The sequence below is a fragment of the Osmerus eperlanus genome, chromosome 9 (assembly GCF_963692335.1).
Source record: "Osmerus eperlanus chromosome 9, fOsmEpe2.1, whole genome shotgun sequence".
NCBI lineage: Eukaryota > Metazoa > Chordata > Actinopteri > Osmeriformes > Osmeridae > Osmerus > Osmerus eperlanus.
In genome coordinates, this window is record NC_085026.1 from 247,247 (window position 1) to 319,335 (window position 72,089).

The window sequence follows — 72,089 nt, forward strand, 5'->3', positions numbered from 1 at the left end:
CTTCAGTGCTTGTCTTTGGGGCAGTGTGATCTGTCTGTTCCTTCTCTATATTTGACCAGTGTTAGCAATCTTCTTTGCATTTTACACTGCCTGTAGTAAATATACCTGCATTTAGGTGCAATGTTTGCACTGAGAGTCCCAACTAAATCTGTCTTTAGATTGTTGCGATCGGTACCCTAACAATGGCAATGGCTTGTCCTTATAACAGAGTAAGTGCTACTTGTTGGGGTAGTCTTCTGTGACTTTTACATGTGTTATTCATACACATTGTGTTTGTCATGTGCTTCTAAATTCCACTATTATATTACTTTAAATTGAAGCCTTGATTGATTTCAATGTTCATCAGTGCTTGTCTTTGTGGCAGTGTGATCTGTCTGTTCCTTCTCTATATTTGACCAGTGTTAGCAATCTTCTTTGCATTTTACACTGCCTGTAGTAAATGTACCTGCATTTAGGTGCAATGTTTGCACGGAGAGTCCCAACTAAATCTGTCTTTGGATTGTTGCGATCGGTACCCTAACAATGGCATTGACTTGTCCTTATAAAAGAGTAAGTGCTACTTGTTGGGGTAGTCTTCTGTGACTTTAACATCTGTTATTCATACACATTGTGTTTGTCATGTGCTTCTAAATTCCACTATTGCATTGCTTTAAATTGAAGCCTTGATTGATTTCAATGTTCTTCAGTGCTTGTCTTTGAGGCAGTGTGATCTGTCTGTTCCTTCTCTATATTTGACCTGTGTTAGCAATATTCTTTGCATTTGACACTGCCTGTAGTAAATATACCTGCATTTAGGTGCAATGTTTGCACTGAGAGTCCCAACTAAATCTGTCTTTGGATTGTTGCGATCGGTACCCTAACAATGGCATTGGCTTGTCCTTATAACAGAGTAAGTTCTACTTGTTGGGGTAGCCTTCTGTGACTTTTACATCTGTTATTCATTCACATTGTGTTTGTCATGTGCTTCAAAATGCCACTATTACGGTGCTTTAAATTGAAGCCTTGATTGATTTCAATGTTCTTCAGTGCTTGTCTTTGGGGCAGTGTGATCTGTCTGTTCCTTCTCTATATTTGACCAGTGTTAGCAATCTTCTTTGCATTTTACACTGCCTGTAGTAAATATACCTGTATTTGGTGCAATGTTTGCACTGAGAGTCACAACTAAATCTGCCTTTGGATTGTTGGGATCGGTACCCTAACAATGGCATTGGCTTGTCCTTATAACAGAGTAAGTGCTGCTTGTTGGGGTAGTCTTCTGTGACTTTTACATCTGTTATTCATACACATTGTGTTTGTCATGTGCTTCTAAATTCCACTATTGCATTGCTTTAAATTGAAGCCTTGATTGATTTAAATGTTCTTCAGTGCTTGTCTTTGGGGCAGTGTGATCTGTCTGTTCCTTCTCTATATTTGACCAGTGTTAGCAATCTTCTTTGCATTTTACACTGCCTGTAGTAAATGTACCTGCATTTAGGTGCAATGTTTGCACGGAGAGTCCCAACTAAATCTGTCTTTGGATTGTTGCGATCGGTACCCTAACAATGGCATTGACTTGTCCTTATAAAAGAGTAAGTGCTACTTGTTGGGGTAGTCTTCTGTGACTTTTACATCTGTTATTCATACACATTGTGTTTGTCATGTGCTTCTAAATTCCACTATTGCATTGCTTTAAATTGAAGCCTTGATTGATTTCAATGTTCTTCAGTGCTTGTCTTTGGGGCAGTGTGATCTGTCTGTTCCTTCTCTATATTTGACCAGTGTTAGCAATCTTCTTTGCATTTGACACTGCCTGTAGTAAATATACCTGTATTTGGTGCAATGTTTGCACTGAGAGTCCCAACTAAATCTATCTTTGGATCGTTGCGATCGGTACCCTAACAATGGCATTGACTTGTCCTTATAAAAGAGTAAGTGCTACTTGTTGGGGTAGTCTTCTGTGACTTTTACATCTGTTATTCATACACATTGTGTTTGTCATGTGCTTCTAAATGCCACTATTACGGTGCTTTAAATTGAAGCCTTGATTGATTTTGATGTTCTTCAGTGTTTGTCTTTGAGGCAGTGTGATCTGTCTGTTCCTTCTCTATATTTGACCTGTGTTAGCAATATTCTTTGCATTTGACACTGCCTGTAGTAAATATACCTGTATTTGGTGCAATGTTTGCACTGAGAGTCCCAACTAAATCTGTCTTTGGATTGTTGCGATCGGTACCCTAACAATGGCATTGGCTTGTCCTTATAACAGAGTAAGTGCTACTTGTTGGGGTAGTCTTCTGTGACTTTTACATCTGTTATTCATACACATTGTGTTTGTCATGTGCTTCTAAATGCCACTATTACGGTGCTTTAAATTGAAGCCTTGATTGATTTCAATGTTCTTCAGTGCTTGTCTTTGGGGCAGTGTGATCTGTCTGTTCCTTCTCTATATTTGACCAGTGTTAGCAATCTTCTTTGCATTTTACACTGCCTGTAGTAAATATACCTGCATTTAGGTGCAATGTTTGCACTGAGAGTCCCAACTAAATCTGTCTTTAGATTGTTGCGATCGGTACCCTAACAATGGCAATGGCTTGTCCTTATAACAGAGTAAGTGCTACTTGTTGGGGTAGTCTTCTGTGACTTTTACATCTGTTATTCATACACATTGTGTTTGTCATGTGCTTCTAAATGCCACTATTACGGTGCTTTAAATTGAAGCCTTGATTGATTTCAATGTTCTTCAGTGCTTGTCTTTGGGGCAGTGTGATCTGTCTGTTCCTTCTCTATATTTGACCAGTGTTAGCAATCTTCTTTGCATTTTACACCGCCTGTAGTAAATATACCTGCATTTAGGTGCAATGTTTGCACTGAGAGTCCCAACTAAATCTGTCTTTGGATTGTTGCGATCGGTACCCTAACAATGGCATTGGCTTGTCCTTATAACAGAGTAAGTGCTACTTGTTGGGGTAGTCTTCTCTGACTTTTACATCTGTTATTCATACACATTGTGTTTGTCATGTGCTTCTAAATTCCACTATTGCATTGCTTTAAATTGAAGCCTTGATTGATTTTGATGTTCTTCAGTGTTTGTCTTTGAGGCAGTGTGATCTGTCTGTTCCTTCTCTATATTTGACCAGTGTTAGCCATCTTCTTTGCATTTTACACTGCCTGTAGTAAATATACCTGCATTTAGGTGCAATGTTTGCACTGAGAGTCCCAACTAAATCTGTCTTTGGATTGTTGCGATCGGTACCCTAACAATGGCATTGGCTTGTCCTTATAACAGAGTAAGTGCTACTTGTTGGGGTAGTCTTCTCTGACTTTTACATCTGTTATTCATACACATTGTGTTTGTCATGTGCTTCTAAATTCCACTATTATATTACTTTAAATTGAAGCCTTGATTGATTTCAATGTTCTTCAGTGCTTGTCTTTGGGGCAGTGTGATCTGTCTGTTCCTTCTCTATATTTGACCAGTGTTAGCAATCTTCTTTGCATTTTAGACTGCCTGTAGTAAATATACCTGTATTTGGTGCAATGTTTGCACTGAGAGTCCCAACTAAATCTGCCTTTGGATTGTTGCGATCGGTACCCTAACAATGGCATTGGGTTGTCCTTATAACAGAGTAAGTGCTACTTGTTGGGGTAGTCTTCTGTGACTTTTACATCTGTTATTCATACACATTGTGTTTGTCATGTGCTTCTAAATTCCACTATTGCATTGCTTTAAATTGAAGCCTTGATTGATTTTGATGTTCTTCAGTGTTTGTCTTTGAGGCAGTGTGATCTGTCTGTTCCTTCTCTATATTTGACCAGTGTTAGCCATCTTCTTTGCATTTTACACTGCCTGTAGTAAATATACCTGCATTTAGGTGCAATGTTTGCACTGAGAGTCCCAACTAAATCTGTCTTTGGATTGTTGCGATCGGTACCCTAACAATGGCATTGGCTTGTCCTTATAACAGAGTAAGTGCTACTTGTTGGGGTAGTCTTCTCTGACTTTTACATCTGTTATTCATACACATTGTGTTTGTCATGTGCTTCTAAATTCCACTATTATATTACTTTAAATTGAAGCCTTGATTGATTTCAATGTTCTTCAGTGCTTGTCTTTGGGGCAGTGTGATCTGTCTGTTCCTTCTCTATATTTGACCAGTGTTAGCAATCTTCTTTGCATTTTAGACTGCCTGTAGTAAATATACCTGTATTTGGTGCAATGTTTGCACTGAGAGTCCCAACTAAATCTGCCTTTGGATTGTTGCGATCGGTACCCTAACAATGGCATTGGCTTGTCCTTATAACAGAGTAAGTGCTGCTTGTTGGGGTAGTCTTCTGTGACTTTTACATCTGTTATTCATACACATTGTGTTTGTCATGTGCTTCTAAATTCCACTATTGCATTGCTTTAAATTTAAGCCTTGATTGATTTAAATGTTCTTCAGTGCTTGTCTTTGGGGCAGTGTGATCTGTCTGTTCCTTCTCTATATTTGACCAGTGTTAGCAATCTTCTTTGCATTTGACACTGCCTGTAGTAAATATACCTGTATTTGGTGCAATGTTTGCACTGAGAGTCCCAACAAAATCTATCTTTGGATCGTTGCGATCGGTACCCTAACAATGGCATTGACTTGTCCTTATAAAAGAGTAAGTGCTACTTGTTGGGGTAGTCTTCTGTGACTTTTACATCTGTTATTCATACACATTGTGTTTGTCATGTGCTTCTAAATTCCACTATTATATTACTTTAAATTGAAGCCTTGATTGATTTCAATGTTCTTTAGTGCTTGTCTTTGGGGCAGTGTGATCTGTCTGTTCCTTCTCTATATTTGACCAGTGTTAGCAATCTTCTTTGCATTTTACACTGCCTGTAGTAAATGTACCTGCATTTAGGTGCAATGTTTGCACGGAGAGTCCCAACTAAATCTGTCTTTGGATTGTTGCGATCGGTACCCTAACAATGGCATTGACTTGTCCTTATAAAAGAGTAAGTGCTACTTGTTGGGGTAGTCTTCTGTGACTTTTACATCTGTTATTCATACACATTGTGTTTGTCATGTGCTTCTAAATTCCACTATTGCATTGCTTTAAATTGAAGCCTTGATTGATTTTGATGTTCTTCAGTGTTTGTCTTTGAGGCAGTGTGATCTGTCTGTTCCTTCTCTATATTTGACCAGTGTTAGCCATCTTCTTTGCATTTTACACTGCCTGTAGTAAATATACCTGCATTTAGGTGCAATGTTTGCACTGAGAGTCCCAACTAAATCTGTCTTTGGATTGTTGCGATCGGTACCCTAACAATGGCATTGGCTTGTCCTTATAACAGAGTAAGTGCTACTTGTTGGGGTAGTCTTCTCTGACTTTTACATCTGTTATTCATACACATTGTGTTTGTCATGTGCTTCTAAATTCCACTATTATATTACTTTAAATTGAAGCCTTGATTGATTTCAATGTTCTTCAGTGCTTGTCTTTGGGGCAGTGTGATCTGTCTGTTCCTTCTCTATATTTGACCAGTGTTAGCAATCTTCTTTGCATTTTAGACTGCCTGTAGTAAATATACCTGTATTTGGTGCAATGTTTGCACTGAGAGTCCCAACTAAATCTGCCTTTGGATTGTTGCGATCGGTACCCTAACAATGGCATTGGCTTGTCCTTATAACAGAGTAAGTGCTACTTGTTGGGGTAGTCTTCTGTGACTTTTACATCTGTTATTCATACACATTGTGTTTGTCATGTGCTTCTAAATTCCACTATTGCATTGCTTTAAATTGAAGCCTTGATTGATTTTGATGTTCTTCAGTGTTTGTCTTTGAGGCAGTGTGATCTGTCTGTTCCTTCTCTATATTTGACCAGTGTTAGCCATCTTCTTTGCATTTTACACTGCCTGTAGTAAATATACCTGCATTTAGGTGCAATGTTTGCACTGAGAGTCCCAACTAAATCTGTCTTTGGATTGTTGCGATCGGTACCCTAACAATGGCATTGGCTTGTCCTTATAACAGAGTAAGTGCTACTTGTTGGGGTAGTCTTCTCTGACTTTTACATCTGTTATTCATACACATTGTGTTTGTCATGTGCTTCTAAATTCCACTATTATATTACTTTAAATTGAAGCCTTGATTGATTTCAATGTTCTTCAGTGCTTGTCTTTGGGGCAGTGTGATCTGTCTGTTCCTTCTCTATATTTGACCAGTGTTAGCAATCTTCTTTGCATTTTAGACTGCCTGTAGTAAATATACCTGTATTTGGTGCAATGTTTGCACTGAGAGTCCCAACTAAATCTGCCTTTGGATTGTTGCGATCGGTACCCTAACAATGGCATTGGCTTGTCCTTATAACAGAGTAAGTGCTGCTTGTTGGGGTAGTCTTCTGTGACTTTTACATCTGTTATTCATACACATTGTGTTTGTCATGTGCTTCTAAATTCCACTATTGCATTGCTTTAAATTTAAGCCTTGATTGATTTAAATGTTCTTCAGTGCTTGTCTTTGGGGCAGTGTGATCTGTCTGTTCCTTCTCTATATTTGACCAGTGTTAGCAATCTTCTTTGCATTTGACACTGCCTGTAGTAAATATACCTGTATTTGGTGCAATGTTTGCACTGAGAGTCCCAACTAAATCTATCTTTGGATCGTTGCGATCGGTACCCTAACAATGGCATTGACTTGTCCTTATAAAAGAGTAAGTGCTACTTGTTGGGGTAGTCTTCTGTGACTTTTACATCTGTTATTCATACACATTGTGTTTGTCATGTGCTTCTAAATTCCACTATTATATTACTTTAAATTGAAGCCTTGATTGATTTCAATGTTCTTCAGTGCTTGTCTTTGGGGCAGTGTGATCTGTCTGTTCCTTCTCTATATTTGACCAGTGTTAGCAATCTTCTTTGCATTTGACACTGCCTGTAGTAAATATACCTGTATTTGGTGCAATGTTTGCACTGAGAGTCCCAACTAAATCTGTCTTTGGATTGTTGCGATCGGTACCCTAACAATGGCATTGGCTTGTCCTTATAACAGAGTAAGTGCTACTTGTTGGGGTAGTCTTCTGTGACTTTTACATCTGTTATTCATACACATTGTGTTTGTCATGTGCTTCTAAATGCCACTATTACGGTGCTTTAAATTGAAGCCTTGATTGATTTCAATGTTCTTCAGTGCTTGTCTTTGGGGCAGTGTGATCTGTCTGTTCCTTCTCTATATTTGACCAGTGTTAGCAATCTTCTTTGCATTTTACACTGCCTGTAGTAAATATACCTGCATTTAGGTGCAATGTTTGCACTGAGAGTCCCAACCAAATCTGTCTTTGGATTGTTGCGATCGGTACCCTAACAATGGTATTGGCTTGTCCTTATAACAGAGTAAGTGCTATTTGTTGGGGTAGTCTTCTGTGACTTTTACATCTGTTATTCATACACATTGTGTTTGTCATGTGCTTCTAATATCCACTATTGCATTGCTTTAAATTGAAGCCTTGATTGATTTCAAAGTTCTTCAGTGCTTGTCTTTGGGGCAGTGTGATCTGTCTGTTCCTTCTCTATTTTTGACCAGTGTTAGCAATCTTCTTTGATTGATAGTCTTCTGTGACTTTTACATCTGTTATTTATACACATTGTGTTTGTCATGGCCCACTAAATCCCACAATTACATTACCTTAAAGTGAAGCGTTGATTGATTTCAATGTTCATAAGTGCTTCTCTTTGGGGTAGTGTGATCTGTGTCTGTTCTTTCTCTATAATTTCCTCTGGTCAATTCCCTCCGTATCAAGTTCATTGAGAATTATCCTTCAACTTGAGTGACTCTCTTTCCTCTAATCACAGAAAGTGCTATTAAGTTGGGGTATTATTCTTCAACGGATGGCAACTAATTTGATATGACTGTGGGAATTACCAGAATGGCTCCCCTTACAAGATACATTTCTGATGTTCTTTTTCTGAAGTTAATTGAACTTTGTTAGAGTATCAAGTTATTGGGAACCACACATTGCCTGCATGCTCTATTAAGTTTGCATGTATTTACAGTAGGTTACAATAGTTGTCTAGAAACTCTATATAGAATGAGTGCTGTATGAACTTTGCTTGTCTGTAACTGCTGTTTTTGCATCGGAAAAGACAAGTCTAGTAGACCATTCAAATAATTGGGCCTTTAAGGCAGAGAATCAAAACTCATCACAATCCTATTGTTTTGAATGTGTGAAATAGTTTCTCTTGATTAAAATGACGAACCTTAGGTAAAGGAAGAGCACTCGTCAAGCTTAAGTACCTGAGTCGTTCACAGCACAGCATTTACTGACGTGGGATTGGTTGTGGTTGCTGAACATGAACCAATCTTAAGTTGTTCCTGGGAATTGAGGGCAGATCCTTGTTATAAGAAATACTCAGGAACATGTCTCTAGAGGAAGATGGACTTCATGGAATCAACATTAAGTGATCATTTGGTGGGCAGGTCATATACAGGTCTTTACAATTTGTAGGGATCGGTACCTTAACAATGGCATTGGCTTGTCCTTATAACAGAGTAAGTGCTACTTGTTGGGGTAGTCTTCTGTGACTTTTACATCTGTTATTCATACACATTGTGTTTGTCATGTGCTTCTAAATTCCACTATTATATTACTTTAAATTGAAGCCTTGATTGATTTCAATGTTCTTCAGTGCTTGTCTTTGGGGCAGTGTGATCTGTCTGTTCCTTCTCTATATTTGACCAGTGTTAGCAATCTTCTTTGCATTTGACACTGCCTGTAGTAAATGTACCTGCATTTAGGTGCAATGTTTGCACGGAGAGTACCAACCAAATCTGTCTTTGGATTGTTGCGATCGGTACCCTAACAATGGCATTGGCTTGTCCTTATAACAGAGTAAGTGCTACTTGTTGGGGTAGTCTTCTGTGACTTTTACATCTGTTATTCATACACATTGTGTTTGTCATGTGCTTCAAAATTCCGCTATTATATTACTTTAAATTGAAGCCTTGATTGATTTCAATGTTCTTTAGTGCTTGTCTTTGGGGCAGTGTGATCTGTCTGTTCCTTCTCTATATTTGACCAGTGTTAGCAATCTTCTTTGCATTTTACACTGCCTGTAGTAAATGTACCTGCATTTAGGTGCAATGTTTGCACGGAGAGTCCCAACTAAATCTGTCTTTGGATTGTTGCGATCGGTACCCTAACAATGGCATTGACTTGTCCTTATAAAAGAGTAAGTGCTACTTGTTGGGGTAGTCTTCTGTGACTTTTACATCTGTTATTCATACACATTGTGTTTGTCATGTGCTTCTAAATTCCACTATTGCATTGCTTTAAATTGAAGCCTTGATTGATTTTGATGTTCTTCAGTGTTTGTCTTTGAGGCAGTGTGATCTGTCTGTTCCTTCTCTATATTTGACCAGTGTTAGCCATCTTCTTTGCATTTTACACTGCCTGTAGTAAATATACCTGCATTTAGGTGCAATGTTTGCACTGAGAGTCCCAACTAAATCTGTCTTTGGATTGTTGCGATCGGTACCCTAACAATGGCATTGGCTTGTCCTTATAACAGAGTAAGTGCTACTTGTTGGGGTAGTCTTCTCTGACTTTTACATCTGTTATTCATACACATTGTGTTTGTCATGTGCTTCTAAATTCCACTATTATATTACTTTAAATTGAAGCCTTGATTGATTTCAATGTTCTTCAGTGCTTGTCTTTGGGGCAGTGTGATCTGTCTGTTCCTTCTCTATATTTGACCAGTGTTAGCAATCTTCTTTGCATTTTAGACTGCCTGTAGTAAATATACCTGTATTTGGTGCAATGTTTGCACTGAGAGTCCCAACTAAATCTGCCTTTGGATTGTTGCGATCGGTACCCTAACAATGGCATTGGCTTGTCCTTATAACAGAGTAAGTGCTGCTTGTTGGGGTAGTCTTCTGTGACTTTTACATCTGTTATTCATACACATTGTGTTTGTCATGTGCTTCTAAATTCCACTATTGCATTGCTTTAAATTTAAGCCTTGATTGATTTAAATGTTCTTCAGTGCTTGTCTTTGGGGCAGTGTGATCTGTCTGTTCCTTCTCTATATTTGACCAGTGTTAGCAATCTTCTTTGCATTTGACACTGCCTGTAGTAAATATACCTGTATTTGGTGCAATGTTTGCACTGAGAGTCCCAACTAAATCTATCTTTGGATCGTTGCGATCGGTACCCTAACAATGGCATTGACTTGTCCTTATAAAAGAGTAAGTGCTACTTGTTGGGGTAGTCTTCTGTGACTTTTACATCTGTTATTCATACACATTGTGTTTGTCATGTGCTTCTAAATTCCACTATTATATTACTTTAAATTGAAGCCTTGATTGATTTCAATGTTCTTCAGTGCTTGTCTTTGGGGCAGTGTGATCTGTCTGTTCCTTCTCTATATTTGACCAGTGTTAGCAATCTTCTTTGCATTTGACACTGCCTGTAGTAAATATACCTGTATTTGGTGCAATGTTTGCACTGAGAGTCCCAACTAAATCTGTCTTTGGATTGTTGCGATCGGTACCCTAACAATGGCATTGGCTTGTCCTTATAACAGAGTAAGTGCTACTTGTTGGGGTAGTCTTCTGTGACTTTTACATCTGTTATTCATACACATTGTGTTTGTCATGTGCTTCTAAATGCCACTATTACGGTGCTTTAAATTGAAGCCTTGATTGATTTCAATGTTCTTCAGTGCTTGTCTTTGGGGCAGTGTGATCTGTCTGTTCCTTCTCTATATTTGACCAGTGTTAGCAATCTTCTTTGCATTTTACACTGCCTGTAGTAAATATACCTGCATTTAGGTGCAATGTTTGCACTGAGAGTCCCAACTAAATCTGTCTTTGGATTGTTGCGATCGGTACCCTAACAATGGCATTGGCTTGTCCTTATAACAGAGTAAGTGCTACTTGTTGGGGTAGTCTTCTGTGACTTTTACATCTGTTATTCATACACATTGTGTTTGTCATGTGCTTCTAAATTCCACTATTATATTACTTTAAATTGAAGCCTTGATTGATTTCAATGTTCTTCAGTGCTTGTCTTTGGGGCAGTGTGATCTGTCTGTTCTTTCTCTATATTTGACCAGTGTTAGCAATCTTCTTTGCATTTGACACTGCCTGTAGTAAATGTACCTGCATTTAGGTGCAATGTTTGCACGGAGAGTCCCAACCAAATCTGTCTTTGGATTGTTGTGATCGGTACCCTAACAATGGCATTGGCTTGTCCTTATAACAGAGTAAGTGCTACTTGTTGGGGTAGTCTTCTGTGACTTTTACATGTGTTATTCATACACATTGTGTTTGTCATGTGCTTCAAAATTCCACTATTATATTACTTTAAATTGAAGCCTTGATTGATTTCAATGTTCTTCAGTGCTTGTCTTTGGGGCAGTGTGATCTGTCTGTTCCTTCTCTATATTTGACCAGTGTTAGCAATCTTCTTTGCATTTTAAACTGCCTGTAGTAAATATACCTGTATTTGGTGCGATGTTTTCACTGAGAGTCCCAACTAAATCTATCTTTGGATCGTTGCGATCGGTACCCTAACAATGGCATTGACTTGTCCTTATAAAAGAGTAAGTGCTACTTGTTGGGGTAGTCTTCTGTGACTTTTACATCTGTTATTTATACACATTGTGTTTGTCATGGCCCACTAAATCCCACAATTACATTACCTTAAAGTGAAGCGTTGATTTATTTCAATGTTCATAAGTGCTTCTCTTTGGGGTATTGTGATCTGTGTCTGTTCTTTCTCTATAATTTCCTCTGGTCAATTTCCTCCGTATCAAGTTCATTGAGAATTATCCTTCAACTTGAGTGACTCTCTTTCCTCTAATCACAGAAAGTGCTATTAAGTTGGGGTATTATTCTTCAACGGATGGCAACTAATTTGATATGACTGTGGGAATTACCAGAATGGCTCCCCTTACAAGATACATTTCTGATGTTCTTTTTCTGAAGTTAATTGAACTTTGTTAGAGTATCAAGTTATTGGGAACCACACATTGCCTGCATGCTCTATTAAGTTTGCATGTATTTACAGTAGGTTACAATAGTTGTCTAGAAACTCTATATAGAATGAGTGCTGTATGAACTTTGCTTGTCTGTAACTGCTGTTTTTGCATCGGAAAAGACAAGTCTAGTAGACCATTCAAATAATTGGGCCTTTAAGGCAGAGAATCAAAACTCATCACAATCCTATTGTTTTGAATGTGTGAAATAGTTTCTCTTGATTAAAATGACGAACCTTAGGTAAAGGCAGAGCACTCGTCAAGCTTAAGTACCTGAGTCGTTCACAGCACAGCATTTACTGACGTGGGATTGGTTGTGGTTGCTGAACATGAACCAATCTTAAGTTGTTCCTGGGAATTGAGGGCAGATCCTTGTTATAAGAAATACTCAGGAACATGTCTCTAGAGGAAGATGGACTTCATGGAATCAACATTAAGTGATCATTTGGTGGGCAGGTCATATACAGGTCTTTACAATTTGTAGGGATCGGTACCTTAACAATGGCATTGGCTTGTCCTTATAACAGAGTAAGTGCTACTTGTTGGGGTAGTCTTCTGTGACTTTTACATCTGTTATTCATACACATTGTGTTTGTCATGTGCTTCTAAATTCCACTATTATATTACTTTAAATTGAAGCCTTGATTGATTTCAATGTTCTTCAGTGCTTGTCTTTGGGGCAGTGTGATCTGTCTGTTCCTTCTCTATATTTGACCAGTGTTAGCAATCTTCTTTGCATTTGACACTGCCTGTAGTAAATGTACCTGCATTTAGGTGCAATGTTTGCACGGAGAGTACCAACCAAATCTGTCTTTGGATTGTTGCGATCGGTACCCTAACAATGGCATTGGCTTGTCCTTATAACAGAGTAAGTGCTACTTGTTGGGGTAGTCTTCTGTGACTTTTACATCTGTTATTCATACACATTGTGTTTGTCATGTGCTTCTAAATTCCACTATTGCATTGCTTTAAATTGAAGCCTTGATTGATTTTGATGTTCTTCAGTGTTTGTCTTTGAGGCAGTGTGATCTGTCTGTTCCTTCTCTATATTTGACCAGTGTTAGCAATCTTCTTTGCATTTTACACTGCCTGTAGTAAATATACCTGCATTTAGGTGCAATGTTTGCACTGAGAGTCCCAACTAAATCTGTCTTTGGATTGTTGCGATCGGTACCCTAACAATGGCATTGGCTTGTCCTTATAACAGAGTAAGTGCTACTTGTTGGGGTAGTCTTCTCTGACTTTTACATCTGTTATTCATACACATTGTGTTTGTCATGTGCTTCTAAATTCCACTATTATATTACTTTAAATTGAAGCCTTGATTGATTTCAATGTTCTTCAGTGCTTGTCTTTGGGGCAGTGTGATCTGTCTGTTCCTTCTCTATATTTGACCAGTGTTAGCAATCTTCTTTGCATTTTAGACTGCCTGTAGTAAATATACCTGTATTTGGTGCAATGTTTGCACTGAGAGTCCCAACTAAATCTATCTTTGGATCGTTGCGATCGGTACCCTAACAATGGCATTGACTTGTCCTTATAAAAGAGTAAGTGCTACTTGTTGGGGTAGTCTTCTGTGACTTTAACATCTGTTATTCATACACATTGTGTTTGTCATGTGCTTCTAAATGCCACTATTACGGTGCTTTAAATTGAAGCCTTGATTGATTTTGATGTTCTTCAGTGTTTGTCTTTGAGGCAGTGTGATCTGTCTGTTCCTTCTCTATATTTGACCTGTGTTAGCAATATTCTTTGCATTTGACACTGCCTGTAGTAAATATACCTGTATTTGGTGCAATGTTTGCACTGAGAGTCCCAACTAAATCTGTCTTTGGATTGTTGCGATCGGTACCCTAACAATGGCATTGGCTTGTCCTTATAACAGAGTAAGTGCTACTTGTTGGGGTAGTCTTCTGTGACTTTTACATCTGTTATTCATACACATTGTGTTTGTCATGTGCTTCTAAATGCCACTATTACGGTGCTTTAAATTGAAGCCTTGATTGATTTCAATGTTCTTCAGTGCTTGTCTTTGGGGCAGTGTGATCTGTCTGTTCCTTCTCTATATTTGACCAGTGTTAGCAATCTTCTTTGCATTTTACACTGCCTGTAGTAAATATACCTGCATTTAGGTGCAATGTTTGCACTGAGAGTCCCAACTAAATCTGTCTTTGGATTGTTGCGATCGGTACCCTAACAATGGCATTGGCTTGTCCTTATAACAGAGTAAGTGCTACTTGTTGGGGTAGTCTTCTCTGACTTTTACATCTGTTATTCATACACATTGTGTTTGTCATGTGCTTCTAAATTCCACTATTATTTTACTTTAAATTGAAGCCTTGATTGATTTCAATGTTCTTCAGTGCTTGTCTTTGGGGCAGTGTGATCTGTCTGTTCCTTCTCTATATTTGACCAGTGTTAGCAATCTTCTTTGCATTTTAGACTGCCTGTAGTAAATATACCTGTATTTGGTGCAATGTTTGCACTGAGAGTACCAACTAAATCTGCCTTTGGATTGTTGCGATCGGTACCCTAACAATGGCATTGGCTTGTCCTTATAACAGAGTAAGTGCTGCTTGTTGGGGTAGTCTTCTGTGACTTTTACATCTGTTATTCATACACATTGTGTTTGTCCATGTGCTTCTAAATTCCACTATTGCATTGCTTTAAATTTAAGCCTTGATTGATTTAAATGTTCTTCAGTGCTTGTCTTTGGGGCAGTGTGATCTGTCTGTTCCTTCTCTATATTTGACCAGTGTTAGCAATCTTCTTTGCATTTGACACTGCCTGTAGTAAATATACCTGTATTTGGTGCAATGTTTGCACTGAGAGTCCCAACTAAATCTATCTTTGGATCGTTGCGATCGGTACCCTAACAATGGCATTGACTTGTCCTTATAAAAGAGTAAGTGCTACTTGTTGGGGTAGTCTTCTGTGACTTTTACATCTGTTATTCATACACATTGTGTTTGTCATGTGCTTCTAAATGCCACTATTACGGTGCTTTAAATTGAAGCCTTGATTGATTTTGATGTTCTTCAGTGTTTGTCTTTGAGGCAGTGTGATCTGTCTGTTCCTTCTCTATATTTGACCTGTGTTAGCAATATTCTTTGCATTTGACACTGCCTGTAGTAAATATACCTGTATTTGGTGCAATGTTTGCACTGAGAGTCCCAACTAAATCTGTCTTTGGATTGTTGCGATCGGTACCCTAACAATGGCATTGGCTTGTCCTTATAACAGAGTAAGTGCTACTTGTTGGGGTAGTCTTCTGTGACTTTTACATCTGTTATTCATACACATTGTGTTTGTCATGTGCTTCTAAATGCCACTATTACGGTGCTTTAAATTGAAGCCTTGATTGATTTCAATGTTCTTCAGTGCTTGTCTTTGGGGCAGTGTGATCTGTCTGTTCCTTCTCTATATTTGACCAGTGTTAGCAATCTTCTTTGCATTTTACACTGCCTGTAGTAAATATACCTGCATTTAGGTGCAATGTTTGCACTGAGAGTCCCAACTAAATCTGTCTTTAGATTGTTGCGATCGGTACCCTAACAATGGCAATGGCTTGTCCTTATAACAGAGTAAGTGCTACTTGTTGGGGTAGTCTTCTGTGACTTTTACATGTGTTATTCATACACATTGTGTTTGTCATGTGCTTCTAAATTCCACTATTATATTACTTTAAATTGAAGCCTTGATTGATTTCAATGTTCATCAGTGCTTGTCTTTGTGGCAGTGTGATCTGTCTGTTCCTTCTCTATATTTGACCAGTGTTAGCAATCTTCTTTGCATTTTACACTGCCTGTAGTAAATGTACCTGCATTTAGGTGCAATGTTTGCACGGAGAGTCCCAACTAAATCTGTCTTTGGATTGTTGCGATCGGTACCCTAACAATGGCATTGACTTGTCCTTATAAAAGAGTAAGTGCTACTTGTTGGGGTAGTCTTCTGTGACTTTAACATCTGTTATTCATACACATTGTGTTTGTCATGTGCTTCTAAATTCCACTATTGCATTGCTTTAAATTGAAGCCTTGATTGATTTCAATGTTCTTCAGTGCTTGTCTTTGGGGCAGTGTGATCTGTCTGTTCCTTCTCTATATTTGACCAGTGTTAGCAATCTTCTTTGCATTTTACACTGCCTGTAGTAAATATACCTGTATTTGGTGCAATGTTTGCACTGAGAGTCACAACTAAATCTGCCTTTGGATTGTTGCGATCGGTACCCTAACAATGGCATTGGCTTGTCCTTATAACAGAGTAAGTGCTGCTTGTTGGGGTAGTCTTCTGTGACTTTTACATCTGTTATTCATACACATTGTGTTTGTCATGTGCTTCTAAATTCCACTATTGCATTGCTTTAAATTGAAGCCTTGATTGATTTCAGTGTTCTTCAGTGCTTGTCTTTGGGGCAGTGTGATCTGTCTGTTCCTTCTCTATATTTGACCAGTGTTAGCAATCTTCTTTGCATTTTACACTGCCTGTAGTAAATATACCTGCATTTAGGTGCAATGTTTGCACGGAGAGTACCAACCAAATCTGTCTTTGGATTGTTGCGATCGGTACCCTAACAATGGCATTGGCTTGTCCTTATAACAGAGTAAGTGCTACTTGTTGGGGTAGTCTTCTGTGACTTTTACATCTGTTATTCATACACATTGTGTTTGTCATGTGCTTCAAAATTCCGCTATTATATTACTTTAAATTGAAGCCTTGATTGATTTCAATGTTCTTTAGTGCTTGTCTTTGGGGCAGTGTGATCTGTCTGTTCCTTCTCTATATTTGACCTGTGTTGGCAATCTTCTTTGCATTTTACACTGCCTGTAGTAAATATACCTGTATTTGGTGCAATGTTTGCACTGAGAGTCCCAACCAAATCTGCCTTTGGATTGTTGCGATCGGTACCCTAACAATGGCATTGACTTGTCCTTATAAAAGAGTAAGTGCTACTTGTTGGGGTAGTCTTCTGTGACTTTTACATCTGTTATTCATACACATTGTGTTTGTCATGTGCTTCTAAATTCCACTATTGCATTGCTTTAAATTGAAGCCTTGATTGATTTTGATGTTCTTCAGTGTTTGTCTTTGAGGCAGTGTGATCTGTCTGTTCCTTCTCTATATTTGACCAGTGTTAGCAATCTTCTTTGCATTTTACACTGCCTGTAGTAAATATACCTGCATTTAGGTGCAATGTTTGCACTGAGAGTCCCAACTAAATCTGTCTTTGGATTGTTGCGATCGGTACCCTAACAATGGCATTGGCTTGTCCTTATAACAGAGTAAGTGCTACTTGTTGGGGTAGTCTTCTCTGACTTTTACATCTGTTATTCATACACATTGTGTTTGTCATGTGCTTCTAAATTCCACTATTATATTACTTTAAATTGAAGCCTTGATTGATTTCAATGTTCTTCAGTGCTTGTCTTTGGGGCAGTGTGATCTGTCTGTTCCTTCTCTATATTTGACCAGTGTTAGCAATCTTCTTTGCATTTTAGACTGCCTGTAGTAAATATACCTGTATTTGGTGCAATGTTTGCACTGAGAGTCCCAACTAAATCTATCTTTGGATCGTTGCGATCGGTACCCTAACAATGGCATTGACTTGTCCTTATAAAAGAGTAAGTGCTACTTGTTGGGGTAGTCTTCTGTGACTTTAACATCTGTTATTCATACACATTGTGTTTGTCATGTGCTTCTAAATGCCACTATTACGGTGCTTTAAATTGAAGCCTTGATTGATTTTGATGTTCTTCAGTGTTTGTCTTTGAGGCAGTGTGATCTGTCTGTTCCTTCTCTATATTTGACCTGTGTTAGCAATATTCTTTGCATTTGACACTGCCTGTAGTAAATATACCTGTATTTGGTGCAATGTTTGCACTGAGAGTCCCAACTAAATCTGTCTTTGGATTGTTGCGATCGGTACCCTAACAATGGCATTGGCTTGTCCTTATAACAGAGTAAGTGCTACTTGTTGGGGTAGTCTTCTGTGACTTTTACATCTGTTATTCATACACATTGTGTTTGTCATGTGCTTCTAAATGCCACTATTACGGTGCTTTAAATTGAAGCCTTGATTGATTTCAATGTTCTTCAGTGCTTGTCTTTGGGGCAGTGTGATCTGTCTGTTCCTTCTCTATATTTGACCAGTGTTAGCAATCTTCTTTGCATTTTACACTGCCTGTAGTAAATATACCTGCATTTAGGTGCAATGTTTGCACTGAGAGTCCCAACTAAATCTGTCTTTGGATTGTTGCGATCGGTACCCTAACAATGGCATTGGCTTGTCCTTATAACAGAGTAAGTGCTACTTGTTGGGGTAGTCTTCTCTGACTTTTACATCTGTTATTCATACACATTGTGTTTGTCATGTGCTTCTAAATTCCACTATTATTTTACTTTAAATTGAAGCCTTGATTGATTTCAATGTTCTTCAGTGCTTGTCTTTGGGGCAGTGTGATCTGTCTGTTCCTTCTCTATATTTGACCAGTGTTAGCAATCTTCTTTGCATTTTAGACTGCCTGTAGTAAATATACCTGTATTTGGTGCAATGTTTGCACTGAGAGTACCAACTAAATCTGCCTTTGGATTGTTGCGATCGGTACCCTAACAATGGCATTGGCTTGTCCTTATAACAGAGTAAGTGCTGCTTGTTGGGGTAGTCTTCTGTGACTTTTACATCTGTTATTCATACACATTGTGTTTGTCATGTGCTTCTAAATTCCACTATTGCATTGCTTTAAATTTAAGCCTTGATTGATTTAAATGTTCTTCAGTGCTTGTCTTTGGGGCAGTGTGATCTGTCTGTTCCTTCTCTATATTTGACCAGTGTTAGCAATCTTCTTTGCATTTGACACTGCCTGTAGTAAATATACCTGTATTTGGTGCAATGTTTGCACTGAGAGTCCCAACTAAATCTATCTTTGGATCGTTGCGATCGGTACCCTAACAATGGCATTGACTTGTCCTTATAAAAGAGTAAGTGCTACTTGTTGGGGTAGTCTTCTGTGACTTTTACATCTGTTATTCATACACATTGTGTTTGTCATGTGCTTCTAAATGCCACTATTACGGTGCTTTAAATTGAAGCCTTGATTGATTTTGATGTTCTTCAGTGTTTGTCTTTGAGGCAGTGTGATCTGTCTGTTCCTTCTCTATATTTGACCTGTGTTAGCAATATTCTTTGCATTTGACACTGCCTGTAGTAAATATACCTGTATTTGGTGCAATGTTTGCACTGAGAGTCCCAACTAAATCTGTCTTTGGATTGTTGCGATCGGTACCCTAACAATGGCATTGGCTTGTCCTTATAACAGAGTAAGTGCTACTTGTTGGGGTAGTCTTCTGTGACTTTTACATCTGTTATTCATACACATTGTGTTTGTCATGTGCTTCTAAATGCCACTATTACGGTGCTTTAAATTGAAGCCTTGATTGATTTCAATGTTCTTCAGTGCTTGTCTTTGGGGCAGTGTGATCTGTCTGTTCCTTCTCTATATTTGACCAGTGTTAGCAATCTTCTTTGCATTTTACACTGCCTGTAGTAAATATACCTGCATTTAGGTGCAATGTTTGCACTGAGAGTCCCAACTAAATCTGTCTTTAGATTGTTGCGATCGGTACCCTAACAATGGCAATGGCTTGTCCTTATAACAGAGTAAGTGCTACTTGTTGGGGTAGTCTTCTGTGACTTTTACATGTGTTATTCATACACATTGTGTTTGTCATGTGCTTCTAAATTCCACTATTATATTACTTTAAATTGAAGCCTTGATTGATTTCAATGTTCATCAGTGCTTGTCTTTGTGGCAGTGTGATCTGTCTGTTCCTTCTCTATATTTGACCAGTGTTAGCAATCTTCTTTGCATTTTACACTGCCTGTAGTAAATGTACCTGCATTTAGGTGCAATGTTTGCACGGAGAGTCCCAACTAAATCTGTCTTTGGATTGTTGCGATCGGTACCCTAACAATGGCATTGACTTGTCCTTATAAAAGAGTAAGTGCTACTTGTTGGGGTAGTCTTCTGTGACTTTAACATCTGTTATTCATACACATTGTGTTTGTCATGTGCTTCTAAATTCCACTATTGCATTGCTTTAAATTGAAGCCTTGATTGATTTCAATGTTCTTCAGTGCTTGTCTTTGGGGCAGTGTGATCTGTCTGTTCCTTCTCTATATTTGACCAGTGTTAGCAATCTTCTTTGCATTTTACACTGCCTGTAGTAAATATACCTGTATTTGGTGCAATGTTTGCACTGAGAGTCACAACTAAATCTGCCTTTGGATTGTTGCGATCGGTACCCTAACAATGGCATTGGCTTGTCCTTATAACAGAGTAAGTGCTGCTTGTTGGGGTAGTCTTCTGTGACTTTTACATCTGTTATTCATACACATTGTGTTTGTCATGTGCTTCTAAATTCCACTATTGCATTGCTTTAAATTGAAGCCTTGATTGATTTCAGTGTTCTTCAGTGCTTGTCTTTGGGGCAGTGTGATCTGTCTGTTCCTTCTCTATATTTGACCAGTGTTAGCAATCTTCTTTGCATTTTACACTGCCTGTAGTAAATATACCTGCATTTAGGTGCAATGTTTGCACTGAGAGTCCCAACTAAATCTGTCTTTGGATTGTTGCGATCGGTACCCTAACAATGGCATTGGCTTGTCCTTATAACAGAGTAAGTGCTACTTGTTGGGGTAGTCTTCTGTGACTTTTACATGTGTTATTCATACACATTGTGTTTGTCATGTGCTTCTAAATTCCACTATTATATTACTTTAAATTGAAGCCTTGATTGATTTCAATGTTCTTCAGTGCTTGTCTTTGGGGCAGTGTGATCTGTCTGTTCCTTCTCTATATTTGACCAGTGTTAGCAATCTTCTTTGCATTTTAAACTGCCTGTAGTAAATATACCTGTATTTGGTGCAATGTTTGCACTGAGAGTCCCAACTAAATCTGCCTTTGGATTGTTGCGATCGGTACCCTAACAATGGCATTGGCTTGTCCTTATAACAGAGTAAGTGCTACTTGTTGGGGTAGTCTTCTGTGACTTTTACATCTGTTATTCATACACATTGTGTTTGTCATGTGCTTCTAAATGCCACTATTACGGTGCTTTAAATTGAAGCCTTGATTGATTTCAATGTTCTTCAGTGCTTGTCTTTGGGGCAGTGTGATCTGTCTGTTCCTTCTCTATATTTGACCAGTGTTAGCAATCTTCTTTGCATTTTACACTGCCTGTAGTAAATGTACCTGCATTTAGGTGCAATGTTTGCACGGAGAGTCCCAACTAAATCTGTCTTTGGATTGTTGCGATCGGTACCCTAACAATGGTATTGGCTTGTCCTTATAACAGAGTAAGTGCTATTTGTTGGGGTAGTCTTCTGTGACTTTTACATCTGTTATTCATACACATTGTGTTTGTCATGTGCTTCTAATATCCACTATTGCATTGCTTTAAATTGAAGCCTTGATTGATTTCAAAGTTCTTCAGTGCTTGTCTTTGGGGCAGTGTGATCTGTCTGTTCCTTCTCTATATTTGACCAGTGTTAGCAATCTTCTTTGCATTTTACACTGCCTGTAGTAAATATACCTGCATTTAGGTGCAATGTTTGCACTGAGAGTCCCAACTAAATCTGTCTTTAGATTGTTGCGATCGGTACCCTAACAATGGCAATGGCTTGTCCTTATAACAGAGTAAGTGCTACTTGTTGGGGTAGTCTTCTGTGACTTTTACATGTGTTATTCATACACATTGTGTTTGTCATGTGCTTCTAAATTCCACTATTATATTACTTTAAATTGAAGCCTTGATTGATTTCAATGTTCATCAGTGCTTGTCTTTGTGGCAGTGTGATCTGTCTGTTCCTTCTCTATATTTGACCAGTGTTAGCAATCTTCTTTGCATTTTACACTGCCTGTAGTAAATGTACCTGCATTTAGGTGCAATGTTTGCACGGAGAGTCCCAACTAAATCTGTCTTTGGATTGTTGCGATCGGTACCCTAACAATGGCATTGACTTGTCCTTATAAAAGAGTAAGTGCTACTTGTTGGGGTAGTCTTCTGTGACTTTAACATCTGTTATTCATACACATTGTGTTTGTCATGTGCTTCTAAATTCCACTATTGCATTGCTTTAAATTGAAGCCTTGATTGATTTCAATGTTCTTCAGTGCTTGTCTTTGAGGCAGTGTGATCTGTCTGTTCCTTCTCTATATTTGACCTGTGTTAGCAATATTCTTTGCATTTGACACTGCCTGTAGTAAATATACCTGCATTTAGGTGCAATGTTTGCACTGAGAGTCCCAACTAAATCTGTCTTTGGATTGTTGCGATCGGTACCCTAACAATGGCATTGGCTTGTCCTTATAACAGAGTAAGTTCTACTTGTTGGGGTAGCCTTCTGTGACTTTTACATCTGTTATTCATTCACATTGTGTTTGTCATGTGCTTCAAAATGCCACTATTACGGTGCTTTAAATTGAAGCCTTGATTGATTTCAATGTTCTTCAGTGCTTGTCTTTGGGGCAGTGTGATCTGTCTGTTCCTTCTCTATATTTGACCAGTGTTAGCAATCTTCTTTGCATTTTACACTGCCTGTAGTAAATATACCTGTATTTGGTGCAATGTTTGCACTGAGAGTCACAACTAAATCTGCCTTTGGATTGTTGGGATCGGTACCCTAACAATGGCATTGGCTTGTCCTTATAACAGAGTAAGTGCTGCTTGTTGGGGTAGTCTTCTGTGACTTTTACATCTGTTATTCATACACATTGTGTTTGTCATGTGCTTCTAAATTCCACTATTGCATTGCTTTAAATTGAAGCCTTGATTGATTTAAATGTTCTTCAGTGCTTGTCTTTGGGGCAGTGTGATCTGTCTGTTCCTTCTCTATATTTGACCAGTGTTAGCAATCTTCTTTGCATTTTACACTGCCTGTAGTAAATGTACCTGCATTTAGGTGCAATGTTTGCACGGAGAGTCCCAACTAAATCTGTCTTTGGATTGTTGCGATCGGTACCCTAACAATGGCATTGACTTGTCCTTATAAAAGAGTAAGTGCTACTTGTTGGGGTAGTCTTCTGTGACTTTAACATCTGTTATTCATACACATTGTGTTTGTCATGTGCTTCTAAATTCCACTATTGCATTGCTTTAAATTGAAGCCTTGATTGATTTCAATGTTCTTCAGTGCTTGTCTTTGGGGCAGTGTGATCTGTCTGTTCCTTCTCTATATTTGACCAGTGTTAGCAATCTTCTTTGCATTTTACACTGCCTGTAGTAAATATACCTGTATTTGGTGCAATGTTTGCACTGAGAGTCACAACTAAATCTGCCTTTGGATTGTTGCGATCGGTACCCTAACAATGGCATTGGCTTGTCCTTATAACAGAGTAAGTGCTGCTTGTTGGGGTAGTCTTCTGTGACTTTTACATCTGTTATTCATACACATTGTGTTTGTCATGTGCTTCTAAATTCCACTATTGCATTGCTTTAAATTGAAGCCTTGATTGATTTCAGTGTTCTTCAGTGCTTGTCTTTGGGGCAGTGTGATCTGTCTGTTCCTTCTCTATATTTGACCAGTGTTAGCAATCTTCTTTGCATTTTACACTGCCTGTAGTAAATATACCTGCATTTAGGTGCAATGTTTGCACTGAGAGTCCCAACTAAATCTGTCTTTGGATTGTTGCGATCGGTACCCTAACAATGGCATTGGCTTGTCCTTATAACAGAGTAAGTGCTACTTGTTGGGGTAGTCTTCTGTGACTTTTACATGTGTTATTCATACACATTGTGTTTGTCATGTGCTTCTAAATTCCACTATTATATTACTTTAAATTGAAGCCTTGATTGATTTCAATGTTCTTCAGTGCTTGTCTTTGGGGCAGTGTGATCTGTCTGTTCCTTCTCTATATTTGACCAGTGTTAGCAATCTTCTTTGCATTTTAAACTGCCTGTAGTAAATATACCTGTATTTGGTGCAATGTTTGCACTGAGAGTCCCAACTAAATCTGCCTTTGGATTGTTGCGATCGGTACCCTAACAATGGCATTGGCTTGTCCTTATAACAGAGTAAGTGCTACTTGTTGGGGTAGTCTTCTGTGACTTTTACATCTGTTATTCATACACATTGTGTTTGTCATGTGCTTCTAAATGCCACTATTACGGTGCTTTAAATTGAAGCCTTGATTGATTTCAATGTTCTTCAGTGCTTGTCTTTGGGGCAGTGTGATCTGTCTGTTCCTTCTCTATATTTGACCAGTGTTAGCAATCTTCTTTGCATTTTACACTGCCTGTAGTAAATGTACCTGCATTTAGGTGCAATGTTTGCACGGAGAGTCCCAACTAAATCTGTCTTTGGATTGTTGCGATCGGTACCCTAACAATGGTATTGGCTTGTCCTTATAACAGAGTAAGTGCTATTTGTTGGGGTAGTCTTCTGTGACTTTTACATCTGTTATTCATACACATTGTGTTTGTCATGTGCTTCTAATATCCACTATTGCATTGCTTTAAATTGAAGCCTTGATTGATTTCAAAGTTCTTCAGTGCTTGTCTTTGGGGCAGTGTGATCTGTCTGTTCCTTCTCTATATTTGACCAGTGTTAGCAATCTTCTTTGCATTTTACACTGCCTGTAGTAAATATACCTGCATTTAGGTGCAATGTTTGCACTGAGAGTCCCAACTAAATCTGTCTTTAGATTGTTGCGATCGGTACCCTAACAATGGCAATGGCTTGTCCTTATAACAGAGTAAGTGCTACTTGTTGGGGTAGTCTTCTGTGACTTTTACATGTGTTATTCATACACATTGTGTTTGTCATGTGCTTCTAAATTCCACTATTATATTACTTTAAATTGAAGCCTTGATTGATTTCAATGTTCATCAGTGCTTGTCTTTGTGGCAGTGTGATCTGTCTGTTCCTTCTCTATATTTGACCAGTGTTAGCAATCTTCTTTGCATTTTACACTGCCTGTAGTAAATGTACCTGCATTTAGGTGCAATGTTTGCACGGAGAGTCCCAACTAAATCTGTCTTTGGATTGTTGCGATCGGTACCCTAACAATGGCATTGACTTGTCCTTATAAAAGAGTAAGTGCTACTTGTTGGGGTAGTCTTCTGTGACTTTAACATCTGTTATTCATACACATTGTGTTTGTCATGTGCTTCTAAATTCCACTATTGCATTGCTTTAAATTGAAGCCTTGATTGATTTCAATGTTCTTCAGTGCTTGTCTTTGAGGCAGTGTGATCTGTCTGTTCCTTCTCTATATTTGACCTGTGTTAGCAATATTCTTTGCATTTGACACTGCCTGTAGTAAATATACCTGCATTTAGGTGCAATGTTTGCACTGAGAGTCCCAACTAAATCTGTCTTTGGATTGTTGCGATCGGTACCCTAACAATGGCATTGGCTTGTCCTTATAACAGAGTAAGTTCTACTTGTTGGGGTAGCCTTCTGTGACTTTTACATCTGTTATTCATTCACATTGTGTTTGTCATGTGCTTCAAAATGCCACTATTACGGTGCTTTAAATTGAAGCCTTGATTGATTTCAATGTTCTTCAGTGCTTGTCTTTGGGGCAGTGTGATCTGTCTGTTCCTTCTCTATATTTGACCAGTGTTAGCAATCTTCTTTGCATTTTACACTGCCTGTAGTAAATATACCTGTATTTGGTGCAATGTTTGCACTGAGAGTCACAACTAAATCTGCCTTTGGATTGTTGGGATCGGTACCCTAACAATGGCATTGGCTTGTCCTTATAACAGAGTAAGTGCTGCTTGTTGGGGTAGTCTTCTGTGACTTTTACATCTGTTATTCATACACATTGTGTTTGTCATGTGCTTCTAAATTCCACTATTGCATTGCTTTAAATTGAAGCCTTGATTGATTTAAATGTTCTTCAGTGCTTGTCTTTGGGGCAGTGTGATCTGTCTGTTCCTTCTCTATATTTGACCAGTGTTAGCAATCTTCTTTGCATTTTACACTGCCTGTAGTAAATGTACCTGCATTTAGGTGCAATGTTTGCACGGAGAGTCCCAACTAAATCTGTCTTTGGATTGTTGCGATCGGTACCCTAACAATGGCATTGACTTGTCCTTATAAAAGAGTAAGTGCTACTTGTTGGGGTAGTCTTCTGTGACTTTTACATCTGTTATTCATACACATTGTGTTTGTCATGTGCTTCTAAATTCCACTATTGCATTGCTTTAAATTGAAGCCTTGATTGATTTCAATGTTCTTCAGTGCTTGTCTTTGGGGCAGTGTGATCTGTCTGTTCCTTCTCTATATTTGACCAGTGTTAGCAATCTTCTTTGCATTTGACACTGCCTGTAGTAAATATACCTGTATTTGGTGCAATGTTTGCACTGAGAGTCCCAACTAAATCTATCTTTGGATCGTTGCGATCGGTACCCTAACAATGGCATTGACTTGTCCTTATAAAAGAGTAAGTGCTACTTGTTGGGGTAGTCTTCTGTGACTTTTACATCTGTTATTCATACACATTGTGTTTGTCATGTGCTTCTAAATGCCACTATTACGGTGCTTTAAATTGAAGCCTTGATTGATTTTGATGTTCTTCAGTGTTTGTCTTTGAGGCAGTGTGATCTGTCTGTTCCTTCTCTATATTTGACCTGTGTTAGCAATATTCTTTGCATTTGACACTGCCTGTAGTAAATATACCTGTATTTGGTGCAATGTTTGCACTGAGAGTCCCAACTAAATCTGTCTTTGGATTGTTGCGATCGGTACCCTAACAATGGCATTGGCTTGTCCTTATAACAGAGTAAGTGCTACTTGTTGGGGTAGTCTTCTGTGACTTTTACATCTGTTATTCATACACATTGTGTTTGTCATGTGCTTCTAAATGCCACTATTACGGTGCTTTAAATTGAAGCCTTGATTGATTTCAATGTTCTTCAGTGCTTGTCTTTGGGGCAGTGTGATCTGTCTGTTCCTTCTCTATATTTGACCAGTGTTAGCAATCTTCTTTGCATTTTACACTGCCTGTAGTAAATATACCTGCATTTAGGTGCAATGTTTGCACTGAGAGTCCCAACTAAATCTGTCTTTAGATTGTTGCGATCGGTACCCTAACAATGGCAATGGCTTGTCCTTATAACAGAGTAAGTGCTACTTGTTGGGGTAGTCTTCTGTGACTTTTACATCTGTTATTCATACACATTGTGTTTGTCATGTGCTTCTAAATGCCACTATTACGGTGCTTTAAATTGAAGCCTTGATTGATTTCAATGTTCTTCAGTGCTTGTCTTTGGGGCAGTGTGATCTGTCTGTTCCTTCTCTATATTTGACCAGTGTTAGCAATCTTCTTTGCATTTTACACTGCCTGTAGTAAATATACCTGCATTTAGGTGCAATGTTTGCACTGAGATTCCCAACTAAATCTGTCTTTGGATTGTTGCGATCGGTACCCTAACAATGGCATTGGCTTGTCCTTATAACAGAGTAAGTGCTACTTGTTGGGGTAGTCTTCTCTGACTTTTACATCTGTTATTCATACACATTGTGTTTGTCATGTGCTTCTAAATTCCACTATTATTTTACTTTAAATTGAAGCCTTGATTGATTTCAATGTTCTTCAGTGCTTGTCTTTGGGGCAGTGTGATCTGTCTGTTCCTTCTCTATATTTGACCAGTGTTAGCAATCTTCTTTGCATTTTAGACTGCCTGTAGTAAATATACCTGTATTTGGTGCAATGTTTGCACTGAGAGTACCAACTAAATCTGCCTTTGGATTGTTGCGATCGGTACCCTAACAATGGCATTGGCTTGTCCTTATAACAGAGTAAGTGCTGCTTGTTGGGGTAGTCTTCTGTGACTTTTACATCTGTTATTCATACACATTGTGTTTGTCATGTGCTTCTAAATTCCACTATTGCATTGCTTTAAATTTAAGCCTTGATTGATTTAAATGTTCTTCAGTGCTTGTCTTTGGGGCAGTGTGATCTGTCTGTTCCTTCTCTATATTTGACCAGTGTTAGCAATCTTCTTTGCATTTGACACTGCCTGTAGTAAATATACCTGTATTTGGTGCAATGTTTGCACTGAGAGTCCCAACTAAATCTATCTTTGGATCGTTGCGATCGGTACCCTAACAATGGCATTGACTTGTCCTTATAAAAGAGTAAGTGCTACTTGTTGGGGTAGTCTTCTGTGACTTTTACATCTGTTATTCATACACATTGTGTTTGTCATGTGCTTCTAAATTCCACTATTGCATTGCTTTAAATTGAAGCCTTGATTGATTTCAATGTTCTTCAGTGCTTGTCTTTGGGGCAGTGTGATCTGTCTGTTCCTTCTCTATATTTGACCAGTGTTAGCAATCTTCTTTGCATTTGACACTGCCTGTAGTAAATATACCTGTATTTGGTGCAATGTTTGCACTGAGAGTCCCAACTAAATCTATCTTTGGATCGTTGCGATCGGTACCCTAACAATGGCATTGACTTGTCCTTATAAAAGAGTAAGTGCTACTTGTTGGGGTAGTCTTCTGTGACTTTTACATCTGTTATTCATACACATTGTGTTTGTCATGTGCTTCTAAATGCCACTATTACGGTGCTTTAAATTGAAGCCTTGATTGATTTTGATGTTCTTCAGTGTTTGTCTTTGAGGCAGTGTGATCTGTCTGTTCCTTCTCTATATTTGACCTGTGTTAGCAATATTCTTTGCATTTGACACTGCCTGTAGTAAATATACCTGTATTTGGTGCAATGTTTGCACTGAGAGTCCCAACTAAATCTGTCTTTGGATTGTTGCGATCGGTACCCTAACAATGGCATTGGCTTGTCCTTATAACAGAGTAAGTGCTACTTGTTGGGGTAGTCTTCTGTGACTTTTACATCTGTTATTCATACACATTGTGTTTGTCATGTGCTTCTAAATGCCACTATTACGGTGCTTTAAATTGAAGCCTTGATTGATTTCAATGTTCTTCAGTGCTTGTCTTTGGGGCAGTGTGATCTGTCTGTTCCTTCTCTATATTTGACCAGTGTTAGCAATCTTCTTTGCATTTTACACTGCCTGTAGTAAATATACCTGCATTTAGGTGCAATGTTTGCACTGAGAGTCCCAACTAAATCTGTCTTTAGATTGTTGCGATCGGTACCCTAACAATGGCAATGGCTTGTCCTTATAACAGAGTAAGTGCTACTTGTTGGGGTAGTCTTCTGTGACTTTTACATCTGTTATTCATACACATTGTGTTTGTCATGTGCTTCTAAATGCCACTATTACGGTGCTTTAAATTGAAGCCTTGATTGATTTCAATGTTCTTCAGTGCTTGTCTTTGGGGCAGTGTGATCTGTCTGTTCCTTCTCTATATTTGACCAGTGTTAGCAATCTTCTTTGCATTTTACACTGCCTGTAGTAAATATACCTGCATTTAGGTGCAATGTTTGCACTGAGAGTCCCAACTAAATCTGTCTTTGGATTGTTGCGATCGGTACCCTAACAATGGCATTGGCTTGTCCTTATAACAGAGTAAGTGCTACTTGTTGGGGTAGTCTTCTCTGACTTTTACATCTGTTATTCATACACATTGTGTTTGTCATGTGCTTCTAAATTCCACTATTATTTTACTTTAAATTGAAGCCTTGATTGATTTCAATGTTCTTCAGTGCTTGTCTTTGGGGCAGTGTGATCTGTCTGTTCCTTCTCTATATTTGACCAGTGTTAGCAATCTTCTTTGCATTTTAGACTGCCTGTAGTAAATATACCTGTATTTGGTGCAATGTTTGCACTGAGAGTACCAACTAAATCTGCCTTTGGATTGTTGCGATCGGTACCCTAACAATGGCATTGGCTTGTCCTTATAACAGAGTAAGTGCTGCTTGTTGGGGTAGTCTTCTGCGACTTTTACATCTGTTATTCATACACATTGTGTTTGTCATGTGCTTCTAAATTCCACTATTGCATTGCTTTAAATTTAAGCCTTGATTGATTTAAATGTTCTTCAGTGCTTGTCTTTGGGGCAGTGTGATCTGTCTGTTCCTTCTCTATATTTGACCAGTGTTAGCAATCTTCTTTGCATTTGACACTGCCTGTAGTAAATATACCTGTATTTGGTGCAATGTTTGCACTGAGAGTCCCAACTAAATCTATCTTTGGATCGTTGCGATCGGTACCCTAACAATGGCATTGACTTGTCCTTATAAAAGAGTAAGTGCTACTTGTTGGGGTAGTCTTCTGTGACTTTTACATCTGTTATTCATACACATTGTGTTTGTCATGTGCTTCTAAATGCCACTATTACGGTGCTTTAAATTGAAGCCTTGATTGATTTTGATGTTCTTCAGTGTTTGTCTTTGAGGCAGTGTGATCTGTCTGTTCCTTCTCTATATTTGACCTGTGTTAGCAATATTCTTTGCATTTGACACTGCCTGTAGTAAATATACCTGTATTTGGTGCAATGTTTGCACTGAGAGTCCCAACTAAATCTGTCTTTGGATTGTTGCGATCGGTACCCTAACAATGGCATTGGCTTGTCCTTATAACAGAGTAAGTGCTACTTGTTGGGGTAGTCTTCTGTGACTTTTACATCTGTTATTCATACACATTGTGTTTGTCATGTGCTTCTAAATGCCACTATTACGGTGCTTTAAATTGAAGCCTTGATTGATTTCAATGTTCTTCAGTGCTTGTCTTTGGGGCAGTGTGATCTGTCTGTTCCTTCTCTATATTTGACCAGTGTTAGCAATCTTCTTTGCATTTTACACTGCCTGTAGTAAATGTACCTGCATTTAGGTGCAATGTTTGCACGGAGAGTCCCAACTAAATCTGTCTTTGGATTGTTGCGATCGGTACCCTAACAATGGTTTTGGCTTGTCCTTATAACAGAGTAAGTGCTATTTGTTGGGGTAGTCTTCTGTGACTTTTACATCTGTTATTCATACACATTGTGTTTGTCATGTGCTTCTAATATCCACTATTGCATTGCTTTAAATTGAAGCCTTGATTGATTTCAAAGTTCTTCAGTGCTTGTCTTTGGGGCAGTGTGATCTGTCTGTTCCTTCTCTATATTTGACCAGTGTTAGCAATCTTCTTTGCATTTTACACTGCCTGTAGTAAATATACCTGCATTTAGGTGCAATGTTTGCACTGAGAGTCCCAACTAAATCTGTCTTTAGATTGTTGCGATCGGTACCCTAACAATGGCAATGGCTTGTCCTTATAACAGAGTAAGTGCTACTTGTTGGGGTAGTCTTCTGTGACTTTTACATGTGTTATTCATACACATTGTGTTTGTCATGTGCTTCTAAATTCCACTATTATATTACTTTAAATTGAAGCCTTGATTGATTTCAATGTTCATCAGTGCTTGTCTTTGTGGCAGTGTGATCTGTCTGTTCCTTCTCTATATTTGACCAGTGTTAGCAATCTTCTTTGCATTTTACACTGCCTGTAGTAAATGTACCTGCATTTAGGTGCAATGTTTGCACGGAGAGTCCCAACTACATCTGTCTTTGGATTGTTGCGATCGGTACCCTAACAATGGCATTGACTTGTCCTTATAAAAGAGTAAGTGCTACTTGTTGGGGTAGTCTTCTGTGACTTTAACATCTGTTATTCATACACATTGTGTTTGTCATGTGCTTCTAAATTCCACTATTGCATTGCTTTAAATTGAAGCCTTGATTGATTTCAATGTTCTTCAGTGCTTGTCTTTGGGGCAGTGTGATCTGTCTGTTCCTTCTCTATATTTGACCAGTGTTAGCAATCTTCTTTGCATTTTACACTGCCTGTAGTAAATATACCTGTATTTGGTGCAATGTTTGCACTGAGAGTCACAACTAAATCTGCCTTTGGATTGTTGCGATCGGTACCCTAACAATGGCATTGGCTTGTCCTTATAACAGAGTAAGTGCTGCTTGTTGGGGTAGTCTTCTGTGACTTTTACATCTGTTATTCATACACATTGTGTTTGTCATGTGCTTCTAAATTCCACTATTGCATTGCTTTAAATTGAAGCCTTGATTGATTTCAGTGTTCTTCAGTGCTTGTCTTTGGGGCAGTGTGATCTGTCTGTTCCTTCTCTATATTTGACCAGTGTTAGCAATCTTCTTTGCATTTTACACTGCCTGTAGTAAATATACCTGCATTTAGGTGCAATGTTTGCACGGAGAGTCCCAACTAAATCTGTCTTTGGATTGTTGCGATCGGTACCCTAACAATGGCATTGGCTTGTCCTTATAACAGAGTAAGTGCTACTTGTTGGGGTAGTCTTCTGTGACTTTTACATCTGTTATTCATACACATTGTGTTTGTCATGTGCTTCTAAATTCCACTATTATATTACTTTAAATTGAAGCCTTGATTGATTTCAATGTTCTTCAGTGCTTGTCTTTGGGGCAGTGTGATCTGTCTGTTCCTTCTCTATATTTGACCAGTGTTAGCAATCTTCTTTGCATTTTAAACTGCCTGTAGTAAATATACCTGTATTTGGTGCAATTATTGCACTGAGAGTCCCAACTAAATCTGCCTTTGGATTGTTGCGATCGGTACCCTAACAATGGCATTGGCTTGTCCTTATAACAGAGTAAGTGCTACTTGTTGGGGTAGTCTTCTGTGACTTTTACATCTGTTATTCATACACATTGTGTTTGTCATGTGCTTCTAAATGCCACTATTACGGTGCTTTAAATTGAAGCCTTGATTGATTTCAATGTTCTTCAGTGCTTGTCTTTGGGGCAGTGTGATCTGTCTGTTCCTTCTCTATATTTGACCAGTGTTAGCAATCTTCTTTGCATTTTACACTGCCTGTAGTAAATATACCTGCATTTAGGTGCAATGTTTGCACTGAGAGTCCCAACTAAATCTGTCTTTAGATTGTTGCGATCGGTACCCTAACAATGGCAATGGCTTGTCCTTATAACAGAGTAAGTGCTACTTGTTGGGGTAGTCTTCTGTGACTTTTACATCTGTTATTCATACACATTGTGTTTGTCATGTGCTTCTAAATGCCACTATTACGGTGCTTTAAATTGAAGCCTTGATTGATTTCAATGTTCTTCAGTGCTTGTCTTTGGGGCAGTGTGATCTGTCTGTTCCTTCTCTATATTTGACCAGTGTTAGCAATATTCTTTGCATTTGACACTGCCTGTAGTAAATATACCTGTATTTGGTGCAATGTTTGCACTGAGAGTCCCAACTAAATCTGTCTTTGGATTGTTGCGATCGGTACCCTAACAATGGCATTGGCTTGTCCTTATAACAGAGTAAGTGCTACTTGTTGGGGTAGTCTTCTGTGACTTTTACATCTGTTATTCATACACATTGTGTTTGTCATGTGCTTCTAAATGCCACTATTACGGTGCTTTAAATTGAAGCCTTGATTGATTTCAATGTTCTTCAGTGCTTGTCTTTGGGGCAGTGTGATCTGTCTGTTCCTTCTCTATATTTGACCAGTGTTAGCAATCTTCTTTGCATTTTACACTGCCTGTAGTAAATATACCTGCATTTAGGTGCAATGTTTGCACTGAGAGTCCCAACTAAATCTGTCTTTAGATTGTTGCGATCGGTACCCTAACAATGGCTTGTCCTTATAACAGAGTAAGTGCTACTTGTTGGGGTAGTCTTCTGTGACTTTTACATCTGTTATTCATACACATTGTGTTTGTCATGTGCTTCTAAATGCCACTATTACGGTGCTTTAAATTGAAGCCTTGATTGATTTCAATGTTCTTCAGTGCTTGTCTTTGGGGCAGTGTGATCTGTCTGTTCCTTCTCTATATTTGACCAGTGTTAGCAATCTTCTTTGCATTTTACACTGCCTGTAGTAAATATACCTGCATTTAGGTGCAATGTTTGCACTGAGAGTCCCAACTAAATCTGTCTTTGGATTGTTGCGATCGGTACCCTAACAATGGCATTGGCTTGTCCTTATAACAGAGTAAGTGCTACTTGTTGGGGTAGTCTTCTCTGACTTTTACATCTGTTATTCATACACATTGTGTTTGTCATGTGCTTCTAAATTCCACTATTATTTTACTTTAAATTGAAGCCTTGATTGATTTCAATGTTCTTCAGTGCTTGTCTTTGGGGCAGTGTGATCTGTCTGTTCCTTCTCTATATTTGACCAGTGTTAGCAATCTTCTTTGCATTTTAGACTGCCTGTAGTAAATATACCTGTATTTGGTGCAATGTTTGCACTGAGAGTACCAACTAAATCTGCCTTTGGATTGTTGCGATCGGTACCCTAACAATGGCATTGGCTTGTCCTTATAACAGAGTAAGTGCTGCTTGTTGGGGTAGTCTTCTGTGACTTTTACATCTGTTATTCATACACATTGTGTTTGTCATGTGCTTCTAAATTCCACTATTGCATTGCTTTAAATTTAAGCCTTGATTGATTTAAATGTTCTTCAGTGCTTGTCTTTGGGGCAGTGTGATCTGTCTGTTCCTTCTCTATATTTGACCAGTGTTAGCAATCTTCTTTGCATTTGACACTGCCTGTAGTAAATATACCTGTATTTGGTGCAATGTTTGCACTGAGAGTCCCAACTAAATCTATCTTTGGATCGTTGCGATCGGTACCCTAACAATGGCATTGACTTGTCCTTATAAAAGAGTAAGTGCTACTTGTTGGGGTAGTCTTCTGTGACTTTTACATCTGTTATTCATACACATTGTGTTTGTCATGTGCTTCTAAATGCCACTATTACGGTGCTTTAAATTGAAGCCTTGATTGATTTTGATGTTCTTCAGTGTTTGTCTTTGAGGCAGTGTGATCTGTCTGTTCCTTCTCTATATTTGACCTGTGTTAGCAATATTCTTTGCATTTGACACTGCCTGTAGTAAATATACCTGTATTTGGTGCAATGTTTGCACTGAGAGTCCCAACTAAATCTGTCTTTGGATTGTTGCGATCGGTACCCTAACAATGGCATTGGCTTGTCCTTATAACAGAGTAAGTGCTGCTTGTTGGGGTAGTCTTCTGTGACTTTTACATCTGTTATTCATACACATTGTGTTTGTCATGTGCTTCTAAATGCCACTATTACGGTGCTTTAAATTGAAGCCTTGATTGATTTTGATGTTCTTCAGTGTTTGTCTTTGAGGCAGTGTGATCTGTCTGTTCCTTCTCTATATTTGACCTGTGTTAGCAATATTCTTTGCATTTGACACTGCCTGTAGTAAATATACCTGTATTTGGTGCAATGTTTGCACTGAGAGTCCCAACTAAATCTGTCTTTGGATTGTTGCGATCGGTACCCTAACAATGGCATTGGCTTGTCCTTATAACAGAGTAAGTGCTACTTGTTGGGGTAGTCTTCTGTGACTTTTACATCTGTTATTCATACACATTGTGTTTGTCATGTGCTTCTAAATGCCACTATTACGGTGCTTTAAATTGAAGCCTTGATTGATTTCAATGTTCTTCAGTGCTTGTCTTTGGGGCAGTGTGATCTGTCTGTTCCTTCTCTATATTTGACCAGTGTTAGCAATCTTCTTTGCATTTTACACTGCCTGTAGTAAATATACCTGCATTTAGGTGCAATGTTTGCACTGAGAGTCCCAACTAAATCTGTCTTTAGATTGTTGCGATAGGTACCCTAACAATGGCAATGGCTTGTCCTTATAACAGAGTAAGTGCTACTTGTTGGGGTAGTCTTCTGTGACTTTTACATCTGTTATTCATACACATTGTGTTTGTCATGTGCTTCTAAATGCCACTATTACGGTGCTTTAAATTGAAGCCTTGATTGATTTCAATGTTCTTCAGTGCTTGTCTTTGGGGCAGTGTGATCTGTCTGTTCCTTCTCTATATTTGACCAGTGTTAGCAATCTTCTTTGCATTTTACACTGCCTGTAGTAAATATACCTGCATTTAGGTGCAATGTTTGCACTGAGAGTCCCAACTAAATCTGTCTTTGGATTGTTGCGATCGGTACCCTAACAATGGCATTGGCTTGTCCTTATAACAGAGTAAGTGCTACTTGTTGGGGTAGTCTTCTCTGACTTTTACATCTGTTATTCATACACATTGTGTTTGTCATGTGCTTCTAAATTCCACTATTATTTTACTTTAAATTGAAGCCTTGATTGATTTCAATGTTCTTCAGTGCTTGTCTTTGGGGCAGTGTGATCTGTCTGTTCCTTCTCTATATTTGACCAGTGTTAGCAATCTTCTTTGCATTTTAGACTGCCTGTAGTAAATATACCTGTATTTGGTGCAATGTTTGCACTGAGAGTACCAACTAAATCTGCCTTTGGATTGTTGCGATCGGTACCCTAACAATGGCATTGGCTTGTCCTTATAACAGAGTAAGTGCTGCTTGTTGGGGTAGTCTTCTGCGACTTTTACATCTGTTATTCATACACATTGTGTTTGTCATGTGCTTCTAAATTCCACTATTGCATTGCTTTAAATTTAAGCCTTGATTGATTTAAATGTTCTTCAGTGCTTGTCTTTGGGGCAGTGTGATCTGTCTGTTCCTTCTCTATATTTGACCAGTGTTAGCAATCTTCTTTGCATTTGACACTGCCTGTAGTAAATATACCTGTATTTGGTGCAATGTTTGCACTGAGAGTCCCAACTAAATCTATCTTTGGATCGTTGCGATCGGTACCCTAACAATGGCATTGACTTGTCCTTATAAAAGAGTAAGTGCTACTTGTTGGGGTAGTCTTCTGTGACTTTTACATCTGTTATTCATACACATTGTGTTTGTCATGTGCTTCTAAATGCCACTATTACGGTGCTTTAAATTGAAGCCTTGATTGATTTTGATGTTCTTCAGTGTTTGTCTTTGAGGCAGTGTGATCTGTCTGTTCCTTCTCTATATTTGACCTGTGTTAGCAATATTCTTTGCATTTGACACTGCCTGTAGTAAATATACCTGTATTTGGTGCAATGTTTGCACTGAGAGTCCCAACTAAATCTGTCTTTGGATTGTTGCGATCGGTACCCTAACAATGGCATTGGCTTGTCCTTATAACAGAGTAAGTGCTACTTGTTGGGGTAGTCTTCTGTGACTTTTACATCTGTTATTCATACACATTGTGTTTGTCATGTGCTTCTAAATGCCACTATTACGGTGCTTTAAATTGAAGCCTTGATTGATTTCAATGTTCTTCAGTGCTTGTCTTTGGGGCAGTGTGATCTGTCTGTTCCTTCTCTATATTTGACCAGTGTTAGCAATCTTCTTTGCATTTTACACTGCCTGTAGTAAATGTACCTGCATTTAGGTGCAATGTTTGCACGGAGAGTCCCAACTAAATCTGTCTTTGGATTGTTGCGATCGGTACCCTAACAATGGTTTTGGCTTGTCCTTATAACAGAGTAAGTGCTATTTGTTGGGGTAGTCTTCTGTGACTTTTACATCTGTTATTCATACACATTGTGTTTGTCATGTGCTTCTAATATCCACTATTGCATTGCTTTAAATTGAAGCCTTGATTGATTTCAAAGTTCTTCAGTGCTTGTCTTTGGGGCAGTGTGATCTGTCTGTTCCTTCTCTATATTTGACCAGTGTTAGCAATCTTCTTTGCATTTTACACTGCCTGTAGTAAATATACCTGCATTTAGGTGCAATGTTTGCACTGAGAGTCCCAACTAAATCTGTCTTTAGATTGTTGCGATCGGTACCCTAACAATGGCAATGGCTTGTCCTTATAACAGAGTAAGTGCTACTTGTTGGGGTAGTCTTCTGTGACTTTTACATGTGTTATTCATACACATTGTGTTTGTCATGTGCTTCTAAATTCCACTATTATATTACTTTAAATTGAAGCCTTGATTGATTTCAATGTTCATCAGTGCTTGTCTTTGTGGCAGTGTGATCTGTCTGTTCCTTCTCTATATTTGACCAGTGTTAGCAATCTTCTTTGCATTTTACACTGCCTGTAGTAAATGTACCTGCATTTAGGTGCAATGTTTGCACGGAGAGTCCCAACTACATCTGTCTTTGGATTGTTGCGATCGGTACCCTAACAATGGCATTGACTTGTCCTTATAAAAGAGTAAGTGCTACTTGTTGGGGTAGTCTTCTGTGACTTTAACATCTGTTATTCATACACATTGTGTTTGTCATGTGCTTCTAAATTCCACTATTGCATTGCTTTAAATTGAAGCCTTGATTGATTTCAATGTTCTTCAGTGCTTGTCTTTGGGGCAGTGTGATCTGTCTGTTCCTTCTCTATATTTGACCAGTGTTAGCAATCTTCTTTGCATTTTACACTGCCTGTAGTAAATATACCTGTATTTGGTGCAATGTTTGCACTGAGAGTCACAACTAAATCTGCCTTTGGATTGTTGCGATCGGTACCCTAACAATGGCATTGGCTTGTCCTTATAACAGAGTAAGTGCTGCTTGTTGGGGTAGTCTTCTGTGACTTTTACATCTGTTATTCATACACATTGTGTTTGTCATGTGCTTCTAAATTCCACTATTGCATTGCTTTAAATTGAAGCCTTGATTGATTTCAGTGTTCTTCAGTGCTTGTCTTTGGGGCAGTGTGATCTGTCTGTTCCTTCTCTATATTTGACCAGTGTTAGCAATCTTCTTTGCATTTTACACTGCCTGTAGTAAATATACCTGCATTTAGGTGCAATGTTTGCACGGAGAGTCCCAACTAAATCTGTCTTTGGATTGTTGCGATCGGTACCCTAACAATGGCATTGGCTTGTCCTTATAACAGAGTAAGTGCTACTTGTTGGGGTAGTCTTCTGTGACTTTTACATCTGTTATTCATACACATTGTGTTTGTCATGTGCTTCTAAATTCCACTATTATATTACTTTAAATTGAAGCCTTGATTGATTTCAATGTTCTTCAGTGCTTGTCTTTGGGGCAGTGTGATCTGTCTGTTCCTTCTCTATATTTGACCAGTGTTAGCAATCTTCTTTGCATTTTAAACTGCCTGTAGTAAATATACCTGTATTTGGTGCAATTATTGCACTGAGAGTCCCAACTAAATCTGCCTTTGGATTGTTGCGATCGGTACCCTAACAATGGCATTGGCTTGTCCTTATAACAGAGTAAGTGCTACTTGTTGGGGTAGTCTTCTGTGACTTTTACATCTGTTATTCATACACATTGTGTTTGTCATGTGCTTCTAAATGCCACTATTACGGTGCTTTAAATTGAAGCCTTGATTGATTTCAATGTTCTTCAGTGCTTGTCTTTGGGGCAGTGTGATCTGTCTGTTCCTTCTCTATATTTGACCAGTGTTAGCAATCTTCTTTGCATTTTACACTGCCTGTAGTAAATATACCTGCATTTAGGTGCAATGTTTGCACTGAGAGTCCCAACTAAATCTGTCTTTAGATTGTTGCGATCGGTACCCTAACAATGGCAATGGCTTGTCCTTATAACAGAGTAAGTGCTACTTGTTGGGGTAGTCTTCTGTGACTTTTACATCTGTTATTCATACACATTGTGTTTGTCATGTGCTTCTAAATGCCACTATTACGGTGCTTTAAATTGAAGCCTTGATTGATTTCAATGTTCTTCAGTGCTTGTCTTTGGGGCAGTGTGATCTGTCTGTTCCTTCTCTATATTTGACCAGTGTTAGCAATCTTCTTTGCATTTTACACTGCCTGTAGTAAATATACCTGCATTTAGGTGCAATGTTTGCACTGAGAGTCCCAACTAAATCTGTCTTTGGATTGTTGCGATCGGTACCCTAACAATGGCATTGGCTTGTCCTTATAACAGAGTAAGTGCTACTTGTTGGGGTAGTCTTCTCTGACTTTTACATCTGTTATTCATACACATTGTGTTTGTCATGTGCTTCTAAATTCCACTATTATTTTACTTTAAATTGAAGCCTTGATTGATTTCAATGTTCTTCAGTGCTTGTCTTTGGGGCAGTGTGATCTGTCTGTTCCTTCTCTATATTTGACCAGTGTTAGCAATCTTCTTTGCATTTTAGACTGCCTGTAGTAAATATACCTGTATTTGGTGCAATGTTTGCACTGAGAGTACCAACTAAATCTGCCTTTGGATTGTTGCGATCGGTACCCTAACAATGGCATTGGCTTGTCCTTATAACAGAGTAAGTGCTGCTTGTTGGGGTAGTCTTCTGTGACTTTTACATCTGTTATTCATACACATTTTGTTTGTCATGTGCTTCTAAATTCCACTATTGCATTGCTTTAAATTTAAGCCTTGATTGATTTAAATGTTCTTCAGTGCTTGTCTTTGGGGCAGTGTGATCTGTCTGTTCCTTCTCTATATTTGACCAGTGTTAGCAATCTTCTTTGCATTTGACACTGCCTGTAGTAAATATACCTGTATTTGGTGCAATGTTTGCACTGAGAGTCCCAACTAAATCTATCTTTGGATCGTTGCGATCGGTACCCTAACAATGGCATTGACTTGTCCTTATAAAAGAGTAAGTGCTACTTGTTGGGGTAGTCTTCTGTGACTTTTACATCTGTTATTCATACACATTGTGTTTGTCATGTGCTTCTAAATGCCACTATTACGGTGCTTTAAATTGAAGCCTTGATTGATTTTGATGTTCTTCAGTGTTTGTCTTTGAGGCAGTGTGATCTGTCTGTTCCTTCTCTATATTTGACCTGTGTTAGCAATATTCTTTGCATTTGACACTGCCTGTAGTAAATATACCTGTATTTGGTGCAATGTTTGCACTGAGAGTCCCAACTAAATCTGTCTTTGGATTGTTGCGATCGGTACCCTAACAATGGCATTGGCTTGTCCTTATAACAGAGTAAGTGCTACTTGTTGGGGTAGTCTTCTGTGACTTTTACATCTGTTATTCATACACATTGTGTTTGTCATGTGCTTCTAAATGCCACTATTACGGTGCTTTAAATTGAAGCCTTGATTGATTTCAATGTTCTTCAGTGCTTGTCTTTGGGGCAGTGTGATCTGTCTGTTCCTTCTCTATATTTGACCAGTGTTAGCAATCTTCTTTGCATTTTACACTGCCTGTAGTAAATGTACCTGCATTTAGGTGCAATGTTTGCACGGAGAGTCCCAACTAAATCTGTCTTTGGATTGTTGCGATCGGTACCCTAACAATGGTATTGGCTTGTCCTTATAACAGAGTAAGTGCTATTTGTTGGGGTAGTCTTCTGTGACTTTTACATCTGTTATTCATACACATTGTGTTTGTCATGTGCTTCTAATATCCACTATTGCATTGCTTTAAATTGAAGCCTTGATTGATTTCAAAGTTCTTCAGTGCTTGTCTTTGGGGCAGTGTGATCTGTCTGTTCCTTCTCTATATTTGACCAGTGTTAGCAATCTTCTTTGCATTTTACACTGCCTGTAGTAAATATACCTGCATTTAGGTGCAATGTTTGCACTGAGAGTCCCAACTAAATCTGTCTTTAGATTGTTGTGATCGGTACCCTAACAATGGCAATGGCTTGTCCTTATAACAGAGTAAGTGCTACTTGTTGGGGTAGTCTTCTGTGACTTTTACATGTGTTATTCATACACATTGTGTTTGTCATGTGCTTCTAAATTCCACTATTATATTACTTTAAATTGAAGCCTTGATTGATTTCAATGTTCATCAGTGCTTGTCTTTGTGGCAGTGTGATCTGTCTGTTCCTTCTCTATATTTGACCAGTGTTAGCAATCTTCTTTGCATTTTACACTGCCTGTAGTAAATGTACCTGCATTTAGGTGCAATGTTTGCACGGAGAGTCCCAACTACATCTGTCTTTGGATTGTTGCGATCGGTACCCTAACAATGGCATTGACTTGTCCTTATAAAAGAGTAAGTGCTACTTGTTGGGGTAGTCTTCTGTGACTTTAACATCTGTTATTCATACACATTGTGTTTGTCATGTGCTTCTAAATTCCACTATTGCATTGCTTTAAATTGAAGCCTTGATTGATTTCAATGTTCTTCAGTGCTTGTCTTTGGGGCAGTGTGATCTGTCTGTTCCTTCTCTATATTTGACCAGTGTTAGCAATCTTCTTTGCATTTTACACTGCCTGTAGTAAATATACCTGTATTTGGTGCAATGTTTGCACTGAGAGTCACAACTAAATCTGCCTTTGGATTGTTGCGATCGGTACCCTAACAATGGCATTGGCTTGTCCTTATAACAGAGTAAGTGCTGCTTGTTGGGGTAGTCTTCTGTGACTTTTACATCTGTTATTCATACACATTGTGTTTGTCATGTGCTTCTAAATTCCACTATTGCATTGCTTTAAATTGAAGCCTTGATTGATTTCAGTGTTCTTCAGTGCTTGTCTTTGGGGCAGTGTGATCTGTCTGTTCCTTCTCTATATTTGACCAGTGTTAGCAATCTTCTTTGCATTTTACACTGCCTGTAGTAAATATACCTGCATTTAGGTGCAATGTTTGCACTGAGAGTCCCAACTAAATCTGTCTTTGGATTGTTGCGATCGGTACCCTAACAATGGCATTGGCTTGTCCTTATAACAGAGTAAGTGCTACTTGTTGGGGTAGTCTTCTGTGACTTTTACATCTGTTATTCATACACATTGTGTTTGTCATGTGCTTCTAAATTCCACTATTATATTACTTTAAATTGAAGCCTTGATTGATTTCAATGTTCTTCAGTGCTTGTCTTTGGGGCAGTGTGATCTGTCTGTTCCTTCTCTATATTTGACCAGTGTTAGCAATCTTCTTTGCATTTTAAACTGCCTGTAGTAAATATACCTGTATTTGGTGCAATTATTGCACTGAGAGTCCCAACTAAATCTGCCTTTGGATTGTTGCGATCGGTACCCTAACAATGGCATTGGCTTGTCCTTATAACAGAGTAAGTGCTACTTGTTGGGGTAGTCTTCTGTGACTTTTACATCTGTTATTCATACACATTGTGTTTGTCATGTGCTTCTAAATGCCACTATTACGGTGCTTTAAATTGAAGCCTTGATTGATTTCAATGTTCTTCAGTGCTTGTCTTTGGGGCAGTGTGATCTGTCTGTTCCTTCTCTATATTTGACCAGTGTTAGCAATCTTCTTTGCATTTTACACTGCCTGTAGTAAATGTACCTGCATTTAGGTGCAATGTTTGCACGGAGAGTCCCAACTAAATCTGTCTTTGGATTGTTGCGATCGGTACCCTAACAATGGTATTGGCTTGTCCTTATAACAGAGTAAGTGCTATTTGTTGGGGTAGTCTTCTGTGACTTTTACATCTGTTATTCATACACATTGTGTTTGTCATGTGCTTCTAATATCCACTATTGCATTGCTTTAAATTGAAGCCTTGATTGATTTCAAAGTTCTTCAGTGCTTGTCTTTGGGGCAGTGTGATCTGTCTGTTCCTTCTCTATATTTGACCAGTGTTAGCAATCTTCTTTGCATTTTACACTGCCTGTAGTAAATATACCTGCATTTAGGTGCAATGTTTGCACTGAGAGTCCCAACTAAATCTGTCTTTAGATTGTTGCGATCGGTACCCTAACAATGGCAATGGCTTGTCCTTATAACAGAGTAAGTGCTACTTGTTGGGGTAGTCTTCTGTGACTTTTACATGTGTTATTCATACACATTGTGTTTGTCATGTGCTTCTAAATTCCACTATTATATTACTTTAAATTGAAGCCTTGATTGATTTCAATGCTCATCAGTGCTTGTCTTTGTGGCAGTGTGATCTGTCTGTTCCTTCTCTATATTTGACCAGTGTTAGCAATCTTCTTTGCATTTTACACTGCCTGTAGTAAATGTACCTGCATTTAGGTGCAATGTTTGCACGGAGAGTCCCAACTAAATCTGTCTTTGGATTGTTGCGATCGGTACCCTAACAATGGCATTGACTTGTCCTTATAAAAGAGTAAGTGCTACTTGTTGGGGTAGTCTTCTGTGACTTTAACATCTGTTATTCATACACATTGTGTTTGTCATGTGCTTCTAAATTCCACTATTGCATTGCTTTAAATTGAAGCCTTGATTGATTTCAATGTTCTTCAGTGCTTGTCTTTGAGGCAGTGTGATCTGTCTGTTCCTTCTCTATATTTGACCTGTGTTAGCAATATTCTTTGCATTTGACACTGCCTGTAGTAAATATACCTGCATTTAGGTGCAATGTTTGCACTGAGAGTCCCAACTAAATCTGTCTTTGGATTGTTGCGATCGGTACCCTAACAATGGCATTGGCTTGTCCTTATAACAGAGTAAGTTCTACTTGTTGGGGTAGCCTTCTGTGACTTTTACATCTGTTATTCATTCACATTGTGTTTGTCATGTGCTTCAAAATGACACTATTACGGTGCTTTAAATTGAAGCCTTGATTGATTTCAATGTTCTTCAGTGCTTGTCTTTGGGGCAGTGTGATCTGTCTGTTCCTTCTCTATATTTGACCAGTGTTAGCAATCTTCTTTGCATTTTACACTGCCTGTAGTAAATGTACCTGCATTTAGGTGCAATGTTTGCACGGAGAGTCCCAACTAAATCTGTCTTTGGATTGTTGCGATCGGTACCCTAACAATGGCATTGACTTGTCCTTATAAAAGAGTAAGTGCTACTTGTTGGGGTAGTCTTCTGTGACTTTTACATCTGTTATTCATACACATTGTGTTTGTCATGTGCTTCTAAATTCCACTATTGCATTGCTTTAAATTGAAGCCTTGATTGATTTCAATGTTCTTCAGTGCTTGTCTTTGGGGCAGTGTGATCTGTCTGTTCCTTCTCTATATTTGACCAGTGTTAGCAATCTTCTTTGCATTTTACACTGCCTGTAGTAAATATACCTGTATTTGGTGCAATGTTTGCACTGAGAGTCCCAACTAAATCTATCTTTGGATCGTTGCGATCGGTACCCTAACAATGGCATTGACTTGTCCTTATAAAAGAGTAAGTGCTACTTGTTGGGGTAGTCTTCTGTGACTTTTACATCTGTTATTCATACACATTGTGTTTGTCATGTGCTTCTAAATGCCACTATTACGGTGCTTTAAATTGAAGCCTTGATTGATTTTGATGTTCTTCAGTGTTTGTCTTTGAGGCAGTGTGATCTGTCTGTTCCTTCTCTATATTTGACCTGTGTTAGCAATATTCTTTGCATTTGACACTGCCTGTAGTAAATATACCTGTATTTGGTGCAATGTTTGCACTGAGAGTCCCAACTAAATCTGTCTTTGGATTGTTGCGATCGGTACCCTAACAATGGCATTGGCTTGTCCTTATAACAGAGTAAGTGCTACTTGTTGGGGTAGTCTTCTGTGACTTTTACATCTGTTATTCATACACATTGTGTTTGTCATGTGCTTCTAAATGCCACTATTACGGTGCTTTAAATTGAAGCCTTGATTGATTTCAATGTTCTTCAGTGCTTGTCTTTGGGGCAGTGTGATCTGTCTGTTCCTTCTCTATATTTGACCAGTTTTAGCAATCTTCTTTGCATTTTACACTGCCTGTAGTAAATATACCTGCATTTAGGTGCAATGTTTGCACTGAGAGTCCCAACTAAATCTGTCTTTGGATTGTTGCGATCGGTACCCTAACAATGGCATTGGCTTGTCCTTATAACAGAGTAAGTGCTACTTGTTGGGGTAGTCTCCTCTGACTTTTACATCTGTTATTCATACACATTGTGTTTGTCATGTGCTTCTAAATTCCACTATTATTTTACTTTAAATTGAAGCCTTGATTGATTTCAATGTTCTTCAGTGCTTGTCTTTGGGGCAGTGTGATCTGTCTGTTCCTTCTCTATATTTGACCAGTGTTAGCAATCTTCTTTGCATTTTACACTGCCTGTAGTAAATGTACCTGCATTTAGGTGCAATGTTTGCACGGAGAGTCCCAACTAAATCTGTCTTTGGATTGTTGCGATCGGTACCCTAACAATGGCATTGACTTGTCCTTATAAAAGAGTAAGTGCTACTTGTTGGGGTAGTCTTCTGTGACTTTAACATCTGTTATTCATACACATTGTGTTTGTCATGTGCTTCTAAATTCCACTATTGCATTGCTTTAAATTGAAGCCTTGATTGATTTCAATGTTCTTCAGTGCTTGTCTTTGAGGCAGTGTGATCTGTCTGTTCCTTCTCTATATTTGACCTGTGTTAGCAATATTCTTTGCATTTGACACTGCCTGTAGTAAATATACCTGCATTTAGGTGCAATGTTTGCACTGAGAGTCCCAACTAAATCTGTCTTTGGATTGTTGCGATCGGTACCCTAACAATGGCATTGGCTTGTCCTTATAACAGAGTAAGTTCTACTTGTTGGGGTAGCCTTCTGTGACTTTTACATCTGTTATTCATTCACATTGTGTTTGTCATGTGCTTCAAAATGCCACTATTACGGTGCTTTAAATTGAAGCCTTGATTGATTTCAATGTTCTTCAGTGCTTGTCTTTGGGGCAGTGTGATCTGTCTGTTCCTTCTCTATATTTGACCAGTGTTAGCAATCTTCTTTGCATTTTACACTGCCTGTAGTAAATGTACCTGCATTTAGGTGCAATGTTTGCACGGAGAGTCCCAACTAAATCTGTCTTTGGATTGTTGCGATCGGTACCCTAACAATGGCATTGACTTGTCCTTATAAAAGAGTAAGTGCTACTTGTTGGGGTAGTCTTCTGTGACTTTTACATCTGTTATTCATACACATTGTGTTTGTCATGTGCTTCTAAATTCCACTATTGCATTGCTTTAAATTGAAGCCTTGATTGATTTCAATGTTCTTCAGTGCTTGTCTTTGGGGCAGTGTGATCTGTCTGTTCCTTCTCTATATTTGACCAGTGTTAGCAATCTTCTTTGCATTTTACACTGCCTGTAGTAAATATACCTGTATTTGGTGCAATGTTTGCACTGAGAGTCCCAACTAAATCTATCTTTGGATCGTTGCGATCGGTACCCTAACAATGGCATTGACTTGTCCTTATAAAAGAGTAAGTGCTACTTGTTGGGGTAGTCTTCTGTGACTTTTACATCTGTTATTCATACACATTGTGTTTGTCATGTGCTTCTAAATGCCACTATTACGGTGCTTTAAATTGAAGCCTTGATTGATTTTGATGTTCTTCAGTGTTTGTCTTTGAGGCAGTGTGATCTGTCTGTTCCTTCTCTATATTTGACCTGTGTTAGCAATATTCTTTGCATTTGACACTGCCTGTAGTAAATATACCTGTATTTGGTGCAATGTTTGCACTGAGAGTCCCAACTAAATCTGTCTTTGGATTGTTGCGATCGGTACCCTAACAATGGCATTGGCTTGTCCTTATAACAGAGTAAGTGCTACTTGTTGGGGTAGTCTTCTGTGACTTTTACATCTGTTATTCATACACATTGTGTTTGTCATGTGCTTCTAAATGCCACTATTACGGTGCTTTAAATTGAAGCCTTGATTGATTTCAATGTTCTTCAGTGCTTGTCTTTGGGGCAGTGTGATCTGTCTGTTCCTTCTCTATATTTGACCAGTGTTAGCAATCTTCTTTGCATTTTACACTGCCTGTAGTAAATATACCTGCATTTAGGTGCAATGTTTGCACTGAGAGTCCCAACTAAATCTGTCTTTGGATTGTTGCGATCGGTACCCTAACAATGGCATTGGCTTGTCCTTATAACAGAGTAAGTGCTACTTGTTGGGGTAGTCTCCTCTGACTTTTACATCTGTTATTCATACACATTGTGTTTGTCATGTGCTTCTAAATTCCACTATTATATTACTTTAAATTGAAGCCTTGATTGATTTCAATGTTCATCAGTGCTTGTCTTTGTGGCAGTGTGATCTGTCTGTTCCTTCTCTATATTTGACCAGTGTTAGCAATCTTCTTTGCATTTTACACTGCCTGTAGTAAATGTACATGCATTTAGGTGCAATGTTTGCACGGAGAGTCCCAACTAAATCTGTCTTTGGATTGTTGCGATCGGTACCCTAACAATGGCATTGACTTGTCCTTATAAAAGAGTAAGTGCTACTTGTTGGGGTAGTCTTCTGTGACTTTAACATCTGTTATTCATACACATTGTGTTTGTCATGTGCTTCTAAATTCCACTATTGCATTGCTTTAAATTGAAGCCTTGATTGATTTCAATGTTCTTCAGTGCTTGTCTTTGGGGCAGTGTGATCTGTCTGTTCCTTCTCTATATTTGACCAGTGTTAGCAATCTTCTTTGCATTTTACACTGCCTGTAGTAAATATACCTGTATTTGGTGTAATGTTTGCACTGAGAGTCACAACTAAATCTGCCTTTGGATTGTTGCGATCGGTACCCTAACAATGGCATTGGCTTGTCCTTATAACAGAGTAAGTGCTGCTTGTTGGGGTAGTCTTCTGTGACTTTTACATCTGTTATTCATACACATTGTGTTTGTCATGTGCTTCTAAATTCCACTATTGCATTGCTTTAAATTGAAGCCTTGATTGATTTCAGTGTTCTTCAGTGCTTGTCTTTGGGGCAGTGTGATCTGTCTGTTCCTTCTCTATATTTGACCAGTGTTAGCAATCTTCTTTGCATTTTACACTGCCTGTAGTAAATATACCTGCATTTAGGTGCAATGTTTGCACTGAGAGTCCCAACTAAATCTGTCTTTGGATTGTTGCGATCGGTACCCTAACAATGGCATTGGCTTGTCCTTATAACAGAGTAAGTGCTACTTGTTGGGGTAGTCTTCTGTGACTTTTACATCTGTTATTCATACACATTGTGTTTGTCATGTGCTTCTAAATTCCACTATTATATTACTTTAAATTGAAGCCTTGATTGATTTCAATGTTCTTCAGTGCTTGTCTTTGGGGCAGTGTGATCTGTCTGTTCCTTCTCTATATTTGACCAGTGTTAGCAATCTTCTTTGCATTTTAAACTGCCTGTAGTAAATATACCTGTATTTGGTGCAATGTTTGCACTGAGAGTCCCAACTAAATCTGCCTTTGGATTGTTGCGATCGGTACCCTAACAATGGCATTGGCTTGTCCTTATAACAGAGTAAGTGCTACTTGTTGGGGTAGTCTTCTGTGACTTTTACATCTGTTATTCATACACATTGTGTTTGTCATGTGCTTCTAAATGCCACTATTACGGTGCTTTAAATTGAAGCCTTGATTGATTTCAATGTTCTTCAGTGCTTGTCTTTGGGGCAGTGTGATCTGTCTGTTCCTTCTCTATATTTGACCAGTGTTAGCAATCTTCTTTGCATTTTACACTGCCTGTAGTAAATGTACCTGCATTTAGGTGCAATGTTTGCACGGAGAGTCCCAACTAAATCTGTCTTTGGATTGTTGCGATCGGTACCCTAACAATGGTATTGGCTTGTCCTTATAACAGAGTAAGTGCTATTTGTTGGGGTAGTCTTCTGTGACTTTTACATCTGTTATTCATACACATTGTGTTTGTCATGTGCTTCTAATATCCACTATTGCATTGCTTTAAATTGAAGCCTTGATTGATTTCAAAGTTCTTCAGTGCTTGTCTTTGGGGCAGTGTGATCTGTCTGTTCCTTCTCTATATTTGACCAGTGTTAGCAATCTTCTTTGCATTTTACACTGCCTGTAGTAAATATACCTGCATTTAGGTGCAATGTTTGCACTGAGAGTCCCAACTAAATCTGTCTTTAGATTGTTGCGATCGGTACCCTAACAATGGCAATGGCTTGTCCTTATAACAGAGTAAGTGCTACTTGTTGGGGTAGTCTTCTGTGACTTTTACATGTGTTATTCATACACATTGTGTTTGTCATGTGCTTCTAAATTCCACTATTATATTACTTTAAATTGAAGCCTTGATTGATTTCAATGTTCATCAGTGCTTGTCTTTGTGGCAGTGTGATCTGTCTGTTCCTTCTCTATATTTGACCAGTGTTAGCAATCTTCTTTGCATTTTACACTGCCTGTAGTAAATGTACCTGCATTTAGGTGCAATGTTTGCACGGAGAGTCCCAACTAAATCTGTCTTTGGATTGTTGCGATCGGTACCCTAACAATGGCATTGACTTGTCCTTATAACAGAGTAAGTGCTACTTGTTGGGGTAGTCTTCTGTGACTTTTACATCTGTTATTCATACACATTGTGTTTGTCATGTGCTTCTAAATTCCACTATTGCATTGCTTTAAATTGAAGCCTTGATTGATTTCAATGTTCTTCAGTGCTTGTCTTTGGGGCAGTGTGATCTGTCTGTTCCTTCTCTATATTTGACCAGTGTTAGCAATCTTCTTTGCATTTTACACTGCCTGTAGTAAATATACCTGTATTTGGTGCAATGTTTGCACTGAGAGTCCCAACTAAATCTATCTTTGGATCGTTGCGATCGGTACCCTAACAATGGCATTGACTTGTCCTTATAAAAGAGTAAGTGCTACTTGTTGGGGTAGTCTTCTGTGACTTTTACATCTGTTATTCATACACATTGTGTTTGTCATGTGCTTCTAAATGCCACTATTACGGTGCTTTAAATTGAAGCCTTGATTGATTTTGATGTTCTTCAGTGTTTGTCTTTGAGGCAGTGTGATCTGTCTGTTCCTTCTCTATATTTGACCTGTGTTAGCAATATTCTTTGCATTTGACACTGCCTGTAGTAAATATACCTGTATTTGGTGCAATGTTTGCACTGAGAGTCCCAACTAAATCTGTCTTTGGATTGTTGCGATCGGTACCCTAACAATGGCATTGGCTTGTCCTTATAACAGAGTAAGTGCTACTTGTTGGGGTAGTCTTCTGTGACTTTTACATCTGTTATTCATACACATTGTGTTTGTCATGTGCTTCTAAATGCCACTATTACGGTGCTTTAAATTGAAGCCTTGATTGATTTCAATGTTCTTCAGTGCTTGTCTTTGGGGCAGTGTGATCTGTCTGTTCCTTCTCTATATTTGACCAGTGTTAGCAATCTTCTTTGCATTTTACACTGCCTGTAGTAAATATACCTGCATTTAGGTGCAATGTTTGCACTGAGAGTCCCAACTAAATCTGTCTTTGGATTGTTGCGATCGGTACCCTAACAATGGCATTGGCTTGTCCTTATAACAGAGTAAGTGCTACTTGTTGGGGTAGTCTCCTCTGACTTTTACATCTGTTATTCATACACATTGTGTTTGTCATGTGCTTCTAAATTCCACTATTATTTTACTTTAAATTGAAGCCTTGATTGATTTCAATGTTCTTCAGTGCTTGTCTTTGGGGCAGTGTGATCTGTCTGTTCCTTCTCTATATTTGACCAGTGTTAGCAATCTTCTTTGCATTTTAGACTGCCTGTAGTAAATATACCTGTATTTGGTGCAATTTTTGCACTGAGAGTCCCAACTAAATCTGCCTTTGGATTGTTGCGATCGGTACCCTAACAATGGCATTGGCTTGTCCTTATAACAGAGTAAGTGCTGCTTGTTGGGGTAGTCTTCTGTGACTTTTACATCTGTTATTCATACACATTGTGTTTGTCATGTGCTTCTAAATTCCACTATTGCATTGCTTTAAATTTAAGCCTTGATTGATTTAAATGTTCTTCAGTGCTTGTCTTTGGGGCAGTGTGATCTGTCTGTTCCTTCTCTATATTTGACCAGTGTTAGCAATCTTCTTTGCATTTGACACTGCCTGTAGTAAATATACCTGTATTTGGTGCAATGTTTGCACTGAGAGTCCCAACTAAATCTATCTTTGGATCGTTGCGATCGGTACCCTAACAATGGCATTGACTTGTCCTTATAAAAGAGTAAGTGCTACTTGTTGGGGTAGTCTTCTGTGACTTTTACATCTGTTATTCATACACATTGTGTTTGTCATGTGCTTCTAAATGCCACTATTACGGTGCTTTAAATTGAAGCCTTGATTGATTTTGATGTTCTTCAGTGTTTGTCTTTGAGGCAGTGTGATCTGTCTGTTCCTTCTCTATATTTGACCTGTGTTAGCAATATTCTTTGCATTTGACACTGCCTGTAGTAAATATACCTGTATTTGGTGCAATGTTTGCACTGAGAGTCCCAACTAAATCTGTCTTTGGATTGTTGCGATCGGTACCCTAACAATGGCATTGGCTTGTCCTTATAACAGAGTAAGTGCTACTTGTTGGGGTAGTCTTCTGTGACTTTTACATCTGTTATTCATACACATTGTGTTTGTCATGTGCTTCTAAATGCCACTATTACGGTGCTTTAAATTGAAGCCTTGATTGATTTCAATGTTCTTCAGTGCTTGTCTTTGGGGCAGTGTGATCTGTCTGTTCCTTCTCTATATTTGACCAGTGTTAGCAATCTTCTTTGCATTTTACACTGCCTGTAGTAAATGTACCTGCATTTAGGTGCAATGTTTGCACGGAGAGTCCCAACTAAATCTGTCTTTGGATTGTTGCGATCGGTACCCTAACAATGGTATTGGCTTGTCCTTATAACAGAGTAAGTGCTATTTGTTGGGGTAGTCTTCTGTGACTTTTACATCTGTTATTCATACACATTGTGTTTGTCATGTGCTTCTAATATCCACTATTGCATTGCTTTAAATTGAAGCCTTGATTGATTTCAAAGTTCTTCAGTGCTTGTCTTTGGGGCAGTGTGATCTGTCTGTTCCTTCTCTATATTTGACCAGTGTTAGCAATCTTCTTTGCATTTTACACTGCCTGTAGTAAATATACCTGCATTTAGGTGCAATGTTTGCACTGAGAGTCCCAACTAAATCTGTCTTTAGATTGTTGCGATCGGTACCCTAACAATGGCAATGGCTTGTCCTTATAACAGAGTAAGTGCTACTTGTTGGGGTAGTCTTCTGTGACTTTTACATGTGTTATTCATACACATTGTGTTTGTCATGTGCTTCTAAATTCCACTATTATATTACTTTAAATTGAAGCCTTGATTGATTTCAATGTTCATCAGTGCTTGTCTTTGTGGCAGTGTGATCTGTCTGTTCCTTCTCTATATTTGACCAGTGTTAGCAATCTTCTTTGCATTTTACACTGCCTGTAGTAAATGTACATGCATTTAGGTGCAATGTTTGCACGGAGAGTCCCAACTAAATCTGTCTTTGGATTGTTGCGATCGGTACCCTAACAATGGCATTGACTTGTCCTTATAAAAGAGTAAGTGCTACTTGTTGGGGTAGTCTTCTGTGACTTTAACATCTGTTATTCATACACATTGTGTTTGTCATGTGCTTCTAAATTCCACTATTGCATTGCTTTAAATTGAAGCCTTGATTGATTTCAATGTTCTTCAGTGCTTGTCTTTGGGGCAGTGTGATCTGTCTGTTCCTTCTCTATATTTGACCAGTGTTAGCAATCTTCTTTGCATTTTACACTGCCTGTAGTAAATATACCTGTATTTGGTGTAATGTTTGCACTGAGAGTCACAACTAAATCTGCCTTTGGATTGTTGCGATCGGTACCCTAACAATGGCATTGGCTTGTCCTTATAACAGAGTAAGTGCTGCTTGTTGGGGTAGTCTTCTGTGACTTTTACATCTGTTATTCATACACATTGTGTTTGTCATGTGCTTCTAAATTCCACTATTGCATTGCTTTAAATTGAAGCCTTGATTGATTTCAGTGTTCTTCAGTGCTTGTCTTTGGGGCAGTGTGATCTGTCTGTTCCTTCTCTATATTTGACCAGTGTTAGCAATCTTCTTTGCATTTTACACTGCCTGTAGTAAATATACCTGCATTTAGGTGCAATGTTTGCACTGAGAGTCCCAACTAAATCTGTCTTTGGATTGTTGCGATCGGTACCCTAACAATGGCATTGGCTTGTCCTTATAACAGAGTAAGTGCTACTTGTTGGGGTAGTCTTCTGTGACTTTTACATCTGTTATTCATACACATTGTGTTTGTCATGTGCTTCTAAATTCCACTATTATATTACTTTAAATTGAAGCCTTGATTGATTTCAATGTTCTTCAGTGCTTGTCTTTGGGGCAGTGTGATCTGTCTGTTCCTTCTCTATATTTGACCAGTGTTAGCAATCTTCTTTGCATTTTAAACTGCCTGTAGTAAATATACCTGTATTTGGTGCAATGTTTGCACTGAGAGTCCCAACTAAATCTGCCTTTGGATTGTTGCGATCGGTACCCTAACAATGGCATTGGCTTGTCCTTATAACAGAGTAAGTGCTACTTGTTGGGGTAGTCTTCTGTGACTTTTACATCTGTTATTCATACACATTGTGTTTGTCATGTGCTTCTAAATGCCACTATTACGGTGCTTTAAATTGAAGCCTTGATTGATTTCAATGTTCTTCAGTGCTTGTCTTTGGGGCAGTGTGATCTGTCTGTTCCTTCTCTATATTTGACCAGTGTTAGCAATCTTCTTTGCATTTTACACTGCCTGTAGTAAATGTACCTGCATTTAGGTGCAATGTTTGCACGGAGAGTCCCAACTAAATCTGTCTTTGGATTGTTGCGATCGGTACCCTAACAATGGTATTGGCTTGTCCTTATAACAGAGTAAGTGCTATTTGTTGGGGTAGTCTTCTGTGACTTTTACATCTGTTATTCATACACATTGTGTTTGTCATGTGCTTCTAATATCCACTATTGCATTGCTTTAAATTGAAGCCTTGATTGATTTCAAAGTTCTTCAGTGCTTGTCTTTGGGGCAGTGTGATCTGTCTGTTCCTTCTCTATATTTGACCAGTGTTAGCAATCTTCTTTGCATTTTACACTGCCTGTAGTAAATATACCTGCATTTAGGTGCAATGTTTGCACTGAGAGTCCCAACTAAATCTGTCTTTAGATTGTTGCGATCGGTACCCTAACAATGGCAATGGCTTGTCCTTATAACAGAGTAAGTGCTACTTGTTGGGGTAGTCTTCTGTGACTTTTACATGTGTTATTCATACACATTGTGTTTGTCATGTGCTTCTAAATTCCACTATTATATTACTTTAAATTGAAGCCTTGATTGATTTCAATGTTCATCAGTGCTTGTCTTTGTGGCAGTGTGATCTGTCTGTTCCTTCTCTATATTTGACCAGTGTTAGCAATCTTCTTTGCATTTTACACTGCCTGTAGTAAATGTACCTGCATTTAGGTGCAATGTTTGCACGGAGAGTCCCAACTAAATCTGTCTTTGGATTGTTGCGATCGGTACCCTAACAATGGCATTGACTTGTCCTTATAAAAGAGTAAGTGCTACTTGTTGGGGTAGTCTTCTGTGACTTTAACATCTGTTATTCATACACATTGTGTTTGTCATGTGCTTCTAAATTCCACTATTGCATTGCTTTAAATTGAAGCCTTGATTGATTTCAATGTTCTTCAGTGCTTGTCTTTGAGGCAGTGTGATCTGTCTGTTCCTTCTCTATATTTGACCTGTGTTAGCAATATTCTTTGCATTTGACACTGCCTGTAGTAAATATACCTGCATTTAGGTGCAATGTTTGCACTGAGAGTCCCAACTAAATCTGTCTTTGGATTGTTGCGATCGGTACCCTAACAATGGCATTGGCTTGTCCTTATAACAGAGTAAGTGCTACTTGTTGGGGTAGCCTTCTGTGACTTTTACATCTGTTATTCATTCACATTGTGTTTGTCATGTGCTTCAAAATGCCACTATTACGGTGCTTTAAATTGAAGCCTTGATTGATTTCAATGTTCTTCAGTGCTTGTCTTTGGGGCAGTGTGATCTGTCTGTTCCTTCTCTATATTTGACCAGTGTTAGCAATCTTCTTTGCATTTTACACTGCCTGTAGTAAATATACCTGTATTTGGTGCAATGTTTGCACTGAGAGTCACAACTAAATCTGCCTTTGGATTGTTGCGATCGGTACCCTAACAATGGCATTGGCTTGTCCTTATAACAGAGTAAGTGCTGCTTGTTGGGGTAGTCTTCTGTGACTTTTACATCTGTTATTCATACACATTGTGTTTGTCATGTGCTTCTAAATTCCACTATTGCATTGCTTTAAATTGAAGCCTTGATTGATTTAAATGTTCTTCAGTGCTTGTCTTTGGGGCAGTGTGATCTGTCTGTTCCTTCTCTATATTTGACCAGTGTTAGCAATCTTCTTTGCATTTTACACTGCCTGTAGTAAATGTACCTGCATTTAGGTGCAATGTTTGCACGGAGAGTCCCAACTAAATCTGTCTTTGGATTGTTGCGATCGGTACCCTAACAATGGCATTGACTTGTCCTTATAAAAGAGTAAGTGCTACTTGTTGGGGTAGTCTTCTGTGACTTTTACATCTGTTATTCATACACATTGTGTTTGTCATGTGCTTCTAAATTCCACTATTGCATTGCTTTAAATTGAAGCCTTGATTGATTTCAATGTTCTTCAGTGCTTGTCTTTGGGGCAGTGTGATCTGTCTGTTCCTTCTCTATATTTGACCAGTGTTAGCAATCTTCTTTGCATTTTACACTGCCTGTAGTAAATATACCTGCATTTAGGTGCAATGTTTGCACTGAGAGTCCCAACTAAATCTGTCTTTGGATTGTTGCGATCGGTACCCTAACAATGGCATTGGCTTGTCCTTATAACAGAGTAAGTGCTACTTGTTGGGGTAGTCTTCTGTGACTTTTACATCTGTTATTCATACACATTGTGTTTGTCATGTGCTTCTAAATTCCACTATTATATTACTTTAAATTGAAGCCTTGATTGATTTCAATGTTCTTCAGTGCTTGTCTTTGGGGCAGTGTGATCTGTCTGTTCCTTCTCTATATTTGACCAGTGTTAGCAATCTTCTTTGCATTTTAAACTGCCTGTAGTAAATATACCTGTATTTGGTGCAATGTTTGCACTGAGAGTCCCAACTAAATCTGCCTTTGGATTGTTGCGATCGGTACCCTAACAATGGCATTGACTTGTCCTTATAAAAGAGTAAGTGCTACTTGTTGGGGTAGTCTTCTGTGACTTTTACATCTGTTATTCATACACATTGTGTTTGTCATGTGCTTCTAAATGCAACTATTACGGTGCTTTAAATTGAAGCCTTGATTGATTTTGATGTTCTTCAGTGTTTGTCTTTGAGGCAGTGTGATCTGTCTGTTCCTTCTCTATATTTGACCTGTGTTAGCAATATTCTTTGCATTTGACACTGCCTGTAGTAAATATACCTGTATTTGGTGCAATGTTTGCACTGAGAGTCCCAACTAAATCTGTCTTTGGATTGTTGCGATCGGTACCCTAACAATGGCATTGGCTTGTCCTTATAACAGAGTAAGTGCTACTTGTTGGGGTAGCCTTCTGTGACCTTTACATCTGTTATTCATACACATTGTGTTTGTCATGTGTTTCTAAATTCCACTATTATATTACTTTAAATTGAAGCCTTGATTGATTTGGATGTTCTTCAGTGTTTGTCTTTGAGGCAGTGTGATCTGTCTGTTCCTTCTCTATATTTGACCTGTGTTAGCAATATTCTTTGCATTTGACACTGCCTGTAGTAAATGTACCTGCATTTAGGTGCAATGTTTGCACGGAGAGTCCCAACCAAATCTGTCTTTGGATTGTTGCGATCGGTACCCTAACAATGGCATTGGCTTGTCCTTATAACAGAGTAAGTGCTACTTGTTGGGGTAGTCTTCTGTGACTTTTACATCTGTTATTCATACACATTGTGTTTGTCATGTGCTTCTAAATTCCACTATTATATTACTTTAAATTGAAGCCTTGATTGATTTCAATGTTCTTCAGTGCTTGTCTTTGGGGCAGTGTGATCTGTCTGTTCCTTCTCTATATTTGACCAGTGTTAGCAATCTTCTTTGCATTTGACACTGCCTGTAGTAAATGTACCTGCATTTAGGTGCAATGTTTGCACGGAGAGTCCCAACCAAATCTGTCTTTGGATTGTTGCGATCGGTACCCTAACAATGGCATTGGCTTGTCCTTATAACAGAGTAAGTGCTACTTGTTGGGGTAGTCTTCTGTGACTTTTACATGTGTTATTCATACACATTGTGTTTGTCATGTGCTTCAAAATTCCACTATTATATTACTTTAAATTGAAGCCTTGATTGATTTCAATGTTCTTCAGTGCTTGTCTTTGGGGCAGTGTGATCTGTCTGTTCCTTCTCTATATTTGACCAGTGTTAGCAATCTTCTTTGCATTTGACACTGCCTGTAGTAAATGTACCTGCATTTAGGTGCAATGTTTGCACGGAGAGTCCCAACCAAATCTGTCTTTGGATTGTTGTGATCGGTACCCTAACAATGGCATTGGCTTGTCCTTATAACAGAGTAAGTGCTACTTGTTGGGGTAGTCTTCTGTGACTTTTACATGTGTTATTCATACACATTGTGTTTGTCATGTGCTTCAAAATTCCACTATTATATTACTTTAAATTGAAGCCTTGATTGATTTCAATGTTCTTCAGTGCTTGTCTTTGGGGCAGTGTGATCTGTCTGTTCCTTCTCTATATTTGACCAGTGTTAGCAATCTTCTTTGCATTTTAAACTGCCTGTAGTAAATATACCTGTATTTGGTGCAATGTTTTCACTGAGAGTCCCAACTAAATCTATCTTTGGATCGTTGCGATCGGTACCCTACCAATGGCATTGACTTGTCCTTATAAAAGAGTAAGTGCTACTTGTTGGGGTAGTCTTCTGTGACTTTTACATCTGTTATTTATACACATTGTGTTTGTCATGGCCCACTAAATCCCACAATTACATTACCTTAAAGTGAAGCGTTGATTGATTTCAATGTTCATAAGTGCTTCTCTTTGGGGTAGTGTGATCTGTGTCTGTTCTTTCTCTATAATTTACTCTGGTCAATTTCCTCCGTATCAAGTTCATTGAGAATTATCCTTCAACTTGAGTGACTCTCTTTCCTCTAATCACAGAAAGTGCTATTAAGTTGGGGTATTATTCTTCAACGGATGGCAACTAATTTGATATGACTGTGGAAATTACCAGAATGGCTCCCCTTACAAGATACATTTTTGATGTTCTTTTTCTGAAGTTAATTGAACTTTGTTAGAGTATCAAGTTATTGGGAACCACACATTGACTGCATGCTCTATTAAGTTTGCATGTATTTACAGTAGGTTACAATAGTTGTCTAGAAACTCTATATAGAATGAGTGCTGTATGAACTTTGCTTGTCTGTAACTGCTGTTTTTGCATCGGAAAAAACAAGTCTAGTAGACCATTCAAATAATTGGGCCTGTAAGGCAGTGAATCAAAACTCATCACAATCCTATTGTTTTGAATGTGTGAAATAGTTTCTCTTGATTAAAATGACGAACCTTAGGTAAAGGCAGAGCACTCGTCAAGCTTAAGTACCTGAGCCGTTCACAGCACAGCATTTACTGACGTGGGATTGGTTGTGGTTGCTGAACATGAACCAATCTTAAGTTGTTCCTGGGAATTGAGGGCAGATCCTTGTTATAAGAAATACTCAGGAACATGTCTCTAGAGGAAGATGGACTTCATGGAATCAACATTAAGTGATCATTTGGTGGGCAGGTCATATACAGGTCTTTACAATTTGTAGGGATCGGTACCTTAACAATGGCATTGGCTTGTCCTTATAACAGAGTAAGTGCTACTTGTTGGGGTAGTCTTCTGTGACTTTTACATCTGTTATTCATACACATTGTGTTTGTCATGTGCTTCTAAATTCCACTATTATATTACTTTAAATTGAAGCCTTGATTGATTTCAATGTTCTTCAGTGCTTGTCTTTGGGGCAGTGTGATCTGTCTGTTCCTTCTCTATATTTGACCAGTGTTAGCAATCTTCTTTGCATTTGACACTGCCTGTAGTAAATATACCTGCATTTAGGTGCAATGTTTGCACTGAGAGTCCCAACTAAATCTGTCTTTGGATTGTTGCGATCGGTACCCTAACAATGGCATTGGCTTGTCCTTATAACAGAGTAAGTGCTGCTTGTTGGGGTAGTCTTCTGTGACTTTTACATCTGTTATTCATACACATTGTGTTTGTCATGTGCTTCTAAATTCCACTATTGCATTGCTTTAAATTGAAGCCTTGATTGATTTCAGTGTTCTTCAGTGCTTGTCTTTGGGGCAGTGTGATCTGTCTGTTCCTTCTCTATATTTGACCAGTGTTAGCAATCTTCTTTGCATTTGACACTGCCTGTAGTAAATATACCTGCATTTAGGTGCAATGTTTGCACTGAGAGTCCCAACTAAATCTGTCTTTGGATTGTTGCGATCGGTACCCTAACAATGGCATTGGCTTGTCCTTATAACAGAGTAAGTGCTGCTTGTTGGGGTAGTCTTCTGTGACTTTTACATCTGTTATTCATACACATTGTGTTTGTCATGTGCTTCTAAATTCCACTATTGCATTGCTTTAAATTGAAGCCTTGATTGATTTAAATGTTCTTCAGTGCTTGTCTTTGGGGCAGTGTGATCTGTCTGTTCCTTCTCTATATTTGACCAGTGTTAGCAATCTTCTTTGCATTTGACACTGCCTGTAGTAAATATACCTGCATTTAGGTGCAATGTTTGCACTGAGAGTCCCAACTAAATCTGTCTTTGGATTGTTGCGATCGGTACCCTAACAATGGCATTGGCTTGTCCTTATAACAGAGTAAGTGCTACTTGTTGGGGTAGCCTTCTGTGACCTTTACATCTGTTATTCATACACATTGTGTTTGTCATGTGTTTCTAAATTCCACTATTATATTACTTTAAATTGAAGCCTTGATTGATTTGGATGTTCTTCAGTGTTTGTCTTTGAGGCAGTGTGATCTGTCTGTTCCTTCTCTATATTTGACCTGTGTTAGCAATATTCTTTGCATTTGACACTGCCTGTAGTAAATGTACCTGCATTTAGGTGCAATGTTTGCACGGAGAGTCCCAACCAAATCTGTCTTTGGATTGTTGCGATCGGTACCCTAACAATGGCATTGGCTTGTCCTTATAACAGAGTAAGTGCTACTTGTTGGGGTAGTCTTCTGTGACTTTTACATCTGTTATTCATACACATTGTGTTTGTCATGTGCTTCTAAATTCCACTATTGCATTGCTTTAAATTGAAGCCTTGATTGATTTAAATGTTCTTCAGTGCTTGTCTTTGGGGCAGTGTGATCTGTCTGTTCCTTCTCTATATTTGACCAGTGTTAGCAATCTTCTTTGCATTTGACACTGCCTGTAGTAAATATACCTGCATTTAGGTGCAATGTTTGCACTGAGAGTCCCAACTAAATCTGTCTTTGGATTGTTGCGATCGGTACCCTAACAATGGCATTGGCTTGTCCTTATAACAGAGTAAGTGCTACTTGTTGGGGTAGCCTTCTGTGACCTTTACATCTGTTATTCATACACATTGTGTTTGTCATGTGTTTCTAAATTCCACTATTATATTACTTTAAATTGAAGCCTTGATTGATTTGGATGTTCTTCAGTGTTTGTCTTTGAGGCAGTGTGATCTGTCTGTTCCTTCTCTATATTTGACCTGTGTTAGCAATATTCTTTGCATTTGACACTGCCTGTAGTAAATGTACCTGCATTTAGGTGCAATGTTTGCACGGAGAGTCCCAACCAAATCTGTCTTTGGATTGTTGCGATCGGTACCCTAACAATGGCATTGGCTTGTCCTTATAACAGAGTAAGTGCTACTTGTTGGGGTAGTCTTCTGTGACTTTTACATCTGTTATTCATACACATTGTGTTTGTCATGTGCTTCTAAATTCCACTATTATATTACTTTAAATTGAAGCCTTGATTGATTTCAATGTTCTTCAGTGCTTGTCTTTGGGGCAGTGTGATCTGTCTGTTCCTTCTCTATATTTGACCAGTGTTAGCAATCTTCTTTGCATTTGACACTGCCTGTAGTAAATGTACCTGCATTTAGGTGCAATGTTTGCACGGAGAGTCCCAACCAAATCTGTCTTTGGATTGTTGCGATCGGTACCCTAACAATGGCATTGGCTTGTCCTTATAACAGAGTAAGTGCTGCTTGTTGGGGTAGTCTTCTGTGACTTTTACATCTGTTATTCATACACATTGTGTTTGTCATGTGCTTCTAAATTCCACTATTGCATTGCTTTAAATTGAAGCCTTGATTGATTTAAATGTTCTTCAGTGCTTGTCTTTGGGGCAGTGTGATCTGTCTGTTCCTTCTCTATATTTGACCAGTGTTAGCAATCTTCTTTGCATTTGACACTGCCTGTAGTAAATATACCTGCATTTAGGTGCAATGTTTGCACTGAGAGTCCCAACTAAATCTGTCTTTGGATTGTTGCGATCGGTACCCTAACAATGGCATTGGCTTGTCCTTATAACAGAGTAAGTGCTACTTGTTGGGGTAGCCTTCTGTGACCTTTACATCTGTTATTCATACACATTGTGTTTGTCATGTGTTTCTAAATTCCACTATTATATTACTTTAAATTGAAGCCTTGATTGATTTGGATGTTCTTCAGTGTTTGTCTTTGAGGCAGTGTGATCTGTCTGTTCCTTCTCTATATTTGACCTGTGTTAGCAATATTCTTTGCATTTGACACTGCCTGTAGTAAATGTACCTGCATTTAGGTGCAATGTTTGCACGGAGAGTCCCAACCAAATCTGTCTTTGGATTGTTGCGATCGGTACCCTAACAATGGCATTGGCTTGTCCTTATAACAGAGTAAGTGCTACTTGTTGGGGTAGTCTTCTGTGACTTTTACATCTGTTATTCATACACATTGTGTTTGTCATGTGCTTCTAAATTCCACTATTGCATTGCTTTAAATTGAAGCCTTGATTGATTTAAATGTTCTTCAGTGCTTGTCTTTGGGGCAGTGTGATCTGTCTGTTCCTTCTCTATATTTGACCAGTGTTAGCAATCTTCTTTGCATTTGACACTGCCTGTAGTAAATATACCTGCATTTAGGTGCAATGTTTGCACTGAGAGTCCCAACTAAATCTGTCTTTGGATTGTTGCGATCGGTACCCTAACAATGGCATTGGCTTGTCCTTATAACAGAGTAAGTGCTACTTGTTGGGGTAGCCTTCTGTGACCTTTACATCTGTTATTCATACACATTGTGTTTGTCATGTGTTTCTAAATTCCACTATTATATTACTTTAAATTGAAGCCTTGATTGATTTGGATGTTCTTCAGTGTTTGTCTTTGAGGCAGTGTGATCTGTCTGTTCCTTCTCTATATTTGACCTGTGTTAGCAATATTCTTTGCATTTGACACTGCCTGTAGTAAATGTACCTGCATTTAGGTGCAATGTTTGCACGGAGAGTCCCAACCAAATCTGTCTTTGGATTGTTGCGATCGGTACCCTAACAATGGCATTGGCTTGTCCTTATAACAGAGTAAGTGCTACTTGTTGGGGTAGTCTTCTGTGACTTTTACATCTGTTATTCATACACATTGTGTTTGTCATGTGCTTCTAAATTCCACTATTGCATTGCTTTAAATTGAAGCCTTGATTGATTTAAATGTTCTTCAGTGCTTGTCTTTGGGGCAGTGTGATCTGTCTGTTCCTTCTCTATATTTGACCAGTGTTAGCAATCTTCTTTGCATTTGACACTGCCTGTAGTAAATATACCTGCATTTAGGTGCAATGTTTGCACTGAGAGTCCCAACTAAATCTGTCTTTGGATTGTTGCGATCGGTACCCTAACAATGGCATTGGCTTGTCCTTATAACAGAGTAAGTGCTACTTGTTGGGGTAGCCTTCTGTGACCTTTACATCTGTTATTCATACACATTGTGTTTGTCATGTGTTTCTAAATTCCACTATTATATTACTTTAAATTGAAGCCTTGATTGATTTGGATGTTCTTCAGTGTTTGTCTTTGAGGCAGTGTGATCTGTCTGTTCCTTCTCTATATTTGACCTGTGTTAGCAATATTCTTTGCATTTGACACTGCCTGTAGTAAATGTACCTGCATTTAGGTGCAATGTTTGCACGGAGAGTCCCAACCAAATCTGTCTTTGGATTGTTGCGATCGGTACCCTAACAATGGCATTGGCTTGTCCTTATAACAGAGTAAGTGCTACTTGTTGGGGTAGTCTTCTGTGACTTTTACATCTGTTATTCATACACATTGTGTTTGTCATGTGCTTCTAAATTCCACTATTATATTACTTTAAATTGAAGCCTTGATTGATTTCAATGTTCTTCAGTGCTTGTCTTTGGGGCAGTGTGATCTGTCTGTTCCTTCTCTATATTTGACCAGTGTTAGCAATCTTCTTTGCATTTGACACTGCCTGTAGTAAATGTACCTGCATTTAGGTGCAATGTTTGCACGGAGAGTCCCAACCAAATCTGTCTTTGGATTGTTGCGATCGGTACCCTAACAATGGCATTGGCTTGTCCTTATAACAGAGTAAGTGCTACTTGTTGGGGTAGTCTTCTGTGACTTTTACATGTGTTATTCATACACATTGTGTTTGTCATGTGCTTCAAAATTCCACTATTATATTACTTTAAATTGAAGCCTTGATTGATTTCAATGTTCTTCAGTGCTTGTCTTTGGGGCAGTGTGATCTGTCTGTTCCTTCTCTATATTTGACCAGTGTTAGCAATCTTCTTTGCATTTGACACTGCCTGTAGTAAATGTACCTGCATTTAGGTGCAATGTTTGCACGGAGAGTCCCAACCAAATCTGTCTTTGGATTGTTGTGATCGGTACCCTAACAATGGCATTGGCTTGTCCTTATAACAGAGTAAGTGCTACTTGTTGGGGTAGTCTTCTGTGACTTTTACATGTGTTATTCATACACATTGTGTTTGTCATGTGCTTCAAAATTCCACTATTATATTACTTTAAATTGAAGCCTTGATTGATTTCAATGTTCTTCAGTGCTTGTCTTTGGGGCAGTGTGATCTGTCTGTTCCTTCTCTATATTTGACCAGTGTTAGCAATCTTCTTTGCATTTTAAACTGCCTGTAGTAAATATACCTGTATTTGGTGCAATGTTTTCACTGAGAGTCCCAACTAAATCTATCTTTGGATCGTTGCGATCGGTACCCTACCAATGGCATTGACTTGTCCTTATAAAAGAGTAAGTGCTACTTGTTGGGGTAGTCTTCTGTGACTTTTACATCTGTTATTTATACACATTGTGTTTGTCATGGCCCACTAAATCCCACAATTACATTACCTTAAAGTGAAGCGTTGATTGATTTCAATGTTCATAAGTGCTTCTCTTTGGGGTAGTGTGATCTGTGTCTGTTCTTTCTCTATAATTTACTCTGGTCAATTTCCTCCGTATCAAGTTCATTGAGAATTATCCTTCAACTTGAGTGACTCTCTTTCCTCTAATCACAGAAAGTGCTATTAAGTTGGGGTATTATTCTTCAACGGATGGCAACTAATTTGATATGACTGTGGAAATTACCAGAATGGCTCCCCTTACAAGATACATTTTTGATGTTCTTTTTCTGAAGTTAATTGAACTTTGTTAGAGTATCAAGTTATTGGGAACCACACATTGACTGCATGCTCTATTAAGTTTGCATGTATTTACAGTAGGTTACAATAGTTGTCTAGAAACTCTATATAGAATGAGTGCTGTATGAACTTTGCTTGTCTGTAACTGCTGTTTTTGCATCGGAAAAAACAAGTCTAGTAGACCATTCAAATAATTGGGCCTGTAAGGCAGTGAATCAAAACTCATCACAATCCTATTGTTTTGAATGTGTGAAATAGTTTCTCTTGATTAAAATGACGAACCTTAGGTAAAGGCAGAGCACTCGTCAAGCTTAAGTACCTGAGCCGTTCACAGCACAGCATTTACTGACGTGGGATTGGTTGTGGTTGCTGAACATGAACCAATCTTAAGTTGTTCCTGGGAATTGAGGGCAGATCCTTGTTATAAGAAATACTCAGGAACATGTCTCTAGAGGAAGATGGACTTCATGGAATCAACATTAAGTGATCATTTGGTGGGCAGGTCATATACAGGTCTTTACAATTTGTAGGGATCGGTACCTTAACAATGGCATTGGCTTGTCCTTATAACAGAGTAAGTGCTACTTGTTGGGGTAGTCTTCTGTGACTTTTACATCTGTTATTCATACACATTGTGTTTGTCATGTGCTTCTAAATTCCACTATTATATTACTTTAAATTGAAGCCTTGATTGATTTCAATGTTCTTCAGTGCTTGTCTTTGGGGCAGTGTGATCTGTCTGTTCCTTCTCTATATTTGACCAGTGTTAGCAATCTTCTTTGCATTTGACACTGCCTGTAGTAAATATACCTGCATTTAGGTGCAATGTTTGCACTGAGAGTCCCAACTAAATCTGTCTTTGGATTGTTGCGATCGGTACCCTAACAATGGCATTGGCTTGTCCTTATAACAGAGTAAGTGCTACTTGTTGGGGTAGCCTTCTGTGACCTTTACATCTGTTATTCATACACATTGTGTTTGTCATGTGTTTCTAAATTCCACTATTATATTACTTTAAATTGAAGCCTTGATTGATTTGGATGTTCTTCAGTGTTTGTCTTTGAGGCAGTGTGATCTGTCTGTTCCTTCTCTATATTTGACCTGTGTTAGCAATATTCTTTGCATTTGACACTGCCTGTAGTAAATGTACCTGCATTTAGGTGCAATGTTTGCACGGAGAGTCCCAACCAAATCTGTCTTTGGATTGTTGCGATCGGTACCCTAACAATGGCATTGGCTTGTCCTTATAACAGAGTAAGTGCTACTTGTTGGGGTAGTCTTCTGTGACTTTTACATCTGTTATTCATACACATTGTGTTTGTCATGTGCTTCTAAATTCCACTATTATATTACTTTAAATTGAAGCCTTGATTGATTTCAATGTTCTTCAGTGCTTGTCTTTGGGGCAGTGTGATCTGTCTGTTCCTTCTCTATATTTGACCAGTGTTAGCAATCTTCTTTGCATTTGACACTGCCTGTAGTAAATGTACCTGCATTTAGGTGCAATGTTTGCACGGAGAGTCCCAACCAAATCTGTCTTTGGATTGTTGCGATCGGTACCCTAACAATGGCATTGGCTTGTCCTTATAACAGAGTAAGTGCTACTTGTTGGGGTAGTCTTCTGTGACTTTTACATGTGTTATTCATACACATTGTGTTTGTCATGTGCTTCAAAATTCCACTATTATATTACTTTAAATTGAAGCCTTGATTGATTTCAATGTTCTTCAGTGCTTGTCTTTGGGGCAGTGTGATCTGTCTGTTCCTTCTCTATATTTGACCAGTGTTAGCAATCTTCTTTGCATTTGACACTGCCTGTAGTAAATGTACCTGCATTTAGGTGCAATGTTTGCACGGAGAGTCCCAACCAAATCTGTCTTTGGATTGTTGTGATCGGTACCCTAACAATGGCATTGGCTTGTCCTTATAACAGAGTAAGTGCTACTTGTTGGGGTAGTCTTCTGTGACTTTTACATGTGTTATTCATACACATTGTGTTTGTCATGTGCTTCAAAATTCCACTATTATATTACTTTAAATTGAAGCCTTGATTGATTTCAATGTTCTTCAGTGCTTGTCTTTGGGGCAGTGTGATCTGTCTGTTCCTTCTCTATATTTGACCAGTGTTAGCAATCTTCTTTGCATTTTAAACTGCCTGTAGTAAATATACCTGTATTTGGTGCAATGTTTTCACTGAGAGTCCCAACTAAATCTATCTTTGGATCGTTGCGATCGGTACCCTACCAATGGCATTGACTTGTCCTTATAAAAGAGTAAGTGCTACTTGTTGGGGTAGTCTTCTGTGACTTTTACATCTGTTATTTATACACATTGTGTTTGTCATGGCCCACTAAATCCCACAATTACATTACCTTAAAGTGAAGCGTTGATTGATTTCAATGTTCATAAGTGCTTCTCTTTGGGGTAGTGTGATCTGTGTCTGTTCTTTCTCTATAATTTACTCTGGTCAATTTCCTCCGTATCAAGTTCATTGAGAATTATCCTTCAACTTGAGTGACTCTCTTTCCTCTAATCACAGAAAGTGCTATTAAGTTGGGGTATTATTCTTCAACGGATGGCAACTAATTTGATATGACTGTGGAAATTACCAGAATGGCTCCCCTTACAAGATACATTTTTGATGTTCTTTTTCTGAAGTTAATTGAACTTTGTTAGAGTATCAAGTTATTGGGAACCACACATTGACTGCATGCTCTATTAAGTTTGCATGTATTTACAGTAGGTTACAATAGTTGTCTAGAAACTCTATATAGAATGAGTGCTGTATGAACTTTGCTTGTCTGTAACTGCTGTTTTTGCATCGGAAAAAACAAGTCTAGTAGACCATTCAAATAATTGGGCCTGTAAGGCAGTGAATCAAAACTCATCACAATCCTATTGTTTTGAATGTGTGAAATAGTTTCTCTTGATTAAAATGACGAACCTTAGGTAAAGGCAGAGCACTCGTCAAGCTTAAGTACCTGAGCCGTTCACAGCACAGCATTTACTGACGTGGGATTGGTTGTGGTTGCTGAACATGAACCAATCTTAAGTTGTTCCTGGGAATTGAGGGCAGATCCTTGTTATAAGAAATACTCAGGAACATGTCTCTAGAGGAAGATGGACTTCATGGAATCAACATTAAGTGATCATTTGGTGGGCAGGTCATATACAGGTCTTTACAATTTGTAGGGATCGGTACCTTAACAATGGCATTGGCTTGTCCTTATAACAGAGTAAGTGCTACTTGTTGGGGTAGTCTTCTGTGACTTTTACATCTGTTATTCATACACATTGTGTTTGTCATGTGCTTCTAAATTCCACTATTATATTACTTTAAATTGAAGCCTTGATTGATTTCAATGTTCTTCAGTGCTTGTCTTTGGGGCAGTGTGATCTGTCTGTTCCTTCTCTATATTTGACCAGTGTTAGCAATCTTCTTTGCATTTGACACTGCCTGTAGTAAATATACCTGCATTTAGGTGCAATGTTTGCACTGAGAGTCCCAACTAAATCTGTCTTTGGATTGTTGCGATCGGTACCCTAACAATGGCATTGGCTTGTCCTTATAACAGAGTAAGTGCTACTTGTTGGGGTAGCCTTCTGTGACCTTTACATCTGTTATTCATACACATTGTGTTTGTCATGTGTTTCTAAATTCCACTATTATATTACTTTAAATTGAAGCCTTGATTGATTTGGATGTTCTTCAGTGTTTGTCTTTGAGGCAGTGTGATCTGTCTGTTCCTTCTCTATATTTGACCTGTGTTAGCAATATTCTTTGCATTTGACACTGCCTGTAGTAAATGTACCTGCATTTAGGTGCAATGTTTGCACGGAGAGTCCCAACCAAATCTGTCTTTGGATTGTTGCGATCGGTACCCTAACAATGGCATTGGCTTGTCCTTATAACAGAGTAAGTGCTACTTGTTGGGGTAGTCTTCTGTGACTTTTACATCTGTTATTCATACACATTGTGTTTGTCATGTGCTTCTAAATTCCACTATTATATTACTTTAAATTGAAGCCTTGATTGATTTCAATGTTCTTCAGTGCTTGTCTTTGGGGCAGTGTGATCTGTCTGTTCCTTCTCTATATTTGACCAGTGTTAGCAATCTTCTTTGCATTTGACACTGCCTGTAGTAAATGTACCTGCATTTAGGTGCAATGTTTGCACGGAGAGTCCCAACCAAATCTGTCTTTGGATTGTTGCGATCGGTACCCTAACAATGGCATTGGCTTGTCCTTATAACAGAGTAAGTGCTACTTGTTGGGGTAGTCTTCTGTGACTTTTACATGTGTTATTCATACACATTGTGTTTGTCATGTGCTTCAAAATTCCACTATTATATTACTTTAAATTGAAGCCTTGATTGATTTCAATGTTCTTCAGTGCTTGTCTTTGGGGCAGTGTGATCTGTCTGTTCCTTCTCTATATTTGACAAGTGTTAGCAATCTTCTTTGCATTTGACACTGCCTGTAGTAAATATACCTGCATTTAGGTGCAATGTTTGCACTGAGAGTCCCAACTAAATCTGTCTTTGGATTGTTGCGATCGGTACCCTAACAATGGCATTGGCTTGTCCTTATAACAGAGTAAGTGCTGCTTGTTGGGGTAGTCTTCTGTGACTTTTACATCTGTTATTCATACACATTGTGTTTGTCATGTGCTTCTAAATTCCACTATTGCATTGCTTTAAATTGAAGCCTTGATTGATTTAAATGTTCTTCAGTGCTTGTCTTTGGGGCAGTGTGATCTGTCTGTTCCTTCTCTATATTTGACCAGTGTTAGCAATCTTCTTTGCATTTTACACTGCCTGTAGTAAATGTACCTGCATTTAGGTGCAATGTTTGCACGGAGAGTCCCAACTAAATCTGTCTTTGGATTGTTGCGATCGGTACCCTAACAATGGCATTGCCTTGTCCTTATAACAGAGTAAGTGCTACTTGTTGGGGTAGTCTTCTGTGACTTTTACATCTGTTATTCATACACATTGTGTTTGTCATGTGCTTCTAAATTCCACTATTATATTACTTTAAATTGAAGCCTTGATTGATTTCAATGTTCTTCAGTGCTTGTCTTTGGGGCAGTGTGATCTGTCTGTTCCTTCTCTATATTTGACAAGTGTTAGCAATCTTCTTTGCATTTGACACTGCCTGTAGTAAATATACCTGCATTTAGGTGCAATGTTTGCACTGAGAGTCCCAACTAAATCTGTCTTTGGATTGTTGCGATCGGTACCCTAACAATGGCATTGGCTTGTCCTTATAACAGAGTAAGTGCTGCTTGTTGGGGTAGTCTTCTGTGACTTTTACATCTGTTATTCATACACATTGTGTTTGTCATGTGCTTCTAAATTCCACTATTGCATTGCTTTAAATTGAAGCCTTGATTGATTTAAATGTTCTTCAGTGCTTGTCTTTGGGGCAGTGTGATCTGTCTGTTCCTTCTCTATATTTGACCAGTGTTAGCAATCTTCTTTGCATTTTACACTGCCTGTAGTAAATGTACCTGCATTTAGGTGCAATGTTTGCACGGAGAGTCCCAACTAAATCTGTCTTTGGATTGTTGCGATCGGTACCCTAACAATGGCATTGCCTTGTCCTTATAACAGAGTAAGTGCTACTTGTTGGGGTAGTCTTCTGTGACTTTTACATGTGTTATTCATACACATTGTGTTTGTCATGTGCTTCTAAATTCCACTATTATATTACTTTAAATTGAAGCCTTGATTGATTTCAATGTTCTTCAGTGCTTGTCTTTGGGGCAGTGTGATCTGTCTGTTCCTTCTCTATATTTGACCAGTGTTAGAAATCTTCTTTGCATTTGACACTGCCTGTAGTAAATGTACCTGCATTTAGGTGCAATGTTTGCACGGAGAGTCCCAACCAAATCTGTCTTTGGATTGTTGTGATCGGTACCCTAACAATGGCATTGGCTTGTCCTTATAACAGAGTAAGTGCTACTTGTTGGGGTAGTCTTCTGTGACCTTTACATGTGTTATTCATACACATTGTGTTTGTCATGTGCTTCAAAATTCCACTATTATATTACTTTAAATTGAAGCCTTGATTGATTTCAATGTTCTTCAGTGCTTGTCTTTGGGGCAGTGTGATCTGTCTGTTCCTTCTCTATATTTGACCAGTGTTAGCAATCTTCTTTGCATTTTAAACTGCCTGTAGTAAATATACCTGTATTTGGTGCAATGTTTTCACTGAGAGTCCCAACTAAATCTATCTTTGGATCGTTGCGATCGGTACCCTAACAATGGCATTGACTTGTCCTTATAAAAGAGTAAGTGCTACTTGTTGGGGTAGTCTTCTGTGACTTTTACATCTGTTATTTATACACATTGTGTTTGTCATGGCCCACTAAATCCCACAATTACATTACCTTAAAGTGAAGCGTTGATTGATTTCAATGTTCATAAGTGCTTCTCTTTGGGGTAGTGTGATCTGTGTCTGTTCTTTCTCTATAATTTACTCTGGTCAATTTCCTCCGTATCAAGTTCATTGAGAATTATCCTTCAACTTGAGTGACTCTCTTTCCTCTAATCACAGAAAGTGCTATTAAGTTGGGGTATTATTCTTCAACGGATGGCAACTAATTTGATATGACTGTGGGAATTACCAGAATGGCTCCCCTTACAAGATACATTTTTGATGTTCTTTTTCTGAAGTTAATTGAACTTTGTTAGAGTATCAAGTTATTGGGAACCACACATTGACTGCATGCTCTATTAAGTTTGCATGTATTTACAGTAGGTTACAATAGTTGTCTAGAAACTCTATATAGAATGAGTGCTGTATGAACTTTGCTTGTCTGTAACTGCTGTTTTTGCATCGGAAAAAACAAGTCTAGTAGACCATTCAAATAATTGGGCCTTTAAGGCAGTGAATCAAAACTCATCACAATCCTATTGTTTTGAATGTGTGAAATAGTTTCTCTT